This window comes from Apodemus sylvaticus, chromosome 10 (genome assembly GCF_947179515.1).
Source record: "Apodemus sylvaticus chromosome 10, mApoSyl1.1, whole genome shotgun sequence".
In the NCBI taxonomy this organism is placed as follows: Eukaryota; Metazoa; Chordata; class Mammalia; order Rodentia; family Muridae; genus Apodemus; species Apodemus sylvaticus.
In genome coordinates this window covers 65,085,577-65,154,340 of record NC_067481.1, presented here as the reverse complement: position 1 = coordinate 65,154,340, position 68,764 = coordinate 65,085,577, and the positions used below count along the sequence as shown (strand labels likewise).

The 68,764-nt window shown below is 50.6% G+C and overlaps 1 protein-coding gene across 1 annotated transcript; it reads right to left on the bottom strand.

Annotated features, from left to right (window-relative positions):
* Positions 1-18,590: 18,590 nt before the first annotated feature.
* Positions 18,591-60,386, bottom strand: Wnt3a (Wnt family member 3A). The gene is made up of 4 exons (XM_052194147.1): positions 60,316-60,386; positions 43,250-43,491; positions 25,912-26,177; positions 18,591-19,125 (listed from the first exon to the last, which is right to left on the bottom strand). Exons 1-4 carry the CDS (start codon positions 60,384-60,386, stop codon positions 18,646-18,648), a joined length of 1,059 nt encoding a protein of 352 aa, XP_052050107.1. The 3' UTR covers positions 18,591-18,645.
* Positions 60,387-68,764: the final 8,378 nt, after the last annotated feature.

The window sequence follows — 68,764 nt, the reverse complement described above, 5'->3', positions numbered from 1 at the left end:
GAGGGGGCGCGGTGAGCTGACTTAAAGTCGATGTTCCTGTGGCAGGCCAGGATCCTTCATCTACCTGCACTAGAAAGCTAGGAGTGCCTAGGGCCTCGAACCTCCCCTTCAGCTGATCATATGCCAGGGAGAAGTCCAGGCCTTTCTCTTTAGACTATCCTACTCCTGAGGACCTAGTCAGAGACATGAATCCCCAGGGGCCTGGCCTCATGTTTCTGCCAGTTGCTGAAGAGACAGACACCTAGAGTAAGACCAGAGACAGGAGGCAAGACCCAGTGAGAGGTGAAAGGAACTGTGTGCCTTAAAGACCCCATCTTGTCCCCCAGGCAGTCTGCAATCTCTGTGAGATGGGCAGCATTCATGCCAGGCTACTGATGCTTAGAGATGTAGCAGTCTCTATGTGTATGTGTACACATATATGTGTGTGCATATCATATATACATGCATGCATATATACATATGTACACATGCACATACATGTATCTCACACACACATCTGAGGTGGAGTCCACTGAAGTTTGACCTCCACACCTCTTTCCCTGACCCCTTAGGGCTCAGGTACTCTGTGCTTTTGTAGACTACAGTGATCTCTGGGATTCCTATGCCAACAGGGAGCTCAACACTGCACTAGACCACCTAGTCTGTCATGAAGGTTTTTGTACACTGAGCAGATTGGAATATAGTTCTGTAGGATTTTCCGATCTACTCTCCCTGCTCTCAAGCTCTTAGGAGCCTTTTCCAGCAGGAGTTTCTGAGCAGGCTAACTGGCTGAAAATGTAACTTCATAGTGCCCTTAGGGACAATCTGTGCAGCACTGAGTCTCATTTGAACTCCACTTGGTATTTTGTCTATGTTCAACATGCTCATACAATCAAAACTCTGGACCTTTAGTACCTGGTTACAGGTGGAACTTTACAGCTTTAAAGACTTCCCCCGAGGGAGAGCTACTGGGAGAACCTTGCCCTTCCCTAATTCCTGTCCCACACCCTTCTCCAGCTTTGAAGAATGAGAAAAAAATTTTTTTCTGTTTTTTTTTTAAACACAATTCCTAAAATCCTAGGAATTTGGTAGTAAAGTGTAGTCCTCATGCTGATAAGCCCTTTGCTGGCCAGCAGCATGCAGGTAGCTACCAGATGGGTCTGGTCACTGCAAGACCTGGGCTGGATCAGAGGGTGGGGACCCTCCTCTGTCTTATCTCAGCTCTCAAAGAAGGAGTTCTGAAAGTTGAGTGGATCGCCAATAGCCAGTGGTTTAACCAACTGTCCTCATGCAACTAAGTGTCCATAAACTCCCTAGAGATGTATGGTCTCAGAGAGTCCCAGGAGCTGAACACGTGGAGGGTCCTGGGGGCCGGTGGCCAGGGAAGGCCTGGAAGCCCCCCATGTGCCTGACCTCTTACACCTATCTCTTCATCTGTATCCTTGGCAACTATCCTCATAATTAACCAGTCAACACAAGCTCTTCCAACTGCTTAAGCCCATCAGTACAACCTTAGGAAGTGGCTAGGAACTCCCGCTTATTTGTTTGGTTGATTAGGGGTTTTGTTTGTTTTTGTTTTTGATTTTCATTCGGAGACAAGGTTTTTCTGTGTAGCCCTGGCCTTCCTGGAACTCACTCTGTAGACCAGGCTGGCCTGAAACTCAGAGATCTGCCAGCCTCTGCCTCCTGAGTGCTGGGATTAAAGGCATGCGCCACCACCGCCAGTCAGAACCCTGTGTTTATACTGGTTAGCAGAAGGAAAGATGATACACCCTGGAGCCTTCTTCAGCACCAAAGTGGGGACATCTTAGAGATGGATTCCCCCTCCCCCAATTCTGGGCTCTGCCACTCCAGACAGACTGCCTTGGGCTGAACTAAGTCAAAGGACACCCTGCTGCTGTCTACTGCTGAGGAACAAGCAGCTTTCTGGAGAGCATCAGTCCCCACGTCTGGGATCCCAGGAGTCTCCTGTTCTGGCTGTGACATGAGATTACAGGAGAAACAGAGTTTGTTTTTTCTGTTCATCTCCTACTGCCTGTTCCAGGACAGTTGTGAAGGAACAGCTTCCTACTTGCTCTCCCATGCCACTAGGGTTAGCCCTGTCCTGACTCCCAGGGTCTTCTTGGCAGGGACTTCTGCAGGGAATGTGCTGCCATCAGGGGGTGAGCTCAACCTGGGCCACCCAGCAGTGCAGAGAATCTCAGTCCAGGTCCAGAAATGGAGAGCACTCGCTCCAGGACCTTTCTCAGCGTCGGTCCCTTTAACCATCTTGCTTTTCCTTATACTTAATCTAGCCTCAGTTTCCCCATCTCGTGTACAGCCCCTCACTCAGGCCAAGGTTTCTGCTACTAGGGTGGTATATATAGATGTCACCATAGTTCAACTCTGTTCTAGAATAGGCCATCTTTGCGGTCAAGGACTGTTTTCTCTCTGCTCTTGGCTTCATGCCACACCTCAGTGGTTAGGTACAGAGGTTGAGGTGAGGGCCTTCACCATACACTTTGGCTTTATCACCCTCTAGTGGGTAGCTCCAGTTCCCTCCCCTTCCAAATGCAGGAGGCTGCATGCATTTCCAAACAGCAGTGCGTGTAACAGGATCAATGGTGGTGTTTTATATATATATATCACAAGGCACAATGTGCTACCACATGCATGCTGCTCCCTGTGGTGTCTCCAGTTCCTTAAGCAGTCACTGTTTGGTTACTAGAGCTTTTGGGCTCTCCCTTCATATCTTTATGGAGAACAGTGAACTAACTGCTGTGGTCTTTTTGCCATCTTGTGGAGTAGCAGAGCTTACTCCTGCTGCCTGCCTGTACCTTGGCTCCATCTCCCAGTCTCCCTCTGTCCCTTCCTTCCTGAGCATCGAGTGTCCAGTATTCTGCCGTCTTCTGGAAGATCAGTCTTTCACTTTCATGAGTGAGAACACACAAAACTTGTCTCTCTGTAGCCGACTTCTTTCCCTTACAATCGTGTCTGTTAGTTCTGTCCAATATGGCAAGTGAAAGGACGCCATCTTATTTTTAAGGAGTCCTAAACTTGTGATCTCTGTCCCAGATCTGAGTTGCCTTAGTGATCAGAGGATATTTGCTTCACAAGCAAGAAGATTGGAGTCCAGATCCACAGAACCCCATGTAAACGCCAGATAGACGGGTCTGCCTGCCTTAAATGCAGCCTCAGAAGACAGAGGTAGGGGATCCCTATTTTAATAAAAATAAAAGGGGCTGGAGAGATGGCTCATTGATTAAGAGCACTTGCTCTGCAGAGGACCCAGGCTGGATTTCCCAGGTTTGACATCCACAAGGCGAAACCACAACTGTTCATAACTTCAGTTCCAGAGGATGCAGCACCCTCTTCTGACCTCCAAGAGCACTAGGCACACATGTGGTGCACATACATGTGCATGCAGGCAAGATACTCACATGAAAACAATAAATCTTTTTTTTTTTTTTAAAGAATAAGGTGGGGCTGGAGAGATGGCTCAGTGGTTAAGAGCACCGACTGCTCTTCCAGAGGTCCTGAGTTCAAATCCTAGCAACCACATGGTGGCTCACAACCATCTGTAATGAGATCTGATGCCCTCTTCTGGAGTGTCTGAAGACAGCTACAGTGTACTTACATATAATAAATAAATACATTTAAAAAAAAAGAATAAGGTGAAAGATCAGTCAAGGAAGACTTTCTTTGTCTACCTTGGGCTCTGCATGCACACAAACACACCTGCATTTACACATATGCAGACACTCATACATACACATCCATGCCTCATACACATACCCAAGCGGAAAAGGTGGTAGGACAAGAAATTGCAGACTTCTTTGGGTCACATCAGATCTGTTATAGGAACCTGAAAATCATTTATGTTGTCTGCTAAAATTGAAGTTGAGGGAATACTCAGGGTTTTTTTTTTTTTCATTTGAGGTGCTAAGGACAAAAGAAATTCCAACCCTTAAGAAAACTTACAACGTCATTGTCTCCACTGGGATTATAAAATACATATCACCCCTCACGCAATGTGCCGAATGCATGTAGGTGTTGTTTGTCATGATGTATATGTATCTCAGGTCCTACAAGGTCTCATCAGCTGGCTGGGGGAGGTCCCTGCTGTGTGCAGACAAGCATCAACCCTGCTGAGCATATAGACAGTGGCCAACAATGGGCCACCTGCGTGTCTCTGATGTGCATGTAGTGTGTATGATAAGAGAGTCAGGAGCTGGTCTGCACCCAGCTAACCTGGAAACTACTGAAACCCTGGGCTTCCTATTCATCAGGTCCAGGAACCTTCATGTCTAGCTGTTCTGGGATGATCAGGATATTGCCCACTCCAGGGAACATTCTTAGACAACCTGTGGCTTGTGGCTATCTACCAGATCTTAGACCTAGCATTCCAGGATGCCAGTGTCTAGCCAGAAAGGACCTAGAGGCTTGAAGGAATGAAACTATAGATCTCAGGAATCTATACCTGGACTGTAGAGACTCAAGGTAGATTCCATCTGAGCCTGGGATCACTGGTACCCAGCCCAGATTTGGGGGAATTTCTCCATCCACAGGAGGTAGCATGGGCTCCACATTGGATAACCAGTTATATCCATAGAGCGTAGCCATCGCTGGGCAATGGTGGCACACACCTTTAATCCCAGCACTTGGGAGGCAGAGGCAGGCAGATTTCTGGGTTTCTGAGTTCAAAGCCAGCCTGGTCTACAGAGTGAGTTCCAGGACAGCCAGGGCTACATAGAGAAACCCTGTCTCGAAAAACAAAACAGAGAGAGAGACAGAGAGAGACAGAGAGAGAGAGACAGAGAGTAACCATCATCTGTAGGTCAGCCACTGCCCTCTGCCCCAGACCTTGAGGGGTGCATCCTCTGGAAAGCCATAAGCTAACAGTCTCACTGTTTCCTGTAGAGCAGGAACCATTCCTTCTAATTCCTGTCCAGTTGGGGGCATTCAATCTTCCTAGAGTCCTAGAGCCAGCTGTCCTCTGAAGGAGAAGACTGAGGCTAGAGGACTAGGGAAGCTGTCCAGGTAACTTCAGGGGAAGATCTGCAACCTGAGTCCCTATGGGGGGGGTTCTTTTATGTTTATTTCCTCATAAGGAGATGTATGTGTGTAAATATAACATATTACTGTATATTAAGTGTGTGACGCAGTGAACTTTGGAATGTAAATATTGATGTGATCCACAGTCAAGAAAGACTTAAAACATCTCTTCAACTCTGCTCTGTATCCCAGGGCCCTGTCCTCCAAGCCTCAGTTTGGTTCTGTCATTCACAAGGGTATCTTTCTTGTCCCTGAGTTACTTGTCAGGGACAGCTGGCTCTGTTTCTTTCCCATGATCCCAAATTATCCTTTTTTTTTTAAACCTGCAGTGGTCTAATTTGTTTAAGATGGTCTCATGTGCAGGCCTGTGGTGGCACTTAATCTAGCACTTGAGGCAGCGGCAGGTGAATCTTACGGTTGAGGCCAGCCTGATCCAGAATAGCAGGGCTACATAGATAAATCTCACATAGAGAAACCCTGACTCAAAAAAAAAAAAAAAAAACAAAAACAAAAAACAAAAAACAAAAAACAAAACCCCCCCCAAAAAAAACAGAACAAAACAAAAGCAAAACAAAAAGATGTTCTCACATAACTTAGGCTAGCTCAGAATTTACTATGTAGTCAAGGATGACTTTTGAACTCCTGATCCTCCATGTCCACCTTCTAAGTGTGGAGATTACAGGCATGCACCACAACCTCCAGCTCTGTATATTTGATTTTCCTTCTGGGTGGACCAGGGCTAGCCAACCTAGACAGACTAATCAGGAGCCTAGTGTGAGAAAGGACCCCTAGTCCATTTCTAGGTCAAATGTCCTTCAGAAGTCAGAAGAACACTGCCTCAGATTCCAGAAAGACAGCAACTTCATATAAGGCCTCATAACCACCTGCAGGGTGTCCAAGAGACTGAGCAAGTAACACAGACAGACTCTTCCTCACCTGATAAGAGTAGCTCGTGCTGCCATGGGTCCCCATCCTCATGATATCTCCAAACCCAAATTACCTTCCCAATGTACTGCCTTCAACACCATTAGTATATGATCTGACAGGGTAGGTTTCCAATATGTGAATTCTGGGGATGCATCCAAACCACAGCTTGTCTTGCCTGATTCCCTCTGCTTACTGACAGGTACCTGCAAACCTCATGGCTGAAAATGACAATCATTCTTGTTCCCCTAATATCCTGTCTTTGCAATTAAGGCCTTGGAATGTCTCAGTAGCACATTTCTTCCTTTTCCATGTGCCCCCTACACACTGAAGCCACAGAGTAGCAGACCACTCAGAGACTGCCGTCCAGCTCCTCCCCTGGGCATTACCCATTAGCCGGGGCTCCACTCTGAGTATGAGCTCTTAGGTGGGTGACTAGTGCAGGGGCCAAAGCAGATTTCTTCTGGGGAAAACCTACCAGATCCAGAGGAGCATCCGCTGGCCCAGGGCCTTTTGGTAACTAGTATTTGGGCACTCAGGTTTGGCAGGGCTGGGTTGGGGGAGCCTAAGTCAGGCAGTTGAGAGGGACTCACAGTAGCCCTGGAGAAGCCCCCCCACATTCCTCATCCCTCATTCATCACTCCCCAAAGTCCCATGTCTGGAGGAAGCCAGGCGTGGAGAATGTTGGCCCACAGCTGCAGTTATTCAAAGCTGTTGGAAGAAATATGGGAGGCCGTTGGGCAGACATGCATACCTGCCCTGGTAGCTCCCAGCCTGAGTGCTCTCAGAGGCATGATTAGGGTCAATTGAATCAGGACATACTGATGCTCAGGACCTGTGCTTGAGTCAAGATGCTGGAAGACATTTTGTCTTCCGAGCCAGTGCGATTTCTAGAGGGCTAGGATGCCTAGCAAATATTTCTCCTCTCAAGAAACCCATGAAACTCCTGTTCTTCCTGAGTGAAGCACAGAGGCCCTTATCTCCCCCCCCCGGCCCCCCCCCCCCGTGTGTGTGTGTGTGTGTGTGTGTGTGTGTGTGTGTGTGTGTGTTAAAATGCCCACAACATTTTTTAAAAAATCTTATTTGGGACCATTGTAATAGGTGGGGAACACCTGCCTGGAATTTGCAGCAGGATGGAGGCTGGGATTCTACTTTCACCTCAGTATCCACTTTTTGGTGTTGCTGATGTTGTCTTGAAACAGGGCCTCATGTAGCTCAGGCAGTCCCAGAATCCCTATGTAACTGAGGATAACCTTGACTTTCTAATGCTGCTGTCTCCATTTCCAAGTGCTGAGATCACAGGCATGTACAACCATTCCCTGTTGCCTTGCTGGTGTATCATGGACCCTAAGAGGAAGAGATAGCACTTCTTGATTTGTATTACATTGGCTGATTCTGTGTGTGTGCTGTGTGTGCGAGTGCACAGGTGCATGCATGTGCATAAGCATATGCAAGCATTTGTGTGCAGAAGTCAAATGGGAACTTGAAGAAGTCAGCTGTCTTTTTTCCTGTGTGGGTTCCAGGCTTGGTGGTATCTCACCAGCCCTCTCCCATGGTTTTTCCTTACATTCCCTGGAAAGCTAATTATGTTGAGAGTCCTCAGTAGGCTTCTGCCCATTTGGAGAAAAGCCCAGCTTCCCCCGTTAGTTTTGCTTGGAGGCTTTCGCCTTGCTGGTAGGTCAGCAACTCAGCCCTGCCCAGATTCTGCCCTGGCTTTTTCCAGGCCCTGACCTCTCCAGGTGAGCCCCCTCCCCTTCCTGCTGCTGTCTGTTCCTTTGCCAGGTTAAACAGTTCTCCACTGCCCCCCACCTCCCCCACCCAGCTTGCTTAATCCCGTTGCCCATGCAGATTTGATGTAATTGTTTGTTTTATTCTTTTCGCTGCTTCTGAAGTAGACATACCACAGATGCTTATTATACCAGGGGCCTGCTTATTGAGAGGATAGCAGATGGCTATTCCAGGTCATGTGACAAATGAGAAGAGGTCAGAGAGGACAAAGTGGCTCGGAGAGGGGCTGCCTGGCAGTGGACACACAGGCTAGACAAGGCAGCCCTTGGTCCTGCTGTTATCTGGTGGGATCTCAGCCAGACAGGACTGCAGAGTTCTCTGTCATCTACCCATCACGTGACTGCCTTTGAGCTGAGCAGGGCCTGTTGAGGAGGCGGTCAGGCGGGGGCGCTCCTGCCCAGGCCACTGCACTTTAATTAAAACCAGCTCCTCTCTTTGACCCCACTCTGCCATTACATTCTGCACTTAATTGGGGCCCTTCGGAGCAGCCAGCAGAGGTTAATTAAAAAGCCCAGCTGAGGCCTCTGCAGCCAGCACTCCCGCCAACACGAGCCCCACCCCTAACACCTGTGCCCCAGGCTGGCTCTGTGGTAAAGTCTGGACTGTGCCAGGGGCTGGTCCTTCCATGTCTCCTCAGGTGGTCTCCAGAGCCTGGAGCTGTCCAGTAGCCTTGACAGCAGCATCTTGCTCACGTGTTAGGGTCTTAAGGAATCATCCCTTGTCCTAAGATACTCTAATGTTCCACTTGCCTCAGTATCCCCATTCTGGTTTACAGGTCTGGCTCTGAGGAAACCAGACAGGTCCTGACTCCCACCATTAGGGACCAGATGCTGGATGTGGCCCGTAGATCTCACTACTCTGCCTTCCACCTTCAGGTTCAACTTAGCCTCTGCGCCCGCCATCTTTTCTAGCATGTGCTTGTGTGGGCCACTGTGCTCCAGCCCGCACTAGTTAGGACTGTCAGAGAGGCAGTAGGCAGAGCCTCCCAGAGCTTACTGAAGAGGCAGGGATGGACAGCTACATGGATGAGGGAGGCAAGTACGGGAGAGAAGGGAAGGAGGCTATGCTACCTGCGCAGAGCTATAGTTCAGACTCGAGGGTCCTGTGATCCGAGTGTGGTTGCAGTGAGGGAAAGAAGAGACGGGGGAAGTGAGGCAGTGGGAAAGGCACAGGCTGCCATCTTCACATCTTCAGCTGAGAGCTGACAAAGGATGCTGCTAGCGTCTTCAGGATGCCTGCTTGCCTAGAGCCAACACAATCTGTGAGCAGCCAGCGAGGCCTGGACCCTGGTAGAGCTGGGCTGTAGGTTAGGAGTAGCCAGAGCAGAAGGGTGGACCTGCGCAAGGAGGCCTAGTGATGTCAGCACCTCCGTCAGGGTTCTGTTCTGAAGGAAAGGACTCCTAAACTGAAGGGAAGACTGGAAAAGATCCTGAGTAGCAGAAACTAGTGTCTGGGCCACACTCGAGCCGGGAAGGATATGTTTGCTGGTTGAGCTTGCTGTGTAGCTGGTTTGAGTGGTGGGTGTGAAGCTCAGGGACTTCAGTGGGACTGCAGTGGGCCTGTGGAAGACTCCTGACCTCAGGAGATAGTAGGCTGCCCCAGGCCTGTGGTGGGGTTCAGAGGCCCCTCCACCCAGGGCTACTCAAGTAACAGAGGCCTTTGGTTCTGAACTGGTTGGCTCAGCAGACAGGTTAGAAAGGCCTTTCTATTATTGCCTCAGAGGTTCAGCAGGGTTGGCTGGGCAGAGTGCACAAGACTTGCCGGTGGCTAAAGCACAGGAGAAGAACTGGAGAAGGAGTAGACACTCCTTTCTTAACAGGGAGGGCAAGGTCCCCAAAAGCCCGCGCTCTCAGTACCTCAGGTACCATTCCCAGTGTGTATGTCTCTCATAGACCATGACCGGGCTCATTGTTCTGCCCCACCTGTCTGGTAGCATATGCAGGGTCCCACCTGTGCCATCCTCATCTCTACCTTCTCCACCTGCACCCTCGCCCTTGCACTGTCTCTGCTTGTACATCCTAGCATGCACCTTCCGTCCCGTGCTTCTTCAGCCTCTCCATCATCGCCTGTGCATCTCCTTTGCACCCTCCATATTGACATCTCCTCGTCTGCACTTTCTCCGCCTGCCCACAGGGTCCTCTCTGAACCATCTTCACTGCATCATCCTCACCTGCAAGGTCCTCTCCTGTACCCTTTTCACCTTCCCAGTCTCCACACGGCCCTTCTCCACATGCATGGTGGTCTTGTCCCATGCCATGTTTGGACTGTGCATGGTTCACCCATTGCATGTCAAACAACCTTCCACCGTATGACAGCAAGGATCTGGCAAGGCCTCGGTTCTGAGGCAGCCCCTTCCTCATCTCACAGATGTGGGTTCCTCTGGCAGATGGGTCACGTGGAAGTTCAGACCCTTGGTTCAGCTGTGTGTGCTTCAAAGACCCTAGGAATGATCAAGGTTACAGTGACATCAGAACCCCCCCCCCTTTTAGTGCCATACAGGTCCCTGAGGTCAAGCAGGTACTTCCAGTGTCCCCAGGGACAGTGATGGGCTCCTGAATGTGGCCAGGAGAGGTCAAGGAATTGAAACCAGTTCCAGAATCAGAAGGACCCATTGAAAGTATAGGATCTGGGAGAGAAAAGGCTAGAGACCTGAGACTTCTTTTCGAACTGGTGAGAAGATTTATACGGAGGTCAGAGAATATCTGAGGGATTGATGGGTGCAGGCGGGGGCCCACTGCAGTCTGAAGAGAAATGTGTGTACACAGCTCCCGTGTAGGACAGTCTCTCGGTCTCTCACTCCATAGATCAGGACTCTCTTAAAGGACTAGATGGTGAGAGGCTTGAGGAGTTAAACTTCACCTGGTGGACACTGGGGAACTATGGAATATCTTTGAGCAGAGGAGACATAGGATCAGTCCATGGCATAAGGACTGTTGCCTGGGTCACGACTCCCACCAGATTAGTCCTCGGTCCCTGAGGTGCAAGCTGCCACTTCACTTTATTGCCCCAACCCAGACCTGGACAATAAAAACAGTCGGGGAAGGAGCATGTGTGATCCCCAGAGTCTACTCCAAGCTACAGACGTCAAATGGCCTTCTTAGAGCTTCGGGGCTCACCCCTCGAGGGCTGGGTCTGGTAGGCTGGTTAAAAGCCAGTTTGCTTTATAAAGTCTGGCACTGTCGGGTGGCAGAGTGTCTCAGATTTGTACCAGGAATGGAGAAGAAACAGAGTGAGTCTGGGAGCATCCTGGGCTTCCTGCAGCAGAGGGAGCTGAGGAACTTGGGGTGACTGGAGGCTGCTGAGCCACCACTGCCAAGGAGTCTGAGGGTTCTGCACAGGCCTGCCTGCTCTCCGCACTGAGGCCAACAGCCGGGGAAGTCCCCTTCTCCCAAGAAGCCCTCCCAGCCATCTGCTCGGGCTTGGGATTCCTCTGGCACCTGCCTTCCACACCCTGCACCCCACAAGCCTCATACAGAAGCCATACATTCCTGTCTCAGATCTGTGAGGCCACTGGGTAAGAAGGGCCTATGTACATGGATTTTTCTGTCTCTGTTTCCCTCCCTCCCTGCCTCCCTCCCTCTCTCCCTCACCTCCCTCTCCTCCTTTCCCTCTCTCTATCTCTCTCCTCCTATCCCTTAGTGCCTCCTGAATGCTAAATAAGAGTTCTGCTCTGGCTCCTGCAATTTCCACTGCAATGTCTCTCCACTGCTAAGGATGAAGGAGGAGCCTCTTCCTGGAAGCTCTCCTGGATTCAAGCAGCAAAGCTGGGCCTGGATGGGACATAGAGGGTGCCCAGTCCCAGCTGGGCCTATGCCTCCTTCCCTGTCTCCTCCCTCTTCACTGGCCTGTGTTTTGGTGGACTAGTCCTGAGTCCTCCTCATCTTCACACCATAAACACCAATTTGCAGGGCTCTGAGAGCCAAATGACTATTTACCATGAGTTCTAGACGCTCAAATAAAAAAGAGAGAGAGGGTGGAAAAAAGACCAGAGCAAGGAGCCGGCTTAGAGCTAAACAGCAATTAGCACCTTCTGACAGCTCGTAGCTCCATCCCAGCTGCCCGACCAGGCAGCGCAGGGCAGGGCAGGGCAGGAAGGGTAGGCAGTGCCCAAGCTCCTGGAGTGGGGGGCCCTTTCCAGGGCTTCCTTGCTGCCCTGGCCACTACTTGTCTTGGCATCTGTATGGCATTTTAGAATTCACAAGCATCAGAGGGCAGAAGCAGCGCCTTGCTGGAAGCCTTCCCACATAGCCCAGGGGTAGCATTGAGAGTATAGTTCAACTCAATGAGAGACAACTAGGCTATCCAGGACTCACCTCTGTCCAATATAGACTCCAGTAGGACGGCACACTGGCCCCTTAGGGCTGCAGGGGCTGGAAGTGGGTGTACTTGGTCTCTACTCTGAAAGTCACAGAGGTCCTTAGAGAGGAAGATGATGATCCTAAAAGGCTATAATCTCAGTGTGTTGTTTCTGGGTACCCCCGAGAGAGAGTTTCTGAAATTTGGGAGCCCCTTAAGGGACTACTAGGCTGTGAGAGAAGATGAGTGGCTGGTGGAGAGGGGGGGGACCTGGGGCCTGGGGCATGCTACAGGTTAGAGCCAGAGGGAAAGACCTCTGTCTCAGGCCACTCTCCGGACTCCAGGGCAGTAAGAGTCCCAAAGTTCCTTCAAGGTAGAACGTTATGGCTGGGCCAGGCTTGCTAGGACTCAGAGTTGGCCCAGCTCTCCATCACCTCAGCTACGCAGCAGCAGAACTTCACAGACAGTGGGTTAACTGGGATTCGTCCAGCAAACTAGGCGTCACATCATCTATGTAACATGTGTGTGGGAGGAGTGCCTAGGGCTGTGGGACCCCAACAGCTTAGTTTTCTCTCGCCCCCAACAGTTGGTGGTCAGCTTTTAGGAAGATCCTAGGGACTCTTCAGAATTTTCTCCTGGCTGCCTGTTTGTCCCCAGTGTTCCCTGGAAGAGGGAACAATGTCAGACCCTACTGCCAAGACTGCTTGGATTGGGGAATCCAGCTTCTGTCATACACGTGCCCACATCATGACCAGTTAGTTATTCATGGAAAGCTCGTCTTCAGATCCATTTTCTGTCCCTAGCCAGATGTGGGAACCACAGCTGGCTGCACCACAGCTGTCCAAGAGTAGGTTTTCCTGGAAGCCAAGCCATGGTGACAGCTCCATTCTGTCTCTGAAGAGAGGAAACTGAGCCCCAGGACCCAGAAAGTGGGCATCCAGAGGAGGGGGTGACAGAAAAAGGGAGGGTCAGTGGGGCCCCAAGGTGGGGGTTGGCCACACCCTTTCCAGTACTTCAAAGCTACAGAGTGTGAGATTTGCAAGGGGAGGGCCAAGCTGGTCCTGGCTGGGTGGGGCCCCCAGCCTCCGGCCCTTTTATATGGTTATTCGGAGGTTGTCTCAACTACCTGTGAACAGACCTCCAGCTCATTTCCTCCTTCTCCAGGGCAGCAGGAGGGGCTGTAAACTCACCAGAGAGGCAGCTTCTGAGGCCCACAGCTGCAAGCTCAGATCTGAGTAGGGCCTAGGACTTCCCACCTCTAGGACTGGGGGTTGTAGCTCATCCTACTTCCTTCTGCAATAAGGGAAACTGAGGCTCGGAGAGGAGTGGAATTTGCTCTTGCCAGGCAATGGGTTCAGGGTTTCATTTCCTAGTCTCCATGACCACACCATTATCTGGGAGTCTTTCTTGTTCCCTGGGAATGTGGATGATCTATTCAAGAACCCTCACCCTGGGTCCCCACTGACCCTCCCTTTTTCTGTCATCCCCTCCCTGTCCACTTTCTGGGTCCTAGGGTTCAGTTTCCTCTCTTCAGAGACAGACTGGAGCTGTCACCATGGCCTGGCCTTCAAGAAAACCTACTATTGGGCAGCTAGGGTGCAGCCAGCTGTGGTTCCCACACCTGGCTTGGGACCGAGAAAATGGATATGAAAACAAGCGTTCCATGAATAAATAACTGGTGATGGTATAGGCGATGGCCAGACGCTTCCTTTTCATACCATAGCCCAGTGTATCTCCTGTGGATAGCCAAGACCATCTCTATGGTAGTCTCTCATCCTGGGCTATGGGGACTGCTGCTCAGAACTGACACCAGACACCAGAGCCCACCTGAGTCCCTGGCATGCCCTCGGGCCAATTCTGCCTCCTCTCCAGGCCTAGATGCTTCCCTAGCAAGCTTCCCAGCCTTAGTATTCAAAGGTATGTGGGCCTTTGACCTTCTAAAGTGGTCTGTCTTCTGTCTGGGCACATGGACTCTGTTCCCTCAAAGGCTATGTGACATTGGACCCTACTGGGGTCTTGAGATAGCCTGGCACTCCGTACCTATTGGCCTCTGACTTTCTAGACCCTCATGACACGCTGGTTTTGCCACTGCCCTGCCGCCTCGCAGTCGAGTCTGTCCCTTTCATCTGGGCACTAGGGCAGTAGGTACCAATTACGGTGGCTCCTGCCCAGGGTGCCAACTTAGAAGGACTACTCATCGCCGGACAGGCTTAACTGAGGACTCTCATCACTGCCCTAGGGACCGATGGCTTTATTATTGTTAGCACCCAAGATGGCCCAGCAGGCTAATTGGACTCTTCCTCAACCTGCCCCTTGCCTGATGACTCACTCCCCTGAGGGGAGAATGGGCGCCTGTCCTGCCTTGGCTGGCCCTGGACATGGCATCCTCTTTGAGGAGTTTTCACCTGCAGCTGGCTGGCCCCCACTGACCTTTGCCCTTACTGGGAATTCCTAGGGAGTCTTGCCAAGAGTGTGTCAAGGCCTGGTGCACCTGCAGCCCTGAGAACGAGGGGGAAGCCATGTGTAGGCATAACTGTCATTGGAGTGCCTGCCTACCCAGAGTCAGAGAACTGGAAGGCTAAAAAGTCAGGGGTACCGAGAGTCCAGAACCTGGGCCTGTCCCTCCACACAGCCTCAATGGACAACCCAGAGCTCAGAGAGCTCCAGCATAGTACTCCTTCCCCAGGGCCGCTTAGCTATCAACAGCCCTCGCAGTCTGGGATTTTTTTTTTTTTTCTTCAGTGCTTTGGTGGAGTCCAGGGCTTTAGGTATTAGGAAAGTCCTCTGGCTCTTTATCACTAAATCGCTTTAGCTGCTCTTCACCTGGTTCTGTATCCCAGGCAGTCATGAATTTGTGGTCCTTCTGCCTTAGCTTCTGGGGCAGCTGGGAGTATAGGCCTATACCTACAGGCTAGGCTGGCTGTTCCTTTTGTGCCTTACTGGGACTCTGTTTAGGTATAACTGTGACCAAAGAAGGCCTGTTTACTCAGCATGGTGGACTGAGCTAGCTCAGACCATGGATCAGCAGCTACAGGCTGCGTCCAGGTCCCTGAAGGGGTGAGTGCCTAGAAGAACAGAAGGCTTAGCCCGTGGGTTGGTGGACAAAAGCCAGCCGTGGAGCATGCAGTGGAACCATACCTGGTCTCATCTTTATGTCCCAAGACCTGGGGGCTCCTTCTCAGTATTCTTCTTGAAGGATACAGGTGAATCTAGTAAGGCCTTAGGCCTGCTTGTGATTGCCTTGAAGGTCTAAGGACCTCCTTAAGTGGCAGCCTGCTCTGACAAATGGCATTCAGAGTTTCAGGCAATGTGGCATAGGCCTGTGGACAAATTCACAGGGCATGTGGACAGCAGCCTTGGCTGTAGCTGTCATCACAGACTAACTCCACAGATCCAGCTACTGTGCTGAATCACATGGGGCCAGAAGGCCCTTGCCTGTTTCTCCTCTCACTTCACTGCCTCTGTTCCCAGGTCTTAGGGCCTGGGAATTAATTTCGCCTCTTCTGGGACAGGCGGTCCCACTGTCCTCTAGGAGTTTTGGGAGGATGCTTAACAATCTTCCTCGGTGTCCCAACCCACATTCCTCTAAGTCTACAGTGGCTATGTTTCAGCTCTTTCCCTGGGTCCTCTAGAGGCCGGCAGGGTTTCCTAGTTCTAAGGTTCATGGTGAATCACTACAGCTAAGGGGCCTGGGACATCATAAAACACGTTCTAGGCTTCTTCTTGTGGCCATCTTCTAACTGGCTTTCGAATCACTTGGGTAGGAGTCGGGGCAAGAAGGGAGCACAGCAACAACTACTATGCTCAACTTGGGCTTTTCCCCCTTTTTTAAAAAAAAGATTTATTTATTTATTTATTTTATGAATGTAAGTACACTGTCACACTATTCAGACACACCAGAAGAAGGCGTTGGATCTTGTTACAGACGGCTATGAGCCACCACGTGGTTGCTGGGAATTGAACTCAGGTCCTCTTAACTGCTGAGCCATCTCTTCAGCCCCTCCCGTTTTTGTTTGTTTTGTTTTGTTTTGAGACAAGGTTTCTCTGTGTAGCTCTGGCTGTCCTGGAACTCACTTTAAAAACCAGGCGGACCTCAGATTCTGAGACCCACCTGCCTCTGCCCCCAAGGGCTGGGGTTAAAGGCATGCACCGCTATGTCAGCTTCAACTTGGATTTTTGAGAGGTAGGACTGGGCTTGCTGCTCTCAGTCTCAGGACATTCATCGCCCTGGTGTCCGGACATCAGGACAGGACTCAGAGGTGGAGACATTAGCGGGATGGACGTGGCAGAGCAGGGAAGGGAGCAGAGACGTGGTAGGCTTGCTTAGGCAGTCGTGCTGTCACCTGCCCCATCGTTTGGTTTGCCAACAGGATGAGTGCCCTTGCCTGCCTTGGCAGAAGCCCTGGCACCTCTGTGAAAGCCAGTGGGAGTATGATAGCCTCTGAGCAAAGACCCCTCTCCCCAGAGCTTCCTCTGGGTGGGAATCTGACTCATTCCCAGTGACAGGCTCTGAGGACTAAAGTGTGCTCCTAGATCTGTTGACTTTACACATAAAAGGTCATCAGCAGCAAGCCAGGCCACTGTCCTCAAATGTCCAACCAAGGAGGTGATCTGCTCCACATCTCTGCATCACCAGTGTGGCTGAGCCTCTTTTCCCGTGACTCTGTTCTGTTCACTAGAACTACCAAAGTACCCTAGTTACTGTGTGCCTCTCAGCTCCCATACTTGCTTAAATTTCAACCCCACCTTCACCCCTCTATTCAAGCCCTCAGATCTATCCTGTTCCAGACTTTGCTACAGTTGACCCGCTCTTTTTCTGACTTAGCTATTTCTAGTCCCTTCTCTTGAAATTCTAACCCACAGCCCTCCGCGGAGGCTTGTCGACAGTCTCTACTTTAGGTTCTGGGACCCCGAGCCAGTGCAGACCCACAAGTAATAAGGACAGGCAGGTGTAAATTACCATGGGGAACAGAGGATCAGCCAAGAATTCCATACCAAACTCCATTAGTATGAGCACCTAATGCATATCACTAAAAGGGAAAATCTACTACAAACCACAAACTTGCTTTTTTCCCCTCTCTTTTACTTTCCCCATTATTTGAAACAAACATTCTATTAACTAAAATAATTTCTTTCATAGAAAGAAAAGAAAAAAGAAAAAAATCACTTTTGTCTAAATCCAGTGGTGGGTGGATATAGCAGCATTGAAAATAAAATTACAACCACAAACTCAAAGTTCCAGGCAGAAGACAGTCGCCATGCCTGTGTAGCCTCTCTTCCTCTTCCGTGCTCTTGGGGCGCACTCCTATGTGGCCACATTCCCCCCCCCCCCCCCCCCCGAGGAGGGGATAATTCACAGTGGCGGAAATCAGGAAGCTCTTATGGCAGATGGCCTGTAGCATCTCACTTCCAGGCCAGACAGACACCAGAGAAGCACGGGGACAGGCTGGTGGTCAACAGATCCGGTGATCATTGCCTCAACAGCAGGCTCTGGGGATCAGATGGGTCCTGAGCACAGTGGCTCCAGGAAACAACCCTGTCTCTGCAGCTCAACTGTGTTCCCATGACCCCGAAGTTCATACAACTCGAAGTAAGGCAATATCTCTGAGGCATTTGGGGCCTGGACATCACCGACCAGATGGGCTGTATTTCCTGGGAGATCTGATGTTAAGTGTCAGGGCAGAGGCAGGCTATGGTAGGAGGGTGTCATGCCCTGGATCCTTTCTAGCAGTACCCACTCCTTAAGAACCGTCTCTACTCAGGATAGAGTCTGTTCTGTTCCATGGGTGCCACTTGAACTCTGAGGGACTGCAAATCTTCCTCAGGCAGCTCTGCCAAGGAAGATAGGAAAACCAAGGCAGAGGGGTGCAGAGCTTTAGACGAGGTTTCCAGGCATGGGGTTACTTAGGTCTTGGGATCATCCCTGAGTTCTTCTCCAGGGCTCATTCTGCCAGGAGATCCCGCTCTGCACAGACGAGGCTTGCAGGTTGAACCTTACATCAGGACCGGAAAGGATCCAGATGGGAGCTGGCTGGGCTGCTCGGAGCCTCCAGCCCATGAGTCTTCAGTGAAGCCTTGCCCAATGGAAGGGGGTCTCCAGAAGTTCCGCCCACTCAGGGTGAAGTCCCGCCCCCACTGGATCCTCAAACCCAACAGGGCCCACCCTGAAGCACCCTCTCCTGTATCTAGATAGAGCAGTGCCTCTGGGAGGAGGGACCCTAATCTCTCCCCTTTTGCTCATCTGCCAACCCCACCTAGTTGAGGGAGTAGCTTACCTGTCTCCATTTGAGCCTTGTTGGGTCAAGAGAGAAGCCCAAGCCATATGAGGTAGGACCTCCGGCCCAAATTGGAATTCCATCCCCAAGTGGAGCCCCACCCTCAGGTAGAAACCTGTATCCCAGACAGGAGCTTCTCCCCTAAAAAGGAACCCAGATCCCAAATAGGAGCTCAGGCTGAAGGCAGAAACTGAAGGCAGCCCTTAGGTAGGAGACCCTCACAGGTAGGAGCCCCGCTCTCAAGTAAGAACAGGGTCCCCAGGTAAGAGACCCCTCCAAGTACAAACCCCGCCCTCAGGTAGGAACCTTGCCCCTCGGAATGAACCCTGTTCCCTTGTTGGGAGCCCTCCTACTTGCAGGTGTGCACGTCATAGACGCGTGTGCACTCCTGGCAGCTGACGTAGCAGCACCAGTGGAAAACGCAGTGGCATTTCTCCCTCCGTCGCTCGGTGCGCGCATTGTGCCCGCGCCCGCAGCACAGCAGGTCGCACCCGTCTATGCCATGCGAGCTCACATTGCAGGTGCGGTCACGCGTCCCGAAGGAGCCGGTTTCAGGGTTGGGCTCGCAGAAGTTGGGTGAGGCCTCGTAGTAGACCAGGTCGCGCTCTGTCGGCACCTTGAAGTACGTGTAACGTGGCCTTAAGGTCTCCACCCAGCCACGAGACTCTCGGTGTTTCTCTACCACCATCTCTGAGGCGCTGTCATACTTGTCCTTGAGGAAATCCCCGATGGTGCGGAAGTCCGGCTGCGACCACCAGCAGGTCTTCACTTCGCAGCTGCCAGATAGTCCGTGGCACTTGCACTTCAGGTGCATGTGACTGGCGATGGCCTGAGGAAGCAAGCACAGAAGCCTGTGTCTGCACTGGTCCCTAAGGCAGCTCAACCAGGGGCTCTGCTCCTTACAGCCCGCCTGCTCCATGAAGCCCCCCGCCCCCAGGCCCTCTTTGGACACTTAGTGGCAGTATCTTCTCTATGGTGACCTGGGTCTTCCCTGCTAGACTCAAGGCCTCAGGGGCCTGGGAGCTTCTTTCTCCATGTAGCATCAGCTAAATCTCTTTGCAGGAGTGTTTAGGACGGAGTTCGGGAAGCAGGGAGCTTCAGGTAGACAGGTTGGAGATGCTGGAGGGACAATGTGACGAGCGGATGCTATGGTGTGAAGACTAGGAGTCCTGAGCAGGGCTGCTTAGAGTGCTCCCTATACCCACAGGGCCTCGGACAGAAGCTTTCCCTAGAAACAATGGAGACTTTGCCCCACTTTAAAGGGAAGAAACAGGTGCTTCAGGAAGTAGGGAATCCTGCCTCCTTTTCTATAGGGACGCAGGGGGCCAACCATCAGAACTGTTTACAGTGGCCTGCCCTGTCCATTGCCCTCAGATTCCAAGCCCTCTCTACCACAGGGACCACACAGTTCCTCTGCTCCAGAGGTCTAGCCTTCTGACCCAGGCTGTAAGCATGTGCCCTGGGCAGCTCCTGGGGTCTTTCCTCTTACATTCCAACAAGCAACGTATGTGTGAAACACACACTGAGTCTTTAAGCCTCAAAGTAGGAAAAGCATGCAGAATACTGCATTCATAATTTCAACATTCACTGCACTACTGAAATGACAAGCTGGCAGTGGGGTTAGCTACTACTTAGGTCTGGCTGTGGCCAAGGTTCTCGCGCTAGATGCAGGATCCCAAGTGTGGCGATGCTAAGAAGTAGTAGGAACTTGAAGAGGTCGTCATTGGAAAGGAGGAATATATACCTGTCGGTGTTCTGTAGCACAAAGTGGCCCCCACAATAGAACAAGTACTGCTTCAAAATTATGAGTAGGAGGTCTTGAATGTTCGAACAGAAAAAAAAAAAATCCGTGGCCAGCCTGATTTACAGAGTGAGTTCCAGGACAGCTAGGGCTATACAGAGAGACCCTATCTTGGAAAAAATAATCATTTTGAGACAGGTTCTCACTATGTAGCCCTGGATGGCCTGGAACTCAGTACATAGCCCAGGCTAGCCTTGAACTTGTGGCAGTTCTGCCTGTGCCTCCAAGCGCTTGGATGGCAGATATGCAGCATCATGCCTGGTTGAAATGGTTTCCTAGCCTGATGGGGCATTATGTTCACATATTGAAAGGTCTCATTGCACGTAGTAAGTATGTTGTGTTACCATGACAGTCAAAACATTTTAAATGGAAAGGTTGCTAGAAGCTTCCCTCTCAAGGGCCTTACTCGCTTCCCACCTGCTCTGAAAAACTATGAGTCTGAGACGTGGGCCATATCCGAATACGTGTTACCGGCCACTCCCTTCCCTGTGGTAACAGTTCACCTGTCACAGGATGGACGGAAGGAGGGGAGAGTGATGCAAGATCAAGACCAGCCCAGCATGCTGGAGCGTGACTGTGATGTCAGGGGCACTGGGGATGCTAAGGCTCGGGCACTGAGGGCTGGAGGCTTGTCTGAGCTACACTGTAAGACTGTCCCTCCAAGAACTCCAAGTGTATTTTAACTGTGTATTCTTATTTTTAAGATTTTATTTATTTTATGTATTTGAGTACACTGTAGCCGTCTTCAGACACACCAGAAGAAGGCATTGGATCCCATTACAGATTGTTGTGAGCCACCCCGTGGTTGCTGGGATTTGAACTGAGGACCTCTGGAAAAGCAGCCAGTGCTCTTAACTGCTGAGCCATCTTTCCAGCCCCCGTGTATTCTTTTTTGTTGTTTGCTTTGTTTTTCAAGACAGGGTTTCTCTGTGTAAGAGCCCTGGCTGCCTCAGAGCTAACATTCGTTGTAGACCACTGGCCCCTAACTCCCGGAGATCCACCTGACTCTATCTCAGAATTCTGGGATTAAAGGCACGTGCCACCACCTCCCAGCACTGGGTATCCTTTCATATAACTACCTGAGAGCTAGTAACTATCCAAGCAGCTCGGCTGTGGCTTGCAGGAATCTGTGTTGGGCAGCATAGGCGTAACGCTCCAGCCATCCTGGGTTCAGCCCTGCTTGCGCCTCACCTGACTTTCAGCTGCCTCTTTACCCTTCCTGCCTATCAAACTGGCCCGTGGGCACGGTAGGCTAACACCGTGCCTGGCTTGCACAGCCAGTCCAACACCTGCATCCCTCTCTCTAGAAGCCAGACTTTCTGAGAGGAGACTCTTGCCATCTCTTTTTCAGTCTCTCTTGGTTTGGTTTTACTTGGTTAAAAATCTCAATAGTGGCTGAGCCCTGCTGTTAAAACAGGGATGGGGCCAGTGCTCGTCTGTGCGGTGTGTTTTCTGACCACACAAGGAAGTGTCTTGCAGTACGCAGGCTATCACAGCACTTGTCTTGCTGTGTCTTGATTTTTAAATGGGAGATATTTTCTGTACCCTCCCCCTTCCTGCTCTGAGCGTGATCTGTCCCTTCAGCGCTCACTGCCCATCGCCCTGGCTGTGTTAGCAGGCATACTGAGGCAACACTTCCTTTTCCATACAACGTTCTGTTATGTAATTAACACACGAGTCCCAGGTCAGCCCTGCATTTTCTCCTCTCTAATCGACCTCTTTAAGATGTCCAAGCATCAGGGTTGGAGAGGAAGCTCAGTTGGTGGGTCCCTGCCCAGTGTGCTGGCCATGAAGGCCTGGGATTGGATCCCCAGCATCTCCTAAACTAAAAGTGGTGGCACATGTCTGTAGCCGCAGCACGCGGGAGGTAGAAGCAAGAGGGTGGAAGATGGCTATGTTGAAAATTCAAGTCACCTTGAAAGACTCAAATAAATAAATAAATAAATAAATAAATAAATAAATAAATACATAAAAGGGCTGTCGAGGTAGCTCGATGGGTAAGGTCTGCCTCTAAGCTAGTCGCCATGTTCCACTGCAGGAAGTCCATGGTGGTGTGAGAAAAGCAGCCTCTGCAGGGCAGGGATGCACACATAGTTAGTTCCAGGGCTCAAGAGGCAGAAGCAGGGCATCTCTGAGTGTGGAGCCAACCTGGTCCACAGAGTGAGTTCCAAGACAGGCAAGACTACACAGAGAAGAGAGGAAGAAACGAAGAAACAAGAAAGAAGAAAAAACAACTCTTGAAAGGTGTCCCCTAACTTCTACACACACACACTGGGAAACATACACTCACACAATACACACACACACCTCTACGCACTCACAACCATCTGGTAAACCTTGGGAAATAATACTGTCTAAAAGCAAACCTTTTCTTTTTTTCTTTTTTTTTTTTTTGGTTTGGTTTGGTTTCTGACAGGGTTTCTCTGTGTAGCCCTGGTTGTCCTGGAACTCACTCTGTAGACCAGGCTGGCCTCAAACTCAGAAATCTGCCTGACTCTGCCTCCCAAGTGCTGGGATTAAAGGTGTGCGCCACCACTGCTCAAACCTTTTCTACTGTAGTAGAAAAGCAAATCTTTTCATAGTCTAGCTGGGAATAAAATTCTTAGATTAAAATCATTTTATCACTCAGAATCCCAAAAGTGTTGCTCAAATTTCTTCTAGCTTCCCATGATACCCTATTGTTCACCTCCCTCCTGCCTTTGCAGGGACACCAAGTCATCTCTTTGCAGCTTGCAGGGTTGCTCTAGGCTGTGCTCTGAATTTCATAATATATCTTGGAAAAGATGGTTTCCCCTATTTTTGTAGACTAAAATTTTTATGCACGTGCGCGTGCGCACGTGTATGTGTGTGTGTGTGTGTATGTGTGTGTGTGTGTGTTAAGGTATGGCCATTGGGGCTGGAGATATGGCTCAGCAGTTAAGAACACTGACTGCTCTTCCGAAGGTCCTGAGTTCAAATCCCTGCAACCACATGGTGGCTCACAACCATCCGTAATGAGATCTGATGCTGTCTTCTGGGATGTCTGAAGATAGCTACAGTGTACTTACATATAAGTAAATAAATCTTAAAAAAAAAAAAAAGGTATGGCCATGTGTGTGTAGGTGCCAGAGGAAGGTAGCAGGTGACTTGGAGCTGGAGTTACAGCCAGTTATGAGGCCCTCTGTGTAGATGCTGAGAACCAGATGCCGTTCCTCTCAAAAGTCCATCAAGGGCTCTTGACCCCAGCCATCTCTCTCTCTCCCCATCCTTGCGGTCCTACCTGTGTGGTCTAAAACCTCAGCTCTAGGAAGTGTCCTGCATTATGTCTTTGCCAGCTTCCTCCTCTTGTCCCCCCTTGTCTCTCCTGAACATACCCTTCAAAACTCCTGATGAGATGTTCTTGTTATTTTATATTCATTCAATAATATATATTCATTTATATATATTATTAAATTTGTTTCTCTGTGTAGCCCTAGCTTCCCTGGAACTCACTCTGTAGACCAGGCTAGCTTCAAATTCAACACCCAGAGCAGAAACAGGCAGACCTCTAAGTTCTAGATCAGCCTTGTCTACATAGTGAGTTTTAGGACTACATAGGGCCAGGGCTACATAGAGAAACCCTGTCTCGAAAGCAATACAAAAGCAAATATCCTCCCCCATTTATTCATGTAGTGTGTGTATATATATATATATATATAAACATGTACACGCATGTCAGAGTGTGACAGACAGAGGACAACTTGCATGGGGCATTTGTTCTTCTACTTTGTGGATTGTGGAAACCACTCAGGTTGTCAGCCTTGGAGGCAAGTGTGGTTATCTGTGATGCTATCTTGCAGGCCCCATATTTTTAACTTCCAAGAGCTCTTCTTTTTCATCCCCTTAAAAATCGATACATTGAGCCAGTAATCCCAGCACTTGGGAGGTAGAGGCAGGCAGATTTCTGAGTTCAAGGCCAGCCTGGTCTACAGAGTGAGTTCCAGGACAGCCAGGGCTACACAGAGAAACCCTGTCTGGAAAAAACCAAAAAAACCAAAAAAAAAAAAAAAAATCGATACATTGTTCCAGTGTCACAGGTAAAATGTTTGATTTTTTCTGGGTATATTGATAGTTTTTGTGAAGTTTTCATACACAAATTCTGTTTGACTTTTTTTAAAATCAAAGTTGGGTTGGTTGTTTTTTGTTGTTTCTTTCTTTCTTTCTTTGCTTTTTTAGACAAGGTCTCACTATATAGCCCAAGCTAGCTTCAAAGTCACAATATAGCCCAGACTCAAACTCATAATCTTCCTGCCTCAGGTCCCAAGTACTGGAATTGCCGGGGCCTGAACCATCATTCCTAGTCCAACTCTTGTTTCTTGTTTGTTTTATTGCATGCTCTCTGGAAATTCTGTTTTGGTTTAGGTTTGCTGGAGCTGTGGACAGTGTCTCTCTATGTAGTCCTGACTGTACTAGGTAGGCCCAGCTAGCCGTGAACTCAGAAAACCACTAGCCTCTGCCTCTGCAGTGCTAAGATTAAAGACCTGCACCACTACCCACCTCCCCACCCCCGCACCCCACATTGCTTTCTGGAAGTTCCTACAGGTGGGAGGCAGTTGACACTCCAACACCCTCACTGCAAAGCGATCTAACTGCCCTGTTCTAGACACCCCTCTGTTCATTCTGGGACAGCTGGGTCTCTCAGAGAGAATATCCTGTTCTTTGTCAGAAGGATAAGAGCCTTTGAGCTAGTGTTGGGCTTTAGGAAGAGGTCAAAGGTTTGATGTTCCTTATGTATGGAAGTAAGTTTCGCTGTGACAGTTTATCCTCAGGAACACACATCTCCCAATGTCTGCTACAGCGCATGATAGGCAGGAATCTGGCTACAGGAGCGGGGCAGAGGAGCCAGCAGATAGGAAATGCTTCCTTTTCTTTTTTTCTTTTCTTTTCTTTATTTTATTTTTGAGATAATGAAGCCAAGGCTGGCTTCAAACACACACTGAAGCTGACTTTGAACTTCTGATCCCACTGCCCTGCCTCTGCTGTGTGTTAGGATTTCAGGCCTGCACCACCGTACCTAGTTTAAAATGCCTTTAAAATACACTGTGAAGGAGTCTCTCCATCGACACCCCCACAGTCAGCTCTGTCTCTCAGGATACCTGACCATAGGCATTCCTGGGTGGTGTGAGGTCCCTCTCCAGTCCATGACTCAGTTCTTGGCCCTGCTATGCCTCTGAGCACTACCTATCTGGACACTCATTCTCAGAGGAGGGAAAAGGAGGCTCTCTGGGAGAGGGAGGTTAAGTCTATTTGAAGATAAGCTGTTGCAGTGAAACACTGTCTGTGCATGAAAGTTCAGACCTTCGTCTTCTCCTGAAACCCCAGTGTCAGCCCGAGATCCAGGTATAACCCAGCCAGAGGGAGGGAACCTTCAATAGTGTTCTGTTACCATGGTTCCCTTTTCCATTTCCAGAGTCTCATGATAATCTCTGTGTGTGTCTCTCTGTCTGTCTCTGTCTTTATATATATATGTCTGTCTCTCTGTGTGTGTCTGTCTGTCTGCCTCTGTCTCTCTGTGTCTCTATATATTTGTCTGTCTCTCTGTATCTGTCTCTCCTCAGTCCCTCTCCTGCCTGTTTCAATAGCCTGTATCAGCCATCTCTACCTCTCTAACCCTCTATCTCAGTTCAATCTGTAGCTACTATCCGTGTCTACCCTCCATCCCTCTGCTCCTCCAAGTCTCGTCCTGAGCAGCCTGGTCACCAAGAGCAGCCCCCTTCCATCCCTTGTCCTGCCCCACTGGACTCCTCAGTGAAAAAGCAGCTTTTGCTCTACAGCCCTGGGGTTCTGTGCACATACCTGGCGCCCAGCCTCATTGTTGTGACGGTTCATGGCAGAGCGGGCATCCGGCCGGTTCTCCCTGGCATCGGCAAACTCCCGAGAGACCATTCCTCCAAATTCAATGTCCTCACTACAGCCGCCCCACTTCCAGCCCTCGCCTGGGGAGCCTTGGAGGCGGCTGCTGCACCCACAGATGGCAGCTGATCCCTCTGCACAGGAGCGTGTCACAGCGAAGGCCACTCCAGCAGAAGCGATGGCGTGGACAAAGGCTGACTCCCGGGTGGCTGAGGGGGAAGGAGACAGAGGGTTATGGAGGCCAGGTGAAGAGAGCTGTGGTCCAAACGGCAGGAATCCAAAACTCAGTACTCACCACTGTGCTTCTGAGGATCTTTTGTGAAGAATATTGGCCCAAATGACCAGCGTCCCAAATGACCAGCATCCCAAGTGTTTTTCCTAAGTGTGTGTGTGTGTGTGTGTGTGTGTGTGTGTGTGCTGTTGTTGTTGTTGTTGTTGAGGGAATCATTCTAGATCTCTAGCTGGCCTGGAATGCTCTATGTATACCAGGCTGGCCTCGAACTCACAAAGATAAGCCTGCCTCTGCCTTCTGAGGGATTAAAGGCATCATCACCATGCTTTCCGCCCCCCCACCCCCCCTCCCAGTAGTTTCAGGTCTTACACAGAGTTGGGCTTTGTGTGTAGGAGATAGGGTCTGAGTTTGTTCTTCTCTGTGTGAAGATAGATATCCAATTTCCCAGCACCATTCATCCGAGAAACTTTTTTTTCTTGAATATGTTTATACCTTTTGCTGAAAAACAACTGGGCATAAACATGTGGATTTATCTTCCCGAGACGTTGGCCTGGGTGTGTCACTTTTTGCCAGCACTGCATGGGCTTTGTCACAATAGCTCTGTAGTGTGCACAAGGAAGACGGTGGAGGGAAGATGATCAGTTAAAGGGTCTGGTGTGAGGAGAGTGGACAAGTGACTGTAGTTTTAAAGATCGAGTTAAAGGGATTTTGAGTGTTCTCGATGGACATGTTAAAGAGCCCTTATTAAAAATATAATCCTATACTGACATATTGCACGGCCCCTTAAAAATACCTACAATTATGTCACTAGAAGTCGGGCCCGGGGCTGTAGCTCAGTTGGTAGCCTGCTTGCCCTCACTCTCACTGGTAAGTTTATTCCTTTACTGATTTTACAGCCCATTTCTTGGGATTCCAGTGTATCCTGAAGACCTGCTGAGACATCCAGTCTGTAGACAACACTGGGTTCTTACACTTCCTGTTGGAAGACAGCCATTGCGGTATGAGCCAGATCACAGCTGTAAGTCACGCCATTAAATCCCTTTTATATATAGAGAGATTCATCCTATCACTCCTGTCTTCTGAGAGAATCCTGAGTAATATACTAGGGCCCCAGAGGTACCTAGCCTGCTGCTCAGTATCACCAGTCGGGGTGCAGTGCAAACCAATAGGGTGCTGTCTGTCTCATGTAAACAAGGGGAACCGTCAGGGAGGGAGGCTTAGTAAAGACGTGAAATGCAGCGGAGCACAGGAGGTGGATGGAAGGGAAGTGTCCACCATGAGAGGGTGGGCGGGCGTGGCGACCCAGGAATCCCCCGTCAGACCCACTGCTTGTCGGAGCTAGGACACATTAAGTGGAACATTTGAGGTCCTAGAGAGATGGCTGTGGAAACCTGCTTGTCCAGCATTTGTGAGGCCCTCGTTTCCATTCCCAGCACCGCATACACAAGGAGAGTTCCAGAAATATCAAGTTTTTAAATTGCATGTTGTTCTGAGCAGTGTGGTAAAGTTTCACGCCGTCTCTGCTGCCCCTTTCAGATACAACTGACCCTTTGTGCAGAGTATCTGTGTTCCGTGTATGACTCTCAGGATGGGCTCGGGGCTGCCTGGGACTCAGGCGGTGGCAATATCACAGTGCTTGTGGCCGAGCCATTCTAGTTTTACCTAATGGTGGCTCTGAAATCAAGAGAGGTGATGCTGGCCATCTGGATGTGCACAAGGAATGCTGCAGAATAAAAGGAGAACTTTCTCAACTCAACAAAAGGAAAGAGAAATCGCATGCTGAAGTTGCAATGGCCAGAAAGGACAAGTCTACCTGTAGGAGCTGAGGAGGAGGAGGAGCAGGAGGAGAAGGGAGGGAAGGGGGAAGAGAAGGAGGAATGGGGGGGCAGGGGGAGGAGAAGTAGGAGGAGGAGCAGGAGGAGGAAGAGGAAGAGGGGAAGAGGAAGAGGAGGAAGAGGAGGAAGAAGGCGTAGGAGGAAGAAGAGGGGAGGAGGAAGAGGGGGAGGGGAGGAGGAGGAAGAAGGGGGAGAGGAGAAGAAAAGAATTCCACACTAGTTTTGTTATCATCCAGCTGCAAAATCAAGTAGACCCAGGGCTCACAAAACTTACCAATGAGAGAGAAAGCATATAATTACTGCAGTTGTACTGTAACTGTTCTGTTGGAGATTGGTCATTAAATCTGACTGTGTCTAGCATATCTGATACTTCGTCCCAGGTATGCATATATAGGAAAAACAACAGTCTAGACTTTGGTATTATCCCTGACAGTAGGTCTCAGCTGTAGGTCTGGACCAGGGGCCTCAGATTGAGAGGGCAAATCACCTGGATGGATCTTGAAATGATAATATTGTGATAATGAAATGCAATATTGAGTATAAAAGACAGCAAAAAAATAAACCAAGAGATGAATAGTATCCATATATATGCAAAACTTTCACTATTTTCATCTATTGATGGACAACTGGGCTAATTTAAATTCTTTGCTATAGTGAAAAAAGCAGCAATATACATGGAGGTGCAAATGTCCTTATGGTAGAGCATGGAGTCCGCTGCCTATATGTCCAGGAGTGAGATAGTAGAGTCATGTGCCAGCCCCATTTTTAATTTTTGAGAATCCCCAAACATTTCTATAATGGTTGTATTAATTTACACCCCTCACCAATTGTGAATAGGAGTTTCTTACTGAGAGAAGACACTCCCTCCTCTTCTCGACACCAGATAGAGGTGTGCCACGTGTTTGCTGTGTGATAAGCATGGTGTTCTAAGCAAGATGAGTAGGAATCTGACATGTTGACCTGCAGAGATTTTACACACCTAGCTAGAAACCATTCCAGACAGAAAGCCTCCCAGGCCTGCCTCACAGGGAGCTATACACAGGTTCCTCGGGCCAGGGGATCCTCTTGGGATTATGAGACTTTTCATGAAAAGCTGTAGCCTCGTCAGCCCCTCCTGCATACTCAGGCTTACCATGCTTCCAAAAGTCATATCTCAGAGGTTAGACTCTTGGGACTCTGTGTGTCCCGAAGCCCAAATAGGGAAAGAGGAACTGCAAACAGCTTCTCTCTCTCTCTCTCTCTCTCTCTCTCTCTCTCTCTCTCTCTCTCTCTCTCTCTCAGACCTACCCACAAAGCTCAGTATGCATCCACACCCAGGATCAAAGAACACACATTGACTCTCATCCTGACAATACAGAATAAGCCGTGGTCATCTCTCGCTGCTGGCAAAGGCCTCACAGAGCCCTTGGCTCTCTCTCTACGGACTTGTACCTGTCCCCCAGATGACTCTTTGCAGACTTCAGCTGTTCTGCCTCCAATCTGGGGCACTGCCAGAGCCTGAACACCTCCTGTGGGCATCTAGGAGTCCAGCTACTTCCCATTCTGGACACTAGAAGCTGGGCAAGGAATTAACCAGAACTACAGAGAAGCTCTCAGTTGAACTGCCACCCAGCATTCAGTTGCCTGCACTGGCCGTGCACACAGCTGCCCACTGCAGGCCCAACTCGGAGCCCAGAGCCAGCGTGATACACAACTCTCCTAAAGTTTCCCACCGCCAGCCTTGCCTTCCTCCTCTTCTCTGCCACTCACTGGCCTCTGGTCACACTCAACCTTGATTCTTCCCTGGGCTCAAGCTTCCCCTGCCTCAGTGTTACCAGTTTCTCTCTGCAGCATGGCAGCCGAGGTTCTGGGCACTGTCTTCTCAATATATAGCCTCTGGCTCCCTGAAATGCCAGCTGTGCCTATTCCTCAGGAGTTGTCTGCTGGAATCTGTCTCCAGTCCAGATCCTCCCCATGGGTGGGTTCTGTAACTTGTCCACTCTTTATTTCCATTCCAGTGCTACCCCTTCGAGATCTGTGGTATCAGGGAAAGGGCAGAACCTGGGCTGGGACAGTAAGTCCACCCTGGGGAGGCAGACCCCAGATGAGGGTCTACCACATTTTGTTTTCTTGAATGGAACCAGAAGAGGCACTCTGCTCTTTCCCGGCACTCTTAAAAAACCACTGCCCTGCTTTCCTTTCCTAATACAAATGTTCAGTCCATTTGAGAGCATCCCTACTGTCAAATGAGGAGGAGGGTCAGTCCTGGAGCAGCCTTTGCAGAGGCACCCGCATCAGCACCATCAGCATCAGCACCACCTGCATCAGCACCATCAGCATCAGCACCATCAGCATCAGTACCACCCGCATCAGCACCACCCACCTACCCTCCTGCACTCTGCTTAGCAAAGCCCCTAACCTTATTTTTTCTATTTCCTTTTGTCCTTTTTTTTTTTTGGCAGGGACTCCAGCCCAAGCTTGCCTGGAGCTTACTGTGTAGCCTAAAAGGACCTTGAACTCCATCAGGTGTTAAGATTACAGCTGTGTGCCACCACACATAGCTTTGTGTAGTGATAGAAATGAATCCTGGGGCTTTGTCCGTGCCAGGCAAAGACTACCAACTGAACTGCATTTCGAGCCCCTATTTGATCTTTGAAGGAGCCAAGCCACTCCTGGTGCCTTAAGGCTCTAGCCTTTTCTGTCAGCCTTTCTGCATAGAACCTGAGTGTGAGGCCAGAGGCCTTGAGCTACCTCCTCCTCTTCAGAGAGAGGACTCTGAAGTCTACCTCTGTCTCTCCGCCTACACCCTCACATTCCAAGTCTCAAGGCAGCCTTGGGTTACCTTATTCAGCCCCTCCCCCACCCTTCTTGGCTCTAAAAGATAAGGGGGCCAGCACTCTAAGCCTTGCCTTGCCCTGCCCAGAACAAGGGCTTCAGGCTCCCTGCTTATCAAGACCCAAGCAAACAGCCTGGAGCTGGTAGACACACTTAAGGAGCAGGGTCCTGGGGGGGGGGGGGAGAGCACCACAGAACTTGAAGTGGATGAGTGTTCATTCTTGCTCAGCTCCGTCACCAGCAGGCTGCAGAAGTTCTCCCTTTCTGTTGAACCTCAGTTTCCTCTCCTGTCAAATGAGGAGGTGGTGCTCTTGACCAAGTCAGGGCAGGACAAGTCTAAAGTTGCCTTTCAACAGGCTGGGGAAGAAATAAAGACCAGAAGCTTCTACAAATAGTCCAGAAAGTCCATTTGAGAAGCCAGGGGGAGGAGCTGTAGGCTGCAAGCCCACAGGCCAGATGAACGTGAAATAGGACATTTTGGTAAAAGAATGCTGAAGGCAAACTGAACCGTAGGTTTTACGCAGTTCCCCCACCTCCCAAGATATCACCAGCGCACACTATGCAAGGAATGGAGTTTGCATTCTTAACAGTGAATAGATACCATCTACCTCCCTAGAAGGATTGTATTGTCTTCAGGGTTTTCTTGCTAAAATTGTACAGTCTTTACTTAACAGGTTGGAGGCAGATTAAGCCAGATAAAGCCAGATTGAAGTTCTTCCCACAAATGCTGATGATTTTGGCAGGGAACAGGGTAGGATGGAGGAGCTCCAGGGGCATAGAGACACAAAGACCTGGGTCGTCCAAGTCTGGGCGGCTTTCGTGATCGATCACAATTTTGATGGATATAATGTGATCATGTACCACAGCAGTGTGCAAGGCTGTGGGGAGGGGACGGGGACCTGAGATTTCCACACCACTCCTGCAAAGCTCCTCTATACTTCAGATAGTTGATAGTAATTGAGACCGTGTCTGCAGCCTACCCAGAGAGAAGACTCCAGAACGTTCAGGTGGCAGGGTCCTAGGATGGCAGGGATTTTAATCCAGCAAGATTGGGTCTACCCAGGAGTCAGAGGCAAGACTCGGACTCCCATGCTTTCAAGGATCTTGGGAACAAAGACATTTTCTCAGAGAGGCTCTTTGCTTCCATCAGATTCCCATAGGGTTTTAGAACAAACATCTGAATGAGCCACTCTCCCAGAGCTCCGTTCTTTACAAAGAGTGAATGAGAATGGGACACACCACAGTGAAGTTTTCTGCCACAAGCAACAACTCCTTTCAGTTTCTGTTGGCCTGGCTGAAATGGCCAGCATAAAGGTATGGGTTTCCAAGAGCATCCCTCACTCCAAATCAGACCTTTCAAATGGCTATTGGTCATCAAATGAGGAGGGCCTGGGCGTCTGTGGGCGTCTGAGCCCAGGACTCTTACAGAGAAGTGCTGCCGATCTGGCGGAGTCATCTGGGAGCTGAGCTAAGACGAGTTTTTGGGGGTTGGAGATACTGCCTATCTATCAGGTACAGGTAAAGATGAAGAAAAGGAACTACCTGAAGAAGTTCTTCTATAAAAGAAGCAAATTCCAAAAGGTGTCATGGCTCAGGCCTGTAATTCCAGCACCAGGAAGGCTGAGGTAGGATTGTGAATTGAGACCAGTGTCTCTTCACCCAGATCCTGGGAGGTAGGGAGCAAAGTCTTCCTGCAGAAACAAGCTCAGAAACCAGCCTTGCTGTGGTCTTACTGGGTTTAAGTAAAGTATCAGTATCTGGGCTTTCTTCCTTTCCCTTCATCTATTTCATTATTTATCATCCGCCCATCCTCCACCAAATACCACCCATTCAGTTACCTGTCTACTAGCCATCTTCCAGGTACAAATTATCTGCCTACTCCCCATTTATCATCCATCCATCCATCCATCCATCCATCCATCCATCCATCATCGATCCAGAATGAGAGTCCATTTATGAGCTAGGCACTAGGCTCAGAACTAGAAGTAAAATGAGTCATATGCAAGGTATCTACTATCGAGAACCAGGTAGGAGCTATGTAAGTGTACACGTATGTGCGTGTGTGCATGCATAAGTGCATGGGTTTACTGAAATCGCCTACTATTAATGAGTTGATGTTAATCTGTGCCTTTAAATCCAGTAGTACATTTTTATGAAACTGGGTGCACCAAAGTTTGGTGCATGTACCTTCAGGATCGTATGCTATGCATGTGTTTATTTAGGACCCTGTTGAAGTTACCCCGCACAGGGCTAGAACCAGGGAATTCCAGCAGACAGAAGGTTCACTCTTACCTAGGAATGCACATTACGTACACCACATCCTCCTGGAGACCACAGAAGGGTTAGGGTTGGCAGCCTGGGCTGAGTTTGTCAGGCAACATCCTCCAGATGGTCCCTGTCCTCTCAGTTTCTAGACTCCAACTGGGAGATCACTCTCCAACCATTGGTAGGAAGAAGGCCTAACTATGGCATAGCCATAACTGCTCAGACTGGCCAGAGGCTGCAGGTCTTGGAGCACCACCTCCCTTGGGAGCACCACCTCCCTTGGGAGCACCACCTCCCTTGGGAGCACCACCTCCCTTGGGAGCATCACTCTCTTGTCACGCCGAGGAAAGACAAACCATCCATCTATCCCATTCCCATCCTGATGCCTGAAAGTGCTTCCAGAGCACATTCAGTGGGTGGGCACCCCTTCCCCCACCCGTGTTCGGCACAGCAGGCTAAGGGCAGACAGGAGAATCGGAGCAGCCCCAGCTGGTAGCTTGCAGCCCAGGCCCCGCCCTGGCGCCTCCCCTCTGAGGCTGCCCACCGTCCCTCCTTCCCCAGGCCCTTTTCCTGGCCTCGAGGAGCCGGGCGGCCCGGAGGGGGTGTCGCGGTGGCATTTGGTAATCACACGCAGGCACAAAAGGCCCCGGAGCCACCTGAGAGCGGAATGCGCCGGTGCCCCACCGTGGCCGCGGCCCCTGACACCGCCCGGGCCCGCGCGGCCGGGCGCCTGGCTGACCTGCTGGGGCTGATGAATCCGGCTTTGTGCGACACTGTCACGCCGCGTTAGCCCCACAATGGCCAGCGATATTTTATATGAATTTCCCCCTGGCCGGTGATTAGGCGATCGCCGGCCAGTCATAGCAACCTGGAAGTATGCGCTGCCCGCCGCGCCGTCGGGCGCGAGGGGAAATCCTCTTTCAGACGCTTTAATTCAACACCCCGAAGGGCGTGTGAATCGCCAACAGCATTTTCACTTTTCCCTTGTGCTTAATCTTGTCGTCCTCGCAGGGACATTGTGCTCTGAGCCGAGCACAGTGGGATATCGGCCGGGGTCCCCCCTCCCACAGCGGAGAGTTAATGATATACTGGAGAGGCCCCCGGAGCCAGGGGAGCCCCCCACCCCCAACGCATCGTAAATGGTAACACTTTCGGATGGGGGGGTCAGGGGTCGCAACCTGGATTTGGGGACTCTGCTTCCCTAAAAAGCTGCCCTTTCTGTCCCTCCGGACCCCTAGGCTCCGGCTGTCTCACAGGCTGGCCCCACTGGAGTTGGTCCGTCCATAGACTGAGCACACAGAGAGGTGGAGGACCACCCCCTGAGGAGCCCCGAAGCTGAGACCAGTCATCATGAAGGGGTTTTGCCTGGGGGAGGGGAAGAAGCCAAGTTGTTCCCTGCCCAGAAGCCGAGTAGAGCTGGCGTGTGAGTTGGGAAGAAAATCAGTTCCTCAGTGGGTTGACCAAGGGCAGGGGTCTAACTATTCCCCAGATACTGGCCGTCTGATGTTCAGAAACGACCACCTCTGCCACTAGTTGTGACAGAGGTCTTGGGGACTCAACAAAGTCCAGCCACTGTATGTTGAGAATGTGGCTGGACTGGAGGTATGTCACAGGAGGGAGGGATAGACCACACCCAACATGAGGTAAGAGCTTCGGACTGGAGACACTGTCCAGGACTGCAAGGTCCAGTGAATAAGGGTTGCCTGTACAAGCAGTGACCCCCCAGGAGTCCTTGGGGACTTGGGGAGACCACCCCCAAGGGGATGGAGTGTTGCAAGGGTGGGGAGATGACGCTCTTCCCTCACATGGAAGCCATCTAGGAGCTTCTGAGGACTCCAGGCATAGCCACCCCAGTCTGTAGGCAGGTAGAGACCCGGGTATCCATGGCTGTGGGCTCATGTCCTAGATGCAAATGTCTCACTTAGCCAAGAGAACGCTGTCTCCTCACAAGGCCACGTGGTGTTTTAGAGCCTGCTTCCTGGACTCTGGGCCCCGAGTCCTGTGAGCCTCCCATCAGCCTCCTTCCAGCCTGAACAGCTGTTTTATTGATCTTCGTCCTGTGACCCCTGACTCTGGCCAGGCTGGCCCTTGCAACCACCCCACCCGTTTTATCTTGCCAGAGGTCAATACAGGAGAGTCACCTAGTGCCTGCCTCCCAAGTGACTGTTCATAATCATCCTGTACTCAAAATTCTTCAAATGCTTTCTGATCCCTGCTACCTTTGGGTGCAAAAACAGAGCTCTGTAGGGCCTAGCTCAGCATCCAGGGGCTGGAGCCTCCTCATGCTCAGGGTAGCACACTGGGTTTCAGGCTAGGCTGACACAGGGTGGATGGTACTGGGATTAGATATGAGCAAACACTTGCCTTGTATACACACGGGCACCCATTCACACATGCATGCTGAATGCATATACATATGCACACACATGTGTACTACATATATGGTCACACCCACACAGAGACAGTCGGACACCCACATGTGTATATCCAATGCACCTGTGCACACATAAACGTACATTTGTGTGTAACTCCCATTCACACTTCTATACAAATATAATCAATACCCATGAGTGCACACACAGGTGCACAAATGTCCATGTGCACAGATCTGTGCATTGACACGTGCACACATCTGCACACATTTATGCATAGCACATGCATTCATATATTCACACATATGCCCACGTAAGACACCTCCACACAAATGCACACTGAAATATGCCCATGCACAGACATACTTGCAGACAGACATAGTGATGAACATGCACACAAACACATTCATATTCACAAGTACACGTGCCCATATAAGACATTCATGCCCACACGCATATATAAAACACACGCACACACATTTTTCTATAACGCATGGCTGCACAAGCTCACATACATGCATACGTGCATGCAAAAGGCCAGCTCTTTCCTCACAGCTGGCTGGTAGATGTTAAACTCTGTTCAACAGAGGCCACCCCGGCAGGGGTGGCCAGGCACCCCTGTGGTCCTTGCTACAAAGCCTAGGGTAACCTTTGACATGATTAAGGTTGCCCTGACCCTAATCCAATCAGATTGATTACTTCGAGGCCAGCGGGCCGCAGGGGGTGGGGGGGGGCACAAGGGCTTCTGGAGCCAGCCTTTCTGGGGGCGCACAGAGGGCTCCTTCCTCCCCTAGCCACCAGAAGAGAAGGACAAGAAGAGAGCAGGGCATGAGCAGGAGGAGGACGAGGCTTTCAGGGAGTGGAGGGGACAGAGGGAATGAGAGAGCTGGGACAGGTTTTCAGGGATGACAGTGTAGGGGTGCAGGCTGCTGTCTGGCAGGAAGTCCTCCAGCGCTGTCACAGGAAAGTGGATGGCCAGACAGCCTAGGCTCTCTCTCTGTCCTGCAGGTGGCTTCTAGAACACAAGGGTGTAGGCAGAGGAATGTGGGCAGGCACAGCCCTCAGCCCCAAGGCTCATGTGACTGTCTGCTCTCTAAGGCTGGACTTGTGGCAGTTGCTTGTCCCTAGACAGCCTGTGGTTGTCCAAGAGCATCCTGGGGGGACCCTCAACATTCTGCAGCACATCTAACCTCACCCCAAAATATGTGATGGGGTACTAACCTCAGGCACAGTCATTTTCCCTCCTCTACCATACCTCAGGCTCCAGTTTAATGATACTACAGAGCCCCACTGCCTTCCCCTGATCTTTCTTTTCCTCTCACCCTGGGCTCCCCATGACCATACTACTGTCTGCCTAGAGAATTTGGAGCCAGGCTCATGAGTTCCCATTTTGCCTCAGTTCCCTGACTTGTAAATCAGATGATGCACCACAATACTGGCCTCTAGGTAAGTCTTAGAATTCTCAAACAGCTCTTGGGAATTACTGTCTACACATGCTTAAAGAAAGAGAAGAAAGGAGACAGCCCCCACCCCAAGATCTAGCCCAAGTGCCCTTCATTTCCAGTGAAGCCCTCCTCCAAGATGCCCCCGGACACCAGCACCTTGTCTTTCAGTCACCCAACACATCCACGGAGCAAAATGCATATGTGAGAGCGCATCGGACTGCCCAGCAGAATCCTGACCACATGTTCATAGGCTGTGTGCATCTGCAGTGTGGGATGAGAGCTTGCTATCATACACACACCCACTGCAGAGCCTCTCGCATCCCAGTTCTGGTTCTGGATGCTTCTGGACCTTTCTAGAATGTGCTTAGCCACAGAGAATTTGTCCTAGAAGTCAAGAAATGAGTGCTGCCGCTAGCTATAGCACCTTGAGAAATTCTGCCCACCTCCAGTTATGTTTTCCATGAAACTTAAGAAAGCACGGTGAATGGGTGGCTTGTGCCTGTAGCCTCGGCTACTCAGAAGGTTGAGGCAGTAGGATTAATTGAACTGGGGCATTCAGTAAGAACCTGGGCAACATAGTAAGATGCTACCTCTAAGCAAGCAAATAAAAAAGTAAAGTGAAATCAAGTCATGTGCTCATAAATTTGGAAAACATTTTTTTTTTTATTTTGGAGACAAGGTCTCACTATATAGTCCTGGCTGGCCTGGAATTTGCTATGTAGACCAGACTGGCCTCGAATTCATAAAGATCTACCTGTTTCTGCCTCCCAAGTACTGGGATTAAAGGTGTATACCACCACGTCCCATCGAAAAACCTTTTGATAATAGATTGTCATTAAAAAAAATCAGAAAGAATGGATTATTTAAAACAAACTTCTCTCGGGGCTGGAAAGATAGCTTAGCCAGTAACAGTATGTCCTGCTCTTGTAGAGGATCCAGCACCCACACGACCATCTGTAACTCCAGTTACAGGGGATCTGATGAGCCTTTCTGGTCTTCAAAGATACTTGCCTTCATGTTCACACATGTGTACACACTCATGCACGCATGTGCACATACACACTTGTGTGTGTGTATGTGTGCCTGACAAATAAAATAAAATTTAAAAACCGCTAACTTAAAGGGATAGGGAGGGCCGGGCATGATGGCGCACACCTGTAATCCCAGCACTTTGGAGGCAGAGGCAGGAGGATTTTTGAGTTCGAGGCCAGCCTGGTCTACAGAGTGAGTTCCAGGACACCAGGGCTACACAGAGAAACCCTGTCTCAAAAAAAAAACAAAAAAACAAAAAGTGGGGGTGGCTAGGGAGATGACTCAGCCATTAAGAGCACTGGCTGCTCTTCCAGAGGCTCCAAGTTCTATTCCCAGCACCCACATGGTAGCTTACAACCATCTTTAACACTAGCTCCAGGGACTCAACGCCCTCTCCTGGCCACTGTGGGCACTGCATGAATGTGGTGCACAAATGTATATGCAAACAAAACACCCATATGTATAAAATAAAAATAAAATATTATTAAAAAATCCTGTATCTACTTATATACGAATAAAGGGTTCTTACTCCTGAATCTACAAAATGAAAAACTTGGATGGAGCCACAGCTATCACTGTCTATAGCAAAGGTCTGAAACAGTCCCTCTAAGGAATAAAGACCATCCAGAGCGGGAGGAAGAGGTGAGGTCATCCTGTGTGTGGAGCAGCCCAAGGAACCGACAGCAGACAGCAAACAACCTATCAGAGTCTATGAACAGCTTCAGCCACATCACAGAGCAGCTTGTCAATTGTACTGCACTGGACTGAGCTCAATCAATCTCTGCCTCCTAGCAACAAACAATCCAAACACAATACAAAATGGAAATAAAACGGATGAGCTGGGAGCCTCATGCACTCCTTCAATCCCAGCACTTGGATGACAGAGGCAGGAGGATCTCTGTGAGTTAGAAGCCAGTCTGGTCTACATAGTAAGAAAAGCAAGATGGGACTAAGAGATGGTTAGCCCCAGAGAGGGGCTTGTTCCTCCCAGAGAGGACCCGGGTTCAGTTCCCAGCACCCATATGACATTTCACAACTATCTGTAACTCTAGTTCCAGGGGATCTGACAACTTCTTCTGATCTCCCTGGCACCAGGCATGCATGTGGTGCCCAGAAACACGCAGGGACCTAAAATTAATTGATTTTTAAAAGAGAGAAGAAAGAAAAGAATGTCACAGAAAATAACAATGGAAGGGATGCTTGGGAACAATTTAGAAAACAATGTACAAGACAGAGATGGAAGCTACCAAGCATCCCTCAAGCAGTAGGGCTGTGAGGATAGCCTATGCTCATGGATCAAGAGACAACACTGCTAACTTGATGGTTCTCCCTCCTCCTGCTCCCTCTCCTCCTCCTCCCTCTTCTTCTCCTCTTCCTCCTCCTCCTTTTCTTAATCCTCCTCCTCTTCCTCCTCCTCCTCTGCCCACACAGTCCCTAACATCCCCATGCTTTCATCTAGTGGGAGCTGGAGAGATGGTTTAGGAGTTGAGAGCACTGGCTGCCCTTCCAGAGGACCTGGGTTCAGTTTCCAGCATCACATGGCAGCTCACCACTGTCTATAACTCTAGTTCCAGCAGATCCCGTGCTCTCTTTTGATCTCTGTGGGCACCGAGAACACATGATACACATACACACATGTAGGCAAACATACTCTTACACAAAAAAAATCTAAAAAATGGGCATTACCAGTGGATCCTAATGTACATATGATAACATACATCAACAGCCTCAAATACCAAAACAATTTTGAGTTTTTTAAAAAAAAACACATGACAAAGCTATAGATATGAAAACTGCATGGCATGGCTATGAAGATGCTCAGAGACCAGTGGAATGGAGCAGACAGCCTGTATGTTCATCAATGCAAATGTACTGAGCCAGTTGATTTCCAATGAGTGAATTAAGGCCATTCAGTGGGGGAACAAAACTCTTTGTAACAAATGCTGTTTGAATAACTGCATTTCAACACAGTAAAGATTGAAGTTGGGCTGGGTGGTGGCGGCACATGCTTTAAATCCCAGCACGTGGGAGGCAGAGGCAGAGGCAGAGGCAGAGGCAGAGGCAGAGGCAGAGGCAGAGGCAGAGGCAGAGGCAGAGGCAGATGGATCTCTGTGAGTTCGAGACCAGCCTGGTCTAAAAGTTCTAGGACAGCCAGGGTTACACAGAAAAACCCTGTTTCAGGAAAAGAAAAAAGAAAACAAAAACAAAAATAAAAACAACAAGCAAGCACCTGTGACCTTGGGTTCAGCCAGGTTTTCTCAGAGCTAAAACCCAAACAAAGAGTTGGGAACTTACCATCAAAGTTAAAGACTCCTGCAGGAGGATGGAGAGAATGACTGACCAGTCGGCAGTTGATAGCATGGGCTGCTCTCACAGAGGACCCAAGTCTAGTTCCCAGCACCCATAGTGGACAGCTACAACTGCTAGTAACTACAGCTCAGGAGGGAGTGAACCCTGTTTGGCCTCCAAGGGCACCATACACAAAACCAAACACAGGCAAAAGTGCTACACACTAAAAGAATTTTTAATTTAAAAAAAAAATAAGAAAATGCGTTAAATGTCTCAGGTTTTGTCTCCATGTTGTGGAGGCTAGAAGAGTGTGGGATTCCCTGAGGCTGGAGTTACGGAAGGTTGTAAACCACCCTGTGGGAGCTGGAAGTTGAACCCAAGCCAATCTGAGTTCAGTCCCTGGCATCCGCATGGTAGGAAGAGAGATCAGATTCTTATTGTCTGACTTTCACATATTCACTGAGACAGACATAGCATTCACACACACACACACACACACACAGAGAGAGAGAGAGAGAGAGAGAGAGAGAGAGAGAGAGAGAGAGAGAGAAAGAGAGAGAGAGACTAAATCCATGATTAAGAAAAATAGAAATAATTGAAACTCAAACCAAATAGAAATAACCCTAGTAAAACATGAATAGAAAAACTGAATAGATTTTTTTCCCTAAAGGACACACATAACTGATGAACTCAAGATGCTCACACCCATGAAGACAGCTTTGAGAAAATAACAATACTAAGTGCTGGTGAAGAGGAGAAACCAAGCCCTACCCCCTCTGTTAGCATGACGGAATATAAGTTTGCCCCTTCCTCAGTGCTAAAACACAGTTGGTGGGTGATGGGGTGTTCTCCTTGCTCCCCTGAGAGATTCACCTTAGCATTATGAGGGGGTAGTGTGTATGCATGCTCCCACAGACTCTTCCCCCAACCCCATCATGGAAGTGAATGTATTAGCTATAACTGCTGTGATAAAATACCCAACAGAAATGATGTTTGGCTCATTTCAGTCTATCACAGAGAGGCAGGAAGTTGGAGGGACTCTGTTTGTGGTAATGAGAGCCATGCTCTGTCTGAAACCAAGAGCCAAAAATCAATCTTCCCTCTTTAAATTATTAGTATCAGGTACATTGTCATAGAAAAAACAAAAACAAAAAACAATAAAACAAACACAAATAGACAGAAACAAAAAAAACCCAACAAAATACACATGTGTTGCTTATATGTAGTCATGTAGGAAGACATACATACACACATCACATTCCCATGAAGACACAGGATGGACCACATGTGCCACTATAAGCCATGCTTGGTAAACTGTACCAGCCTGGGGACCCTACCTTTCCCATACACAGCAGTGCTCTTCCTGTAGGGAGCAACTGTGTAATTAGCCCAACTCATAGCTCTCAAGCTGCAAGCTGCAATTACTTTCCCATTTTATAGATAGGGACGCTGACACCCTGGAAGTGAGCTGATAGATGTCACTAGGAAAGAAAATCAATGGTGGGTCATAACTTGGGTGCAAGGGGTCAGAGCAAGCATGGGGTCAGGGCTGGCGGCATGATGTCATTATTTGAGGTGAAGAGCTGGCTTGAGAATGGAGGCTGATGGGATTGGGTGGAGCGGATTGCTGGGAGTGAAAGGTGGGGGAGGGGAGGCCCAGACAGAGTTGCTTCCACCCCCAAGGCTCATGCTGTCACCTGCCTTCAAGGTCACAGGTAGGTCACTGCAGGAGCCCAGCCCAGCCTCTTCTCCACAATGCTGTCCTTGGGGACAGTTTGGTGTCCATGCTTCCAAGCCAGACTTGCAAAGCCACAGGTGCTGTATTTGGACCTCTGCAGCAAACTCCGAGGCTGGGCGGCTCAGGAACCACAGACATCCATTGCTTATAGTTTTGACCTACCATCTCCACTTTGATCTCCCAGGGGACTGATATCCTGGGCAGCAGAATTAGGTCAGGTCAAAATAGATTCTATATGTGTATGAAGATACACATAAAACCCGATACAATAAATATATGCCAATAAAAGAAATGAAATCCACAGGTGATATCATTATTTACATATAAATTTCTTTTTTGACATATAAAATTTAAGGTACACACACACACACACACACCATGAAATGGAATAGTATTCAGCCATCAAAAGGAATGAAGCATTGATGTGCCTGGCAACAGAGATGAACTTTGTAAACCTCACATTCAGTGAAAGGAGCCAGTTACAAAGGGCCACGGAGTGCATAATTACACAGAGAGGAAATGTCCAGAATAAGAAAACCACAGTGGTAGGAAGCAAACCAGTGGTTGCCAGGGGCACTGCGTAATGGGTTTGGGATTTCCTTTTGAGAGGATGAAAATATTTTGGAATTAGGAGCGGTGGTGTCGCAATTCTGTGGGTGCGCTAAGTGTGCTGAGATTGTATGTTCTAAAGTGATTTAAATTATATGATTTTCCCTTCTTGTTCTTTCAAGGCACGAAAGCGTTCATTTGCTGTGTGTTCTCTCTCCTTTGGTCCCCCACCCCTCCCCATCTCTCTTCCATCTCTTTGTCTCTCTTCTATTTCTCTGTCTCTCTTATTCCGCCTCCTCTTGTCTCGGCCCTGGGTCCCAGAAACCACAGAAAGAAGCCTTTGCCCCACTTCAGAGCCCTCTCTAGCAACTGGTGCTGAGACAGCCTCCCGTGGACCTCCCTGTGGATGGGAAGCAGAGCCAGCCCAGCCCCTGACCCCCGGCAGCAGGAGGTCAACACATGGTAATTATTGCCTTAACCACTACACTTTAGGATAATTTGCTCTTTGCCAGCAGCTAACTAACACCTAGCCCTCCTGCCGTTCTCTCCTTTCCAAACCAGCCCAGGGGTGCTGGCTGGCGGACCACTTCCCCAACATACTCCAAGCCTCTCCAAGGCCCTCCATTGGTCAGGGGAAGGAAGCCCAGCCAGGTGACATTTACAAGGCCTTGTGATGCCCATGTAGAGATGGCCCTAACCACCCAGGGTACCTTTGTCCAGAACAGGGCCAAAGATTGCCAGGCTGTTGCTGACGGTGGTGCAGTTCCAACGCCGGCCTCGGAACTGGTGCTGGCACTCCTGGATGCCCGCCTTGACGCCCTCGGCCACGCTGGGCATGATCTCCACGTAGTTCCTGCAGAAGCGCAGCTGCTTGGGCACCAGGCCTGGGATGCTGGCACAGAGAATAGGCTGAGTGCTCAAGGAGGAGTACTGGGGTCCCACAGCCAAGGACCTGGTGGGAAGACAAGGAGGGGCGTGAGACCATCTCTGCAAGCAGACAGGCTCTAGACTATGTGCATGTGCTCGGCCTGAAGCTGCTTCTGCCAGGAAGGGTACCACAGAGACAGGATGTTGTTGACCATGTACCCAGGATGTAGATCCTGTGTTAAGCTGTCACAATCGCTGTGCGTGAGAACCAGACCTGCGTCCAGGGACCCTCAGCCTGTGCTCAGACCTCCGTAGGCATTGGAGGATACAGATACTGATGGAGAACTTAGGATGAAGATGGCTGCTGAGGTGTCTCAGTGAATCCCAGAGCACGTGGCACTGGCCAGCTCAGGTGTGGGGGAGGGGGAGAAAGCAAATGTCCTCTAAAAAGTGTGAGGAGGGGATAGAGAGAAGGTGTTGGTTTAAGCGCCTGCCAGGCGAGCGTGAGGACCTGAGATAGGCCCCTTAGAACCCATGTAAAAACCAGGTTGGCATATGTTTGCAGCCATAGCACTGAGGTGAGGAACAGGGGCAGCCAGTCTAGCCAGGGAGTTGTGGGTTCAGTGACAGACCCTGTACCAAAAACCAAAGTGGAGAGTACTAGTAGATACCCAGCACCAACTTTTGGCCTATGAATGAGCACCACGCGTGCTCGCACACCTGCACGCGTTCACACATTTGGATCTTTTGTATAAAATAGCATGGTATTTGCACACAGTCCACACACCCTTCTGTCCGTGCCAAACCTAGATGACAAGGATTCTAAGACAGTAAACTGTCACGCTGCACTGCAGGGAAAGCCAAAGCAGGAAGCCCACACACGGTCAGCACGCATGCAGCAACCTTCCCAAACAGTTTCTTTTTCCTGTTGGTTTTCATGTTTTTCTTATTTTTGAGACAGGGTCTCCTGCAGCCTAGACTGGCTTCAGACTTGCTATGTAGCCAGTTCTGACCTTAAACCTGTGATGCTCTGGCTGGGATCACAGGCATGAGCCACTGTGCCTGGCTCCCAGCATTCATCTCTCCTCTTTCCTTTCTTAGAGCCAAGGTCTCCTTATATGTCACACTGGCTGACCTGGCTCTCTTCTCACTGTGTAGTCTCAGCATCCGGTTGCCGGGGTTACAGGTCTGTGCTGCCATATGCAGCTTTTTCAAAAAAAAAAAAAAGCTTTTGATTTTTCAGAGGCTAAGTCTGTGACTGCAGAACCCTCACGTACAGAGAGTTGGCTGTGCAAATTTGAATCTTAATTCATTTCTTTATTGAGACAAAGTCACATGTAGCTCAATCAAGTCTGGAACTCACTATGTAGCTCAGGGTGACCTTGAACTGTTGGTCATGTTGCTTCCATACCTTCGGCACTGGGGTCATAGGTGCGCATCGCCACGGCTTATGCTATTGGGGGTGGTGAGGAAGGTGTCAAACCCAGGACCTCTTGCATGTTAGAAAAGCATTCATTGTCATTTTCATTGTTTTTCTTTTTTCTTTTTCTTAGGTTTTTTGAGACAGGGTTTCTCTGTGTAGCCCTGGCTGTCCTGGAACTCACTCTGTAGACCAAGCTGGCTCAAACTCAGAGATCTGCCTGCCTCTGCCTCCTGAGTGCTCGGATTAAAACCATGTGCCACCACACCTAGCTATCATTATTGTTTTTAGAAACACTCACTATTAGAACTCATTATGTAACTGAGGCTAGCTTGGGATTAGCCATGTAGTCTAGGCTAGAACTTAATGATCATTAGACTACTACTGCTGAGATTATAGGCATCACCACAGGCAGCATTTGTGAATCACAGTTTAAAAGAAAGACTGGCTGGGTCCTTTTTGTTTGTTTGTTTTGTGTTTTGGTTTGGTTTTCAACAGGCTTTCTTTGCATGCTGTTGACTATCTTAGAACTAGCTCTGTAGACCAGGTTGGCCTGGAACTTGCAGAGATCTACCTGCCTCTACTTCCCCAGTGCTGAGATTAAAGGCATGTGCCACCAGCACCCTCTGAGGGACTGGTCAGGAGGGAAGAACAGCGTTTTCTCATGCATATGGGTGCTTCAAAGAGTGCTTATGCCCCATCAAGTACCTCTAGTCCCAACTCACAGTTTTCAGGCCCCCAGCACATCCATCCTGGGGTCTAGTCCCCATAGAGCTGGACTCTCCTATCTCCCGAAATACTCAAGAGACCTGCGTCACACATCACCATTTGCCTGGCCTTAGTGCAGTGTGCATTCCCGTGTGTGCACCATGAAAGGGCCTACTCTTGGCTTCTTCATCCTTCCTCTCTTTCCTCTCTTTGTGGGCTGACTGGGTAGGTTTCTTCCATGCACACCTACCCATGATAGGCCCCACGTTCATAAGGCCAGCCCTGTGCAGACTGGAGACTGCTTCCACTCTTAGTAGGCGTGAGTCTTTCCTCTCCAGACCTTTGACCTCCATGGTTAGTTGGCCTCAAAGATGCCTTCTTCCATGCCTGCAGTAGGAATCAATACTTTCTTTTCTAGGTGCTGACCACTGTGGCTATCTGTGTGTCCCTGATGGCACTAGATGGGCCACATGGGCATTTCTGAATATGGGGAGAGTAGAGACACTTGGCAGAATGAAGAAATCACTGTCCAAGGTCCTGGCTCGAGGACCAAGACACGTACATATGGAGTGGACTGGGATCTGTGATCCTTGCCCTCAAGGATGGCAGAGAGGAGGGGCCTGGCCAAGTGCCCAGAGTAGAGAGGAAGAGACTAGACCAAGGTGGAAAGCCACTGCTGTGCCTTGTCACCATGTCACTTTTGGCTGACCACCTTAAAAACAGAGGTCCCACCATGTCTCGTCAGGTTCATCTGCCTTCTGCCTGTTACACGAATCCAGAAGGACTTAGGCTCTCCTTCCTCCATTCTCCAGAGCCCCCCAACCCCACCACCCACTGCACCCACACTTGCCCCAAGACTCTCCTACCTGTGGAAAAGCAAAGTTTCCCCTTGACCTAGGCAATGTCCCGCCCTCTCTTCCTTCCTTCCTCCCATTTTCCTCCTCTTCTTCCTCCTCCTCCTCTCCCTCCTCCTCCTCTTTTGTTCTTTTTTGAAACAGGTTTTCTCTATATAGCCCTGGCTGTTTTGGAGATCACTATGTAGATCAGGCTGGCCTCAGATTCACAGAGATCCACCTGCCTCTGCAGTGCCAGGGGATCGAACATAGGATGTCACAGATACTAGGCAATCATCCTCCCCACTGGGCTTCATTCGTAGATCTCAGAAAGAGGGTAAGGGCATCTGTCTATCCATCCAAAAAAGAAGGCAATCTTCACTGTGTGAACGCAGTTTACTAGGAGACTTAAGCGAACCTGGCCAGAACTGGCCGTCTCTGTCTTCCCAGCAGGAACTGCCTAGGGCCAGTGGCCAGTTCCCAAGAGTAGGTGGTCTCCTTTGTTAAATGCCAGGAGCCCGCACTCATCCTGGGTGCTGATGGTGTGGGTTTGGAAGAAGAGGATGCTGTTGAAGAGGGGGCTCCTGCCAATGGCGTGGAGAGGTCAGACTTCAGCTCCTCACCCACCCTGCTGGGAGTGGCCCCCAAGGAAGGCAGAGAAGGGACTTCCCGGCCCATGGCAGCTCCCCAGCCCCCTTCCTCGGGGGGGATGCTGAGTCAGCCTTCTCTGCTTCCCCTCTGCTGGGCAGGTCCCTGCTCGCCACCTCCCCTAGCTAGGAGGCCGGGTGTGGGCAGCTCCAGCAGGATCCCTTCTGCTCCCTCTCATGGATTTAGGGAGGTGGGGGAGAACATTCTCTGGACCCAAAGACCTCTGAAGTGCCTTGAATCACAGCCTGGATCATTTCTCATTCCCTGAGCCCTGGACCATCAGGAAAGCCCAGGCACAGAGGCCTTGTGGGAAGGAATGCTGACGACTGGGCAGGGTGGCTGCTGTACTGTAGGGATACGCACGCAGGCAGGGCCAAGGAGGTTCAGTAAACTTCTGGACTTCAGTGGGGCTGTGGTGGTCAGCTTGGTTTTGTATTAGCTTGTTTAGTTCTGTCCTTCTGTCTTTCTGTCTTTCCGGCTTTCTGTCTGTTGTCTGTCTTTCACATAGCCCAGACTAACTTCCAATTTGCCGAGATGCCAAAGAAGACTTTGAAATCTCCTCCCCCCCCCAATCCCTGCCTCTACTTCCTGAATGCTGAGATTACAGATGTGACCTTTGTGTGTATGAGCCAAGTACTCTACTAACTAAACTACACCCTGAAACTCATTTTGTAGACCAGGCTAGCCCAAACTCACAGAGATCCACCTGCCTCTGCCTCCTGCAGAGTGCTGGGATTAAAGGTGTGTGCTTACCATGCCCAGTGTTTCCAAACATTTTCAATTCTCAGCTGGCTAAGCCTGTGCCTACAGAATACAGAAGGAAAGCTGTACAAAGTCAAACATTTATTTATGGATTTATTTTTCTGTTTTGGGGACAGAGTCCCACATATTCCAGCCTCTAATTCCATATGTAGCTAATGAACTTGTGACCCTCCCCAGGACTATTTCAAGTGTTTCTCCCAAACTTCTGCCTAACTTACCATTTCCAGACTCTCTCCCTTCTCCTTCTTCTCAGCTAAGGAGACTTGGCCCTGCCAGGCAACCACTACTGAGTAACAAGCTCTTGCCAGGTAGCCCAGGCTAGCCTCAAACTCGTGATTTTTTTAGACTAGACCTCCCTCATCAGGGATCCCAAGTGTGTCCTGCCACACCTGGATTATTCTTTAACACCTGAGTAAGGGTACACAGACTCCAAGGTGAGTGCCAGGATCTCTTTGTACAGTCATCAGGACACACTCCAGGGTGGGACAGATATTTCATCAAATAAAGGTACCTAATTGCCAAGCCTGAAAAACTTCAGTTTGATCCCTAGAATCCACACCGTGGAAGGAGAGAACAGAGTCCTGAAGTTGTCCTCTGACCCCACCCTCACCCCCACCCCAAGCACGCTGTGGCCTGGGCACATGTGCAAGCAGACATACACAATAAATAAATAAAATGCAATTAAAATGAAAAGCTAAATGAAACAGTCCAGAAGAAAACCGGAAACAGTATGGCTGTGAGGAACCAAACCAGCTGAGTCATAGGAAGGTGAACAAGGTGGAATTTTGCAGGGGTCCTGCTAGATGTCTACAGAACACTAAATAGCAACAGCGTCTGTAACCTCTTCTCCATTTCTCGCCCACTGTGACGACATCTGTCCTCCCTCAGTGATGTCAGAAACTGTGGTTGTAACAGCAGAGTATCACCTCCTTTCATGGTCAAGGGTGAGATCCCACTGCAACGAGCAGAGCTGGGGATGAGAATTCCATTTCTTGTCCCATTAGGAGCACGGGCATGGGAGTAGCATCCAGAAGATGCACAGCACAGGATTCAAGGGCTTGGATGCCCACCAGATCTCTACAGCTGTAGGCTGAGTAGCCTCCACTCTGAGTAGCTACACTCTGAGTAACTACACTCTGAGTAGCTACACTCTGAATAGCTACACTCTGAGTAGCCTACACTCTGAGTAGCCTACACTCTGAGTAGCCTACACTCTGAGTAACTACACTCTGAGTAGCTACACTCTGAATAGCTATACTCTGAGTAGCCTACACTCTGAGTAGCTACACTCTGAGTAGCCTGCACTCTGAGTAGCCTACACTCTGAGTAACTACACTCTGAGTAGCCTACACTCTGAATAGCTATACTCTGAGTAGCCTACACTCTGAGTAGCTACACTCTGAGTAGCCTACACTCTGAGTAGCTACACTCTGAGTAGCTACACTCTGAGTAGCTACACTCTGAGTAGCTACACTCTAAATAGCTATACTCTGAGTAGCCTACACTCTGAGTAGCTACACTCTGAGTAGCTACACTCTGAGTAGCTACACTCTGAGTAGCCTACACTCTGAGTAACTTCACTCTGAGTAGCCTACACTCTGAATAGCTATACTCTGAGTAGCTACACTCTGAGTAGCCTACACTCTGAGTAGCTACACTCTGAGTAGCCTACACTCTGAGTAGCCTACACTCTAAGTAGCTACACTCTGAGTAGCCAGCCACACGACCTGCTCAGAAGGACTCAGTGGCTCTCCAGCACTCATGGCTTCCTGCTTCCATCCCCTATCCCCAGAAGCCCCTCCAAACCCAGAATCTGGCAGCACCTCAAACTCTGAGGTGTTCCCAGAGTTCTGAGGTCCAAAACTATGCCCAGAATGCCCTATCAGGACTTGGGGCATATATACACTGAGGTCTGGAGTTCTAAGTTTGCCCTACTCGTGTGTGCTTTCAGAAGTTGGATCCGAAGCATGGAGTTTGCCTCCGAGTTTCTGGCTCTGAGACCACAGAGGGACTCTCAGGAGCTGCCCCAAGCCATGAATACACAAAATGACTCTCAACAAAGTGAGTGGGGTTAGAAGTGTCTTCCCCGGTCTGGCTGACACTTGGGAGCCGCAAAAATTCTTAAATCTATGGTGTCTGCTCTGCTTTGACAAGATCCGAGGGGCACACCACTGTCCTCCTCACTGCACTGGATTCTTCCACCCTTACCTGAGTCCTGACATCCAGAACAACAGGCATTTCTGAGAGATTTCACCTTCTAGGTCCCTTGTGTCCAAGCTCTAGGGACACATCCCCTATGCTCATGACCTAGCCTGTGGACAGCTGCCCCTTCCTGCTGCCACTCGGGCCACCTCTTTCCACAGATCATCTATTGCTGTGTTTGTCCCTTCAAATCTCTCATCATTGTCCCAGCCCTGTATCTTCCCGTTCTCAGCTCCAGTTGCTCTGGGTGAAGATCATGGGCTATGTGTCCGCAGACCCAGTATGTGACAAACTAGGACAGGTGTGACCCAAGGCCACCTGGGACAGGAAACCAAAGCTTGGTGAGTGGAGCATATGTCAATTCTTCAGGTTACTATGGCAAAAACAGTGGTCCCAGCACACCGGCTCCTGAGGGCACTCCCTTCAGGCATTTCTGTTTAGGTGTGAACACATGCACTGGCTGGCAGGGGTCAATCTTGTGTGTTGTTCCTTAGGAACTATGTGTCTTGTTATAGGGTCTTTCATTGGAACCTACAGCTCACTATAGGCTAGGCTGGCTGGTCAGTGAACCCCAGAGACCTGCCTGTCTCCACCTCCTCGACACTGGTATTTCAAAACTATGCTGCCATACATGGTTTTTTTATGTGTGTCCTGAGGTTCAAACACAGGTCTTGTGTTTGTGTAACAGATACTTCATTTACTGACTGAGCCATTGTCTTGGCCCTGACACACTCTAACACTCTTAAAATGTATTAAGTCCCAGTCTGAGCAAAATAGCATTCATCAGTGAGTCCGATACAAAGAAACGCATCCAGCAGAGCCCGTGCGCAGCCAGCACACCAGAATGGCACAGCGTCACACAAGTGTCTCACTTCCCTTTCAGCATCACTCCGTCAAGGGAGATGAGAGTGGTCATCCCAACTATGAAGTCTCATCTGACCCACCCTGCTGGTCTATTCTGGTCGGCCCTCTAAGACTCTGGAGCCTCAGTGTCCCTAGCTGAACCGCAGGCGACTGGGTTAGAGCAGTGTCGGAAACGCGGTTTTAAGCTGCTGATCTGAGGTCTCTTCAGCCTGACATTCCAGAACTCTAAAGATACTCCAAAGACAAGGATTCTTCTAAGGCTTGAGTCCAAATGCAAAACACCTGAGAATCTTCATGGGCCCTGAAGGCCTTTGCTGCCTGTCTTTTCTACTTTCTCCACCCCATTCTCCCAGGAGTTAAGGATGGACATGATTTCCCCCTAGACATCTAAAATCCCACTGGCCTCCATTGCTCTCCCTTAAAAGCCAAGACTTATCAGATCCAAACCCCCCAAGAGATATCAGGGCTTGGAGAAGTGACAGAGACCAGTGGAACCTGAGCCCTGGCAGTCAGCCAGTCACCCATGCCTGCTTACAAAGCCCAAGAGATGGCTACCAGCCAAACAAACCGGCGACCTTCATCCTGCCCAAGTCCAACCTCATCTTTCTTAAGGCCCTAGTGCCCACCCTGAGCTTTCAGGAGTGTCTGATGGGCTCTCCCCTCTCCCTTCACACAGGATCCTTCTGACAAGTGTAAATCAGTGTCCAGACAAAGTTGGAGAACCCGCAGGTTACTCAAAGGACCCTGTGTCCCGACTTAGACTGCACCCTTATCTTTTACCCAGGAGAGTATTAAGAATAGGAGACCCTGTAACCAGTCACTCCCAATCTATATCCAGCTCCTTCAGATGCGAGGTCACAGTAAGGTCTGAACCCTGCCTTGGGGTGATGGAAACAGCGAGGGCAGGAGGGCCCTGCCTGGGCCTGGGGAGAAGCTGGGAGACGGCACACCCTCGCTGCACCCATTTCTCTGCACCTGGCCTCGGTGATTCACGACCGGAGGAATTCATTGCACTTCCCCTCTCTCTGCCAACCAGGGTGGAGGATGGCCTCTTGGGAGAAGCCTACAATCTCTACTTTCAGCTTGAATTTTAACTGTCCAACTTGACGTCACGTTGCAAGGTCCTCTGGACACTCCCCCCGCCAAAAAAAATCAGTGTTCTCCTGCCACTCCTCTGAAAGGTCCAGCCACCCAACCCAACACCACCCTAAGCCTTTTCTTGGGTCCCAGCAGAAGGACTGGCAGTCAAAGTTAGGTAGTGGACCCTAAGCCTTTCAGACCAAGGTAACTGCCGAGGCCACCGTCGAAAAGGTCCCAAAATGCCGATGTTTAAATCAAGCCTTAGAAAGCAGGGCTGAAACGTTTTATCCTTACAAAAGCATGTCTGTGGGGGTCAAACAAGAACAAGTCACGCCAGTGAAAAGCCGGTGTTATGCCAATCAGATCTCAGACTCCTCTTGCTTTCATTTTCACTAACGCTGTTAATTTTTTATTATTACTTAATCATAGTTTGTCTTTAAAGGGGTAGGCATCGCTGTCTACTTAGAGCCTGCTATGTTTTGGAACATAGCCCCATCCTTAGACTCGGGGTTTCATCCTGTGGCTGTAGCCACGTGAGCCACGCCTGCAGCCTGCAAACACTAATGGTTTTTCTCCCTCCTCCTTTCCTTGCTCCTGTTGAAAGGCCGGGCACCTGGCCAGGGATAGAGCAGAGACGCTGGCTGTGACATGCAGCAGAGGAAGGAGGCTGGTTCAGGACTGGGAGATGGGCAGCAGGCCAGCCCAGCCTGGGCCAGCACTGGCCTCCCCGGGCCAAGGTTCCCCAGCTTCTATTTGGTCTCAAGTGGATTTTCCCATCCTCGTGTCATGGCACCGGTTCCATGTTAGCAAGCGTCGAGCCTCCAGGACCAAGCAGGCAACCGACTGTTATTTATGATGGAAGCTTGTGGGCCGGCAGAGAGGGGCCGCGTCAGGAAGTAGCTTGGCAGGGGCGCTGAGGCCAGTTGCATTTGGACAGGCATAGGTGAGGAGCCCAGACTACATTCAGTACTATTATTACATCCAGTGCTATTATTCACTTGAGTACTGTGACACCCTTTCCTGGTGTCCTGGGCCTCAGTTTCCCTATTTACCCAACGAGGTGGTAGACTTTATTCTAACTGAGGCTTCAAGATAGGAGTGGGACAAAGAAGTCTCCATGGCTTTTCTGACTTTAGAGAGTCACATCCTATGACAGAGCCTCTGCGTGTGCTCTGGGAAGCCCTGTATACTGATGGCCCTGCTACCTGCCTGACTGCAACCCTCTCTTGTCCACCTCTCCCTGAATCTGTATCTGGTGCAGGAAGTGCCTTGCTTGCCTGACTTCTCTTGTCTGCTGCTGGCATGGAGTCAGGCACAGTAAGCACTGAGTTGGATCCCAACAGGTGGGGTTCCCAAGGCTCTACCCAGACCCAGAGGGAACAAGGAGGATCATGGGTAGAGAGGTCTCTGGGGATAAGGGTCCTGGGCCAGTATGCTGTGCGTTGATGGAGCATCCATCCCACTCAGGCCTTTCTCTCTGGAGTAGTGGGTCTTTCCGTTCTATCATCAGGCTTCTATACTCATAGCTGAGACACTGTCCTCTCTTGAATGGGGCTGCCCAGGAACCACCCAGACGCAGAGCTGTCCCCTCGGTACCTGTGTTCCTGAGATCCCCAACAATCCGATGCCTTCCCACAAACTCACAGCATCCCCAGAAAATGGAAGCCCTCCTGGAGGTCCCAGCACTTTCTGAGTTGGGGAGGGGGTCCCAAGTCCTTCCTCCAGGCAGCACAGGGCCCTGCCTGAAGCCTTCCCAGCCAGCGCCTGTCCTGCCCCGCCGGGCCAGCAGGATTACTGACACATACTTTGAGCGAGTCCTGGCAGGCGGGAGGCTCCCGCGCCGGCGGCCATGTGTTTGCCAGCCTCCCTGGGCGGCAGTGGCACGTTCTTCTGGTGAAGGAATGTGGAAGCACCAATGTATCAGACACCTCGAGGGTGTCACCTGGGGAGCCCTGGAGGGAGACCTAGGCAGAGGCAGAGGCAGAGGCAGAGGTTCCTCTAGGTCGCAGAGCTGGAAAGTTGTCACGTGGTGGGATGGGGGAAGGTATTAGAAATTTTAAAATGTGTCCCCCCCTTTCCTCCCCATATCCATCCTGCTCAGGTATAGTGCCTGATGTCCACTGGAAAGACTCTGTCCGTTCATCCACTCAACACAACCTTACTGGTTGGCTGCACAGGGCCAAAAAGCAAGGCCAGGGGGGAATAAAAAGAAAGCCATACTGACTGGGTCTGCTTGATTTCGCTGATTGGTGTTGGAAGTGTGCTCTTTCCCAAGGGACAGGAATGCTCCTGGGTACAGGTGGCAGGGCCCACATGGCTAAGGCCTCTCTGGTCACAGACCTGTGGCTTCACTCTGAAATTTAGTCCCAGAACTCTCTACAAATGCTATGTGATCTACCGCTCAGCACAGAGACACGACACGGTTCCTTCTGGTGCACACGGTGGTGTTGAGGGTTTTGTGGATTCTACAGAGGGCTTTGTGGCCCTTGTGTTGTTCACAGTCTCCTGGAAGTTTCCGGCCTTCAGAAGGGAAGGGAAGTGGCCGGCTCCCTTTCTCAGCCTCGGATTCTGCTGCTCACCAGGCCCTAGAGTGGTGCCAGGTCGAAGCCCTCGGGAAGCCTTTCAGCACCTTGAACCTGGGTCGCCCTCCTGCCAGATCTCTACATTGGCTGCAGCCTTTGAAGCTAAGCAGAAGACAAAGCCTCCTTCCCCAGAGGACTGTCAGAGATCCAGAAGGTCCTCCCTGAACTCTCTCAGCCCAATAGGCTAATTCTTTACCTTCCCAGAACAGAGGCAAATGCAGAAATCCCAAAGGCTGGGCCAGCGGTCCTCACACCTGGGTCCTAGGGCATAGGGAGAACTCTGCTGCTGAGTGATTTCAGGCTGGTCCACAGGCTCAGATGCCTACTAGACCAAGCAGAGAAGAACCTGACTTGCTGGTGCACTGTCATTAAGCTGCCGCAATATCACACCCCATCACCATCACCACACACAGAGACTGCACTTCTTCACAGACAACTGGCAGATCTTTTACAGTTAGGCTCTGGTCACATATCAAAAAGCACTGATCATATTCTGATTCTGAGGGCCAAGGGGACAAATCTGAGTCCTGCTTCCTGAATCCTGAGTCATACCAAAAGAAGGATGGTTGAGCTGCTAAGGGTCTGATGTTCCAGGCCAAAGGTTTTTTTGTTTTGTTCTCCCCCATCCCCTGCCCAAGATAGAGTTTATGTGTACAGCCCTGGCTGACCTGGAACTCATTTTGTAGACCAGGCTGGTCTCAAACTCAGAGATCTGCCTGCCTCTGCCTCTGCCTCTGCCTCCACAAATGCTGGCATTAAACACAGGCTGTGGGCCACCTGTCTGGGCAGGCCAAAGGTTTGTACAAGGGACCAGATGTCTGTGTATGTAGGGGATGTTACCAAACCTTAATAATTGCCTAAGAGTGTATTCAGTGCTACCGAACTGTCTCACTCTCTGCTCTCTGGACGCAAAGGAGTCTGGGAAGCTATATACAAATGATACAGAAAGTCATTTTAAGGGGACACAAAGCTGGGTGGAAGAAAGACACCCAGGTTTGGAGGCACCTCCGCCCCCCCCCCAATACCATTTGCAGGGTGTGAGCATCAAAGTCTGGAAGAGCTGGGCAAGTTGGTGTCGGGAAAGGGCTGGCTTTGAATGTTCCCCTTGGGGTTAATGATGATGGTCTGAGTGATTGGCAGTTCTGAGGAAGCAGCACCTAGCTCAGTGCCCAAGGAGTCACAATGCTAGTAGTGGTGATTTATGTAGGGTCCTGATTTCTTTTGCTTAATGAGTTTTATGTTAGTTACTGACAAAGTGAAATCAGAGACTGGAAGAAGGGAGAAAGGGAAAGAAGAGGGAACAGAAAGAAAGAGAACTGGGAGACAGGTGGGCAGGTGGGGAGGGAGCCCGAAGATGAGGGAGGCTTTACTGGCTGGACTGGGAGGAAGGCTCGTCAGCTCTGGAGTGACCTCTGCAGCCCTGTAGCAAGCTAGGAAACTCAGCTTGACTCTTCCTCAGTGTACCTGTCTTTGCCTGGCTGTGTGCTCCCATCTCCTCGTCTGCTCTGCACTCTGCACGGCAGGGTTGGGGTTAGGGTTGGGGTTGGGGTTGGGGTTGGGGTTAGGGTTAGGGTTAGGGCTGGGGTTAGGGTTAGGGTTAGGGCTGGGGTTAGGGTTAGGGTTGGGGTTGGGGTTAGAGTTAGGGTTGGGGTTAGGGTTAGGGTTAGGGCTAGGGTTAGGGTTAGGGCTGGGGTTAGGGTTAGGGTTAGGGTTGGGGTTAGGGCTGGGGTTAGGGTTAGGGCTGGGGTTAGAGTTAGGGTTAGGGCTGGGGTTAGGGTTGGGGTTAGTGCTGGGGTTAGGGTTAGGGTTAGGGCTGGGGTTAGGGTTAGGGTTAGGGCTGGGGTTAGGGTTAGGGTTAGGGTTAGGGTTACGGTTAGGGTTAGGTTAGGGTTACCTGTTCACCTTGGCAACCTGGTAATTGTACATGGACCATCCCTCATCTGTAACCTCTCCACCTTATACCCGCACCCCCCAGACTGTGCCTCTCATCCCCGCCCCCCCCACCTACCCTGTGTGTCCCACCAGGCTCTGTCCCCACTGTGAGGCAGACTGCTGGCATCCATCACTAACCAGGTCACACGGAGGTGGGAAGAGAGCTAAGAGTCCTGTCTCCTTGGAGGCTGTCTGTGCCCAGCCGTGCACAGCAGGGGTGGGGGTAAGTTAGGGGGTCAGGGCTGCAGAGAAGTGAGAAGCCAGGGGAATCTATGTGCAGAGAAGAGGCGCTAGAGTTGGTCTCTAAAGAAAGGGGGCTCGCCCGGGCGGTGGTTGGGCACGCCTATAATCCCAGCACTCTGGGAGGCAGAGGCAGGCGGATTTCTGAGTTCGAGGCCAGCCTGGTCTACAGAGTGAGTCCCAGAACAGTCAGGGCTATACAGAGAAACCCTGTCTTGAAAAAAACCAAATCCAAAAAAAAACAAAAAAAAGGGGGGGGGGCTCATTCAAGTGTCCCTGGGACACAGCACACAGCTTCAGGGATACCAGGGATTAGCCCACAGAGGAAACTGTTAGAAGCTCTGGAGGGTCTGAGAGAGAGCTGAGCACTGGCCCTGGCTGCTCTGCAGTTTTTCCCACGCTCAGGAGTTGGTGGTCCAACAGGATCATGTCCCTAGGCAGGGGACCCTGATGAGGAAGGGAGAGAGGGGAGCTGGGACACTGGCTCTTCCACAAGTAAAGGGGCAAGGAGCAGGGACCCCCGACAGGAAATCCAGGTGGCAGTGAGGGCTGGGGAAGGGTGTACAGCTGAGAACTGCGACAAGAAGTGGCCAGGGAGGGCGGGGACCCAGCAGTGTAGCCTGTGGAGAGGGCACAGAAAGGGGTTGTCAATTCCATGCCACGAATTAGCTCAGTGTCTGGGGAGACGCAGGGAGCCACAAGGCTGGCATCTCCAGACAGGAGATAAGACAGGGGGAGGAAAGCCCCAGCCCCCCTCTAGTATGAGTCCTCGGATGGAGCCTACTTTCTCTTAGCCTCGTGAACTGCTCCCCTTCCGGCTCTTTCCAATCAGTTCTAACACTGTGAGAACAGAACCTGGCAAGGGCGTGGGAAGAGGAAAGAGAACCTTCCTCTGCCATGTGGTTTGGTCCACTTGCCTACCCCTCACCCCAGCTCCTGAAGATCCCAGGACAGGCACCATGGAGGTCTTACTTTGGATGGGCCTGTGGTATCGGGACTGCAATAAAGTTAGCCTGAACACACCACGCGTGCCTCAGAGTAGGTCCTGGGGAGGTGGTCGACTTTCATGGATCCACCAGAAGCAGAGAAGTACCAACTTCCTCCTCTTTTCCTCCTCCTGGCGAAGACCCCCACCATCTCCAAAAGCCTAATTACTCTTGATTTGAGATTTCCTGGGTTTGGGTCCTGCAGGTGATGAACTTCTCTGCGGTTCACTTTCACTTTCAGAGGAAAGGGGAGCTGCGGGCCTGGAGGGGGAGGGAGGCTCAGTCCTGGGGGAGGGGGAGGTCAAGTAAAAGAATCAGCGTGTAGGCTGAGTGTGAATGGTACAAATCGTAAAAAGAGGTTCCCGAGTCCCCTGTTTTGCCTCTGTACTGAGCTCACTAGTAGCCCAGCCCGCAGTAGCCATGATGTGCCTCCGCACTTGGGGGCTATGCCTCATCTAGGCCCAGAGCGTGGGCAAGAGAAGAGAGGGGCTGAAGTTTGGCTAAGTAGAAACTGCAAAACAATCTTTATTAAAGAGCCAGCTACCACACTGTATCAAGCGACTGCTGCCACTGCCGCCTGTTTTAGGGGACCCTTCCTCTCCATTCTGCAGCGTGCCGATCCAGCTGACACTTTGAGCCTGCCCGGGAGGCTGAGAGGGAATAGAGGGGGCAGGAGGGGAACTAGGTCTTGTCCCCAGGAAGCCAGCATCCCAGAGCGAGGCGGGCTGCATCTCAGGAAGCAGAATTGTTAAGTGTGAGAATCCTACAGAGAACAAAGTGGGAGTAGGGGATGGGCGGAGAGGTGGCCCTTGTCACCCAACCCCATGAATACCAGGTGGACTTCCGTATCACTTTCTGGGGCCAAAGGGTTGCCCGGGTCCTTTGAGGGGAGGGGTGGGATGGCTAAAGGCTTCACTTTTTCACACCCCTCCCCTCTCACCTGGAGAATGCCGGGTGCACCCGAGGAGGGGGAGCTAACAGCCCAGGTGAAACGGAGGCTATACTTCTGTGGGCCTGGGTGGACTCGGCTAGTGACCCCCCACGACCTTAGGGACAAAAGTCCCAGGACGCGGGGTAGCCAGGAGGCTGGCGACATGGCCCTTCTTTATGGGAGTAGAGCGGGGGCGAAGGCGCTTCCTCTCGAGCCCAGGAATTCCGCGGCGGCGGGTTCTAATTAGAAGCCTGGCGCAGCAGCGGGCAGCCCGCGGGGCTCCCTCGGACGCGCTGCCCCTGGCTCCCCGCGGACGCCGGGACGCGCCTCTGTGTCCGCGCTCCTAGACCCACCCGACGCAATCCTCGCTCCCGGAGGCCACGGGGCTCCACAGGTGCCCCTCCGGGTCTTAAAAAAAAATCTCACCAGAGCCGAGGCTCAGCTAGATCTCCGTGGAGCGCAACCGCTGCCCAGCAGCCTCTCCAGCCCCTGGCGCCCCCCGGTTACCCACCCTTCATCCCTGCAGCGGCGCGGGCCCTGCATCCCCACCCCAAGCTCCTCAGCTCTTCTCTTGAAGCATCTCGAAGAGAAAAATGATTATCGGATTAGATGTACTTCGGCTCGCTGGGTCCCCCCTTCCCCTCGGCATAATTATTATAATTCCAGGCAAGCTGTCGGAGTGATCCTGGGGGGTGGTGCGCATGTTTGTGGGGAGGCTTCTGTCCAACTGAGTCTCCACCAGCGGCGCGCCGGTCCCTTGACGCTCTCGATCCTCTCGCTTGTGTTGGAGGAGAGATCTGCGCAGCTGATCGTGACCTTAAGTCTGCGCTCCATGAAGGGAGGGAGTGTCACATAACCCCGAGGAAGGGTCGCTCCAATTTCTCCTCTCAGGGTATGTGCGGGGGACGTAGGGCCTGAGAGTCAGGACCTTTCCTTTCTTTAACCTCACTCCATCCCTAGGCTGAGGAAGAGTCTTCTAGTGTGTCTGGAGTGGAGGATGCTGTCCAGCCTCTCCAGGACCGGGTTCCCAAGCCTCTCACTCCGGGAAACTCATACCCCTTTCTTTACCTACTGTTCATCCCTCCCGGCAGCCAGCGATTCCTTGTCAGCCAGATATAGGCTGTGGACAGCAGGCCGACCCTTCCACCCAGACAACCACATGGAAGCTATGCAACTGCGTTGGGGAAGCGCGCGCGCGGCTCCGGGCTGGCCCCGGTGCGCCTTGCCGCAGGCTCCGAGCCACTCCCCGCCCGGTCTCGGACTGTCTTTACGTAACTGCGCTGCCCCGAGCTGTTCGGTCTTGTCTTGCCGACTTTGTCTTAAAGTGTGTGCGTGCGTGTGTGTGTGTGTGTGTGTGTGTGTGTGTGTGTGTGTAAGATAGGGTCCCTAAGAAGAGTCTCTTCCTTGCGCTGCTTTTACACCCTTTCCTCGACCATCGCCTGTGCATTAGTGTCATGTGCTGACCCGCTTTTTGCCATTCTCCTTCGACGCCAGGGACAGCATGGACCTTCACTGCTCTCCCTCCCCTCCTGCCAGGGTAATCAGTGTCCCCGGAAGCTCCGCCACCCGCGTCCCAGCTGCGGCCCGAACAGGTCCAAGTGGCAGCCAAGGAAAACAACCCGCCCGCAGCCAGTGCGCGGAGCGACGGAGGGGGCCCTACCCCAGGGGGGCGGTTGCCCTAGGGTGGCACTGGGGCCCGGGGCGAACGCAAGTAGACTCACCACCAGATCGGGTAGCTGCCCAGCGCCTGCTTCAGGCTGCAGAGCACTAAGAGGTATCCAAGAGGAGCCATCGCGGGCTTGAACGCGCAGCGGGGGGAGTCCACCCCGAGAGCGCGGACGCCGGGGCTGGCCCGGCCCTGGGAGGTGGCGCGGCTGCAGTGGCGCTGGGCCCTCTGTGGCAGCGGGGTGCGCGGGGTTCCCGGGTGTGCACCGGTACACGGGCTCCGAGGGCGGCGCTGCACCAGGTGGGCCGGCGGCCGGGCGGAGGGCCGAGGCCCTGGGCGGCGCGGGGCGGCGGGGGCGGGGCAGCGCCGCGGGGGGCGCCCGCCGGGGCTGGGGCCGGGGCGGGGCGGGCAGGGGGCGGGCGGGGCCCTGGGGGTTTGGAGCCTCGCGGCGCAGGCCCCTCCCGCAGCCGTGGGTGCGCGGGGTGCTAGGGTGAATGGGAGAGCTCCCGGCGCTGGGGTGCTGAAGGTGTGTGCAGAGTGCGGGGTGTGTCGGTGTTCGTGGAGGGGGTGCTGGGGCTCTGCTGGTATATGCCGGAATACAATGCGCATCAGGATGCACAGGGTGTTGGATGTGCCCAGGTGTGCATGGCGAGTTCTTGTGCACAGGGTTAGTGACCTTCCAGGACAGTGCTGTGCCAGCTGAGAATTGGGCTCCCAGGCTTGGGCTCCGTTCTTCCCGATCTCAACCTATCCAATTTATGGGGGTCACAGGACCAGGCCCGGGCTCCCTGAGTTCGGGGCAAAACATATTAGCCCGTTTCTAGCACTTTTTCTGCTCTGCCACATCCCGTCTCTTGCTCTTGGCAGTGTTAAGCCGCCTTCAGTCCATCACCTTGTCTCAGGAGTCAGTCTGTAGCCACACCCCCTCCCGGAGCAGGGAGCACTGTCTGGACCCTGTAAGCAAGTAGTTGTTAGGGAGTCCAAGTCCAAGAATCAATCCCTCTGTCTCCCTCATATTCAGCCCAGGAAAGAGAACACGGAAACTCATGAGAAGGAAGTGGCAGCCTCTGGAACCATCGCTTTCAAGGCAGCAGTAGTCCGTCCACTGGGGGTTGGGGGGGAAATCGGATGGTTTTGGCAAACATTATTTTGCTGATTGGGAAGGAAAGGTGAAATTTCCGAAGTCATACACATTGATTCCTCCTAAGTGAGACCATTTGCAGAATTTTGTAGCCTAGAGAAAAGACCCTAGGGAGTTTTGTAATTTGAGGACAAGGTACAAGTTTGGATATGCTCCAGCTTCTCCCTGGAGCACCTGAAGGCATAGCAGGTAAGAGACACCGCCCACCAGGGATCGGTCCTCGGTGCACGAGGCTGTAAAGGAAGCTCTGCAGGAATTTTTGTGACATTTTGAATTGAAGAAAGAGCCACCATGACAGAGCTACAAAGGCAAGTTTCAGACTCCTTCGTGGTGCCCTGTTCACTTCTAGAGCCCGTGATCTTGAGTCGTGACTCACCCCGCGGCTCAGTGGGAGCATAAGTGTGTTGTGTGCTGTACAGGATTGCTTTTCAAAGCACGAGATGCCCAGCTGTTTCTGTAAGCTTAGCACAGACTGGAGAAACAGAGGCGGGCTGTTCCGAGAGCCTGCCTCCTCCTGCCCAGTGTTTACCATTAGTAAAGGGAGCTCATGATCTTGAGGATGCATCCACGGTTTATAGATCCTGGCTCCAGGAGTCACCTGGAGATGGCATCAGGAGACTTGAGTTTAGAGAGCCATTCCTTTTTTCTTATGCACCGCCATTATGAGTCTGTGCAAGTACGTCTAGCCTCTGTTCACTCCCTAGTCTGAGTCACTGCTAGACCTCTACTCTCAGAGGGAAGAACTCTGGAATGAGGCAGGGAGGGAGGAGAGCTGGCTCATCCTGACTTTGGACTTTCCCTCTCTCTCAGTGAAAATCCCACCCAATTATCGAATTACTGGGGGAGCCTGGGCTATGGATGGGATGGGGGCCTGGTCCCAGCAAGCAGGCTTCCAGTACCGCCAGCTCCCCCGCCCCCGTGCTGCAGTCCAGTCCGGTCCAGTCCGGTCCAGTCCGGTGCAGGGATTAGAGCCATGGTGAGAAGCACTCCAGGGGCTGCTGTCTCTCCAGACACAGAAGAGAGTGGTGATAAGTATCCACCAGCTAGATATTTGTCCTTGGTCTCCATAGAACTTTTACAGATCCCACCAAATGAGGCTTGTAGGTACTGTGGTCTCAGGCCACTTCTCCCACCAGGGCTTGCAGGTCGGGCTGTCTTGCTGAGGACTGGGTCATCACACTGTGCCTTCAGGACAGTGGAGCACAGGGCAAGTGGGAGTTGCTGTTTGGTTCGGGCATCCAGGAGAGCTCGGGGGTGGGGGGGGGCTCTTCCTCAATTCCCTGCAGTTGTATTGGCCCCTGCAAGGCCTGCTAGAGGAAGCAGGAGGACAAAGAGGAGGGGAATCCAGAGTACCTTGAGTCCCCAGGTGGGAGGAGACATCGGAGGGATCACTAGCTTTTCCAAGGATCCGAAAACAGCAGCCTCCACGGAGCCCGAGAGATGGTGGCATCTTATTTAGTGTGGACTATTGTGGTGGAGGGCTTTTCTACTACCCAGGAACCTCACGGAGTCTTTCTCTTCTACCCTTCCATTTTTGTTCAGAATTTGTAGGCAACCAAGACATTGTGGGAGGCCCTGACCTCTTCTCAGTTCAACCCTGGGCAACAAAACAGCAGCCTCCACGGAGCCCGAGAGATGGCGGCATTTCATTTAGTGTGGACTATTGTCTTAGAGGGCTTTTCTACTACCCAGGAACCTCACGGAGTCTTTCTCTTCTACCCTTCCATTTTTGTTTTGGTTGGTTGGTTGGTTGGTTTTGATTTTTGAGACAGGGTATCTGTCCTGGCTATCCTAGAACTTGAACTCACTCTGTAGACCAGACTGGCCTCAAACTCAGAGATCCACCTGCTTCTGCCTCCTGAGTGCTGGGACTAGAGGCGTGGCCCTCCTTCTGCTTTTGCTTGTTTTGTTTTCATTCATTGTTCCTTTGCTTTCCACTTCTCTTTCCCCTTTCCTCCCTTCCTTCCAATCTTCCTTTCTCAGACTGGAACTCACTATTTAATTCAGTCTGGCTTGGTCTCGTCCTCTGCTTCTGCCTCTGTTTTGTGGGAGCCATGTGCCGTCACTCCCACCCGGTGTTTCTCTCTTGCCCTCTGACTAGCGGCCTGGCTTTGGAGGGCTGTGCAGGGCACAGCACACCTACATTTGTCTCTTACTAGGAGCACAAGCATCACCCACAGATTCCTCCTTGTCAGGAGATCAGGTTGCTCCCAGGAGCGCCCTCTGCTGTCTCCTAAGGGCTGTCCCTTGTCAGTCAGTGTGCCTCCAAACCATGTATATAGGGGGAGAGCATCTGTACCCTTGTCACAAGGGTAAGCACCTGGTGAATACGTGGTGGATGCCCACAGGTGAGACCAAGTCTCTTTAACCCCATGTCTTCTCTCAGCACATCTGAGACAGTTGAACTAGGATGGGGAAGAGACGTGAGTGGGGCCTCTGAGGAAGTATTGCAAAAGGTTTGTAGTGACTTTGAGGTTTGTCTGTGGAAACCACCTTGGAGCTGGAACTCAAGACACTGTGGTTTTGCTGAGAAAAGACATCACTATGTATGAGCGGTCCTGGAAGAAAAGACATTTTCGTCCCTAAAACGGGATCAGTGAGCAGACAGGGTGGGATTCCATGACAGAGGAGGCAGCCCCTTCCATCCCTACCCTGCAGCCTGTCAGGTGCTTCCTTCCTTCCAGGACCATCCTTGACTGACCCTGTGGTGTCCTTCTCAGAAACTTTTCACAGAGGAATGGGTCCTCTGAGCTCAAAGACAGAAAATTGCAGAGTTTTTCTCTGCATCCAGGTTAAAAGAGATATCTGATGGCAAACAATATTCAGAAATTATCTTTAAAAATCCACATAGATTGAAAGACATGCATACTGACTCACATGCACACTGTGTTTGTGTGTGTGTGTGTGTGTGTGTGTGTGTGTGTGTAGTGCTGGAGGCCAAACTCAGGGATTTGTACCCAAGCCCTCTGACACTGAGCCACACGCACAGCCAACATATGCTTTTTTATTACTTTACAGTTGTGTATGTATATGAATGTTTCCCTGAATGTATGTATGTGTACCACATGTGTGCCTTGTACCAAAGGAGGTATCAGATTCTCTGGAACTGGAGTTATGATTGTTTATAAACCACCATTTGGGTGTTTTGAACAGAACCCAGGTCCTATGCAAGAGCAGCAAGTGCTCTTAACCACTGTGTCATCCTTTGAGCCTCCTTCTTTTTTTTTTAATTTACATGTATGAGAATTTTGTCTGCATGTATATATATGTGCATCATGTACATGCCGTATCTGTTGAAGCCAGAAAGAGGGTGTCAGGTTCTCTGGAACTGGAGTTACAAACAATTGTTAGCCACAATGTCAATGATGAGAATTGAACCCAGGTCCTTTGGAAGGGTAACCAGTGCTCTTAATCATTGAGCTATCTATCTCTCTGCCCACACACCTTCTTGTTTTATTATTTTATGTGTATGGGTATTCCGTTTGTGTATATTCTGTGCACCATATGCTGAAGGAAGGATGCTGAAGGAAGCCAGAGGGTATCAGGTCTCCCGGAACTGGAATCACAAATGGGTGTGAGCCCCCCTGTAAGTGCTGATAACAGAGCCTGGGTCCTCAGGAAGCGCTTCTACTGCTCTTAACCATGAGCCATCTCTCCAGGCACACGTGCTTCTTTAAGTTCACTTACTGTTGTCCTTTAAGACACGGCATCTTTATGTAATTCTGAAACTTGCTGGGTAGACCGGATGTTCTCTAACTTGAGGATATATGCCTATCTCTGCCTCCTGAATTCTAGGATTTAAGGCATGTACCACTGAGCCTAGCTAATTGCTTCAATACCTATAGTTTCCCACAGACCAAAACCAGCATCTGTGAGCTGATGTGTACACCATCTTTGCTTTTAATGGTAGGAGCAGCCTCCAAGCCCAGCCTTACAGAGACAAGATTGTTGAGAGGAACTTACAACCATCTTCACTAAAATGAAGCACACCAGTATTGAGCAGTCTCCTTAGACAGCAGAGGACATCCTGCGCCACACTTAGGGCTTTCTGGCACAGTGCACCCTGGGATGCCTTGGCACACACTTTGAGAAAGACAACACTGTGCCCTAGGTGGATGTGTGGGGCTGACAGGAACGAAAGAAGTGAGTCAAGGAAAGGTGCTGTCCTTGAAGAGTGAACCTTGAACTCTGGCCTCCTACTCGGCTTTACCCTCCCACTAAGTCACTCAGCAGCCATCTCTGTCAGGCACACCTGTCTGTGTGATTGTTCAGTCCTGTTGATGGTGTGCTCATTTCTCCACAGCCGGTGAGCTTCCTGTTCATCTGGAACTGCTTTTCCTCTTGCACCTTCATTCCACAACTTTGTTTCTCCCCGCCCCTATCCCCCACAGCTTCTCAGGACCCCACAACATTACCACTTCCATAGCCTCGTCTGTGGCAATCACTGACATGGCATGGGCCTTTGCAACTAAGGCTTCCAACTCCAGATGATCTATCTTTGAAAGTCACCTCATTTCACCTTCTGTGCGAGGATGCTTATATGGTCTATGGCTAGTCTATACCCCGTCCCAGCATGCATTGTGGTTGTTCCCAGCCTACACAATGCTTTATTCAGACTGGACTCTCGCTTTCTGTCTGGCCTTGTGCTGGGCAGGTACATCCCGAGCAGCTGTTCCATGTGTGGTTTTGTGTCCACCAGCTGTCTGGAGGTCTGCTTCCTCAGCTGCATCCCCTGGTTCAGCATCTTGTCCTACTGATTTATCTTGGTCTGTTTCTCCTGTCAGATTGTTTATTTCTTACCCTGGGTCCACCCTCGTTCCTCCCTCCATTCCTTCCTTCCTTCCCTGCTTGCTTCCTTCCTTCCATTCTTTCTTGGCTTTTTTTTTTTTTTTTTTTTTTTTTTTTGAGATAGCAGCAAGGTCCTGTAACTGAGGCTCGGCCTGACATAGCTCCGGGTGACTTGATCCTGATGCCTTCCTATCAGAGCGCCTTATTTTCTTAGCTTACAGTAATGCTGCTTACGGTCACCCTCCCCCAGCCGCTGTCCAAAGTTTTATTTTCTGTGTTTTCAGTTCCCCACAGTCACCACAAGTCCAGACCCACCGTGGAGGGAAAATTCCAGAAATAAACAACTCACGAATTTTAAATTTCCCTCCACTATGTTCAGGGTGGTGAAAGCTGACTCTGTCTCATATAAAATGGGTCTCATTTCATTATTACCCCTAACATACACACCTGCCCTGAGCATTCCACCTTCTCCTTAGGTCTCTGTTCTGAGGCTGACTGCTCCTGTTTAAGCGATCCTCTCTTTACTCAAGAGCTTCACAGAGTAGTCACACTGGAATTCAATATGTCAGAGAGAAGCTAGGGACTCTTTCCTTTAATTAAGACAGTAAACGTTTTCAATAAAGAAAGAAAAACTGGCAGTGTGCTGATTTGCCAAGGGCTATATAAGACTGAGTGCTCTGTCTCCAGAGCTGAGAGGAAGGAAATGATTCTGTTTATTCTGTGCTTGGTTGTTTAGCTCCTAGTCTGCCCAGTTTATAAATTCAACTTCATCACAGGTATGTGAGGGGAAATTAATATATGTAGGACTTGGTGGTTGTTTCCGGTTTCATGCGTTCATGTAAGGTTTTGGGTTTTTTTTCCCCTCCAAAAGTGTTGTCAGATGCATTTGTTTGGCCCCTCTGTGAAGATGTGTGGCATCACAGAGCTCTACCAGAAGACAAAACTAGATGGGATCTCCGAGTGATGGGTGCTGGGCACTGGCATCTTGCTTGCCCGTGAAGCCAGCACATCCCTTGTCATGGACGGGATGAGCACAAGCTGGGGCACCAGCTGTGAGATCCAAGGGCCCAAGCGGGCTTAGACAGAACCCTTGAATTCTGGGATTCTGTGCTTCTCAAACCAGAAGATCATAGCTCGGGCATCACTATAAGAAAATGGAATTTGGAAAGTTAAGAGGAAATCACAATGCTGAGGCTTTCGAGAACCCTAGGCTTGTGTCGCAGCAGGTCAGATCAATTCGTGTTCAGCATTCTGATTCCCAGGCTTTTAGCAGGAAGTCGAAGGCTTTAGAGCAACTCTGTCTTTCTTAGTGACAAGAGTTCTGCTTTTCAGCCAATACTGCCACCACGTGGAGATGCTCGGGGCTGAGTAGCTTAGTAAGGACTCCGTGTTCCTTTGAGACTGAAGCCGCATCCCTTTAGTTATGGATCTTGTGGTGTCTGCTGTCAGTAATCTCCACAGTCCCACGGCCCAAGTCAGGTTTTGCCTTGTGTGGATGATGCATCTCATGATGACAGAAACAGTCGCTCCTCCCTGCCGTGAGCCAAGCTCTGTACGGACCAGGCAAGTAACTCCCCTTGGTAGACAGAGGTGTCACCATCCTTGAAGTCTAAGTCAGCAGACATTCCTGTCCTGACCTAGCTATGCATGTGCAAACAAAACGCAGCTGATCTGCTAAAGAGGCACCAGCAGGCCCATGCTCACCACAGCACCATTTATAGTGGACAAGAGACAAAACCCAAGGTGGCTGCCAACTGATCAATGGGTAAACAGCGTGTGGCCCGCTATACTATATCTATTGGCCATAAACATGGGTGTCTCTTGTGATATGAATTTGATTAGAGAATGGAATACAGAGCAATTAAGCCAGGCATAGAAAGACAAACATTGTATGTTCTACTCCATATTGGGAAGCTAAAAATGTTTGTCTTAAAGAGGAAGTATGCTTACAACACTGGGAAAGGTTCCCTTCTACTTAGGTTTCTTCTAGCCTCACCATTGATAGGCCAGACCTGCCTCGGGTCGGGGGTGCAAAGGGGTCACTGGAGCCCAAGGGAGAGGTTTTTCCATGCAGGCTGATTATGTGGGCCCTGTTCCAAAGGACCAGGAGTGTGGGGCAAGGGGCAGTGGAGAGGAAAAGTCACTGGCCAATCAACTTATCCATGGATTATGGGCTTTCTTTGTTGAGGGGACTGAGGTGTCATGAGCTACCCCTCTATTTTCAGCCTGTGGAGAAAAAAAGCCAGATATGCCTTTAGGATGTGAGCTCAGCATCTCTTCCTCCTTCTTTTTAAGATATTTTTAATTAATTAATTTAATTTAATTAATTATTTATTTATTTATTTATTTATTTATTTATTTATTATAGGTAAGTACACTGCAGCTGTTTTCAGACACACCAGAAGAGGGCATCCGCTCTCATTACAGATGGTTGTGAGCTACCATGTGGTTGCTGGAATTTGAACTCAGGACCTCCGGAAGAGCAGTCAGTGCTCTCAACCACTGAGCCATCTCTCCAGCCCCCTTTGAGATCCTTCTGTCCCCACAGCCTCGGAAGTTGGGGACCCAGCTTGTT

Coding starts and splice junctions, on each gene's coding strand:
- Wnt3a (XM_052194147.1), bottom strand. CDS start 60,386: ATGGCTCCTCTTGGATACCTCTTAGTGCTCTGCAGCCTGAAGCAGGCG. Junction 43,492..60,315: donor GGCAGCTACCCGATCTGGTG/GTGAGTCTACTT, acceptor TCTTCCCACCAG/GTCCTTGGCTGTGGGACCCC. Junction 19,126..25,911: donor ACAATGAGGCTGGGCGCCAG/GTATGTGCACAG, acceptor TTGCTTCCTCAG/GCCATCGCCAGTCACATGCA.